General features: G+C 28.6%; 4 protein-coding genes and 1 pseudogene across 5 annotated transcripts; 4 read left to right on the top strand and 1 right to left on the bottom strand.

Moving 5' to 3' along the window:
* The first annotated feature begins 15,847 nt into the window (after positions 1–15,847).
* Positions 15,848–18,072, top strand: LOC109811588 (high-affinity nitrate transporter 2.1-like; annotated as a pseudogene). Its single transcript, XR_014430367.1, has 3 exons — positions 15,848–16,618; positions 16,722–16,837; positions 16,967–18,072. The product of XR_014430367.1 is annotated as a high-affinity nitrate transporter 2.1-like (transcript).
* Positions 18,073–30,231: 12,159 nt separating this feature from the next.
* Positions 30,232–35,104, bottom strand: LOC109811596 (cell division cycle protein 48 homolog). The gene is made up of 9 exons (XM_020375380.3): positions 34,963–35,104; positions 34,648–34,813; positions 33,753–33,981; positions 32,422–33,188; positions 31,938–32,159; positions 31,767–31,838; positions 31,397–31,678; positions 30,808–31,167; positions 30,232–30,694 (listed from the first exon to the last, which is right to left on the bottom strand). The coding sequence occupies exons 1-9, from the start codon at positions 34,989–34,991 to the stop codon at positions 30,401–30,403; spliced, it is 2,421 nt and encodes an 806-aa protein (XP_020230969.2). The 5' UTR covers positions 34,992–35,104; the 3' UTR covers positions 30,232–30,400.
* A 10,263-nt stretch (positions 35,105–45,367) lies between these two features.
* Positions 45,368–51,567, top strand: ABCG3 (ABC-2 type transporter family protein). Its single transcript, XM_020375413.3, has 12 exons — positions 45,368–45,627; positions 46,346–46,960; positions 47,063–47,142; positions 47,514–47,800; positions 47,909–48,080; positions 48,346–48,459; positions 48,565–48,693; positions 49,249–49,440; positions 49,579–49,665; positions 50,423–50,695; positions 50,847–50,954; positions 51,153–51,567. Exons 2-12 carry the CDS (start codon positions 46,489–46,491, stop codon positions 51,408–51,410), a joined length of 2,172 nt encoding a protein of 723 aa, XP_020231002.1. The 5' UTR covers positions 45,368–45,627; positions 46,346–46,488; the 3' UTR covers positions 51,411–51,567.
* Positions 51,568–53,022: 1,455 nt separating this feature from the next.
* Positions 53,023–61,318, top strand: LOC109811593 (phosphatidate cytidylyltransferase family protein). Its single transcript, XM_020375377.3, has 14 exons — positions 53,023–53,441; positions 53,511–53,623; positions 53,752–53,940; positions 54,197–54,301; positions 54,750–54,820; positions 54,914–54,994; positions 55,070–55,284; positions 55,809–55,998; positions 56,872–56,937; positions 58,431–58,519; positions 58,619–58,733; positions 59,714–59,765; positions 59,845–59,945; positions 60,737–61,318. Exons 1-14 carry the CDS (start codon positions 53,170–53,172, stop codon positions 60,848–60,850), a joined length of 1,773 nt encoding a protein of 590 aa, XP_020230966.1. The 5' UTR covers positions 53,023–53,169; the 3' UTR covers positions 60,851–61,318.
* Positions 61,319–68,456: 7,138 nt separating this feature from the next.
* Positions 68,457–70,004, top strand: LOC109811586 (SAUR-like auxin-responsive protein family). The gene has a single exon (XM_020375368.3). The coding sequence runs from the start codon at positions 69,379–69,381 to the stop codon at positions 69,763–69,765; it is 387 nt and encodes a 128-aa protein (XP_020230957.1). The 5' UTR covers positions 68,457–69,378; the 3' UTR covers positions 69,766–70,004.
* The last annotated feature ends 2,085 nt before the right edge of the window (positions 70,005–72,089 follow it).

Raw genomic sequence — 72,089 nt, 5'->3', positions numbered from 1 at the left:
TGGATTCAACATAATTTTCTCTTTTTAGAAAGCGGACATAATTAAATTAAACGATCACTTTTAAATATGTATTGAATGTGTATATGAATACAGTCTTAAAAAGTTTCTAAAAGCTTTTTTACTAAAAATTTTGAATATTTTTCGGTAAATAAAAACTCTTAAAAATCCTTATAAACCTGTATACATAAACAAATATTATTTGATTTCACATTATTCAATGCTATCATTTTCATTTGATTGAAGTTTTATTTATAATTTTTTTTTCTTACATCAAATTTCAACTGATATCATTTTCATTTGATTGAGGTTTTATTTATAATTATTTTTATTTGATGTATTTTCCTTCACCTTGTTTTTTTTAAGTTTACTTAATATTTCAATTATCTAAAATTTATGATATGCGTTCATGGTTATTTATATAATATGTCACGTGATTTAATAATTTAATTAAAATGCACTGTAAGAAATTATTGAATAATGTTTTCTGTACACCAATTATTGAATGATGTTAGGTCATTTGTCTTAAAAAATATAATGGGACCTATAAGTTGATTCGTTTGACTTGTGGCCCAAGAGGAGTACTATAAGACAAGGCTATTTTTTTGGCCACACAATTAAGTTGGTTTAACTTGGCTTGAATTAAAAATCTTTTGACATGATGTAATTAGAATTTAGAACAATTGGACCCGTTCTGTTCTGGCACTATTGCCTCTACTTGGGAGTGAAAAAAAACGATAAATTTATCGCAAAAGTAATTACTATGATCCAAACACCAAATTTTTTGTTGATGAGTTTAACTCACTATGATCCAAATTACACACTCTAAACTATTTCAAGGAACCATAGTTTGAACTTTAACTTAGGTTGCTCAATACTTATTATGACTAAAGTTCCATATTTCGTACAAAATGTTGTGAACGAGATTCTTGTACTGCGATGTGAGTCATTATCATTAGAGGTACAGATTGATCTTCGTGCATGAACTTTGAAAGTAGAGAAGACGGTCTCATGCTTCTTTTACTATTTTCTGCAATAAACATGAAGTTCTAGCTACCCTTATAAAGATTCTGATACTGATGTTTGATAAGAAAATGAAGAAAAATGTTTTTAAACACATTATGTTTGCATTGCTCCTTCTGACGTTAGCATTGCGTAGTTATCATTGAAATTCTGCGTCACCATTGGTGCGTCACATTTTTTTTTTTGGAAAACAGGAGGGATTAGAAAGTCACATGCATATGATGATCGAAATACAAACAAATTTCGTAACAGCTTTTTCAACAGATGTAAACGTCTATTTTTATTTTATTTTTTATTTATAGATTGAGGTGGAAGAAATAAAAAAGATAGCAAAAAATCAAAAGAAAACAGGGACAGATATAATAAATAATATGATAAAATAAATAAAGATATAAAAAAGAGTAAAAATAAAATAAAATAAAAATTATATATATAATTGTTTCTTTTAACATGAGATCTTGATATTGTGCGCTTAATCTCCTAAATGCTTGCTTTAATTTATAATAAACTTCGATATGTTTTAGTTTATATAAAAATCTTTAAAAATTAAATAAATTAATATAAAATTATATTTTTAAGTCCTCAAAATATTAGATTCTTATAAAATTAAATATATTTTATTCTTTTATTCACATTTTTTTACTTAAAATGTGTTCTTAATTTTTATATTTATTCGTCCATGATCTTTCTTCTTCTTCTTTTTTTTTTTCCTTTCTTTTTATGCTAGCAAAGATACAAGTATAATTAAGGGCATAAGTAAGTAAAGATAATGTACAAATTCAAATCAATCTAAATCATCCAATGAATTTAGTTTAATTTTTTTTTCAAGGTTTGAATTAATAACTGATTTAATTAAAACTCGATATGAGTTGAATAACAAGTTGTGTGTTCTAGATTTTTGACCTTTTCCGAATCAATAAAAAATAATAATAATAATAATAATAATAATTTACAAGTTAGTGTTACTGTGTTAGTAATGCTGAATATTCACTTTTTCCTTCTCATGACTCGGTGCAACAAAACAATATATTTGTTATAAATTTTATTTTATATTAATATTGATTATTTGTGTTAATTACAGTGTAATAAATTCATCGATTTATTTTAAAATTTAATTTGTATTATTATTTATTTCATGAATTGATAACATTGTATTTACATAAAATATTTAAAGAATTCAAATCTATTATGAAATATTTAAATTTATATATAAAAATAATAATGCTACTAAACTAATTGACTCGATCTAATCTAATTCATTCATGATTGGATTGAGTTGAAATAGATTTTACAATAAAAATGAATAAATTTAATCCATCTTGACTTGTTCTAATAGACCAGATTATATCACTCATACGTGTACTTAATATGATAAACATTTAATATAAATTTTTCAATAATTATTTTCTATTTTTATGTGTCGAGTTTTTGTTATTGTAAAACTTTTTTACTATAAATGACCAATTGTGTTTTTTTTAATGCATTGCAAAAGAAGTATTTACATATTATAGTTTGTGTTCTATAATATCTAAATTTTCTTATTATGATAGTTGTCAGACATTTATATTTTATATGTTTATAAAATTATGGTTAAAATAATATTATAATTTCTTTACCTTAAAAATAATATTATAAAGTTAAACATTTCGGTTTAAAACTTTAATATTTTGTTAATAACTAATTTCATTGATAATTATTAAAAAAGAACATTTGATAAATCAAATATTCATATTCATATAAGTATATTTTTAATAAATAAAACATTTGAATTTTTAATTTAATAATTCATACTCTTCTAGCAACATAACTAAAATCATAATGAAATTAAAACAAAAAAGTACATAAACATTAAAAAATAAATAGAAAAAAATGAAAAAGGAAAACAACCAAATAGAACCTCGAGATGGATGTTGCCAACAAGATTTTAGTGATGGTTGATGTGCATTGTTATTTATGTTTTTATTGTAATCAATTCGAAAGAATATTAAGATGTGAAATTACCAAAATATGAAGAATATTTAGGCCGATTATAATTTTAACATAATTTTATATTCTTCTAGAGGTAGATAGAACTGTGACAATCGATTTATAAAAAATAAAAAAATAATAAAAAAAAAACTCTGTAAAAAAAGCTATTTAAATTATTTCAAACATAGCTTACTTTAAATTCAAAGCTTTCAACCTTTTTCAATGAATGTTTACTTGCTAAAGAAGAAAGTTATGAATCTCTTGTCTATAAATTGGATTTTGTAGCATGAAAACTCATATTAAAAAAAATCCATAAAATTAATATCATATATTCATAAAACATGAAAAAAAAATTGTGGATAAAAATGAAAAAAAAAATATTGACATGTGCCCTCACGGCCTCACCCATCTTCCAAGTAAGTCAAAGAAAATAAAAATAAAAATGACCACAGAAAATTCAATCCATTTTTCTTTTAAATAGGAAATTGTTTGGGGATTATTAACACAACCATACCAAGTCATACTCCATTAATTGTCTATTCATCTTACTACAATGTTTAGAACTACAATAAAATATTAATGTACAACACTTACAACTACAATAAAATATTAATGTATGAAAAATGAAACGACCAGCGTAATGAGCAATAAAATCTCATTAAACCTCTCCACATTTTATGTTTTAACACAATAAAAACTTCATTTATGGGAGATAAAAAGAGTAATACGAAAAAAAAATTAAATCTTATTAAAACATGTATTAGGTGCACATTTTTTAATATTACAACAATATTTATATTCAAAATTATTATTATTATTTTTATTTTTATTTTTATTTTTATTAATAATTTTAATACATTATATAAATATTTATTTATTAATTATTAATATTATGTTATGAATTTTTATGGATATTTTTTCATCAGTATTTTTACGTATTCAATTTTTTAATATTTCTAACATTTAATATAAATATTTGTTAATATTATATAAGAAAGCTTTATGAAAAATATATATATTCATTTTTTATGTGAATTTTGTGGAAAATAATATTCACACTGATATTTATATTTTTTATTTGAAATATTAATATTAATTATATTTTATATGAAATATTAAGAGTTATTATAAATACGGTGTCAAAAAAGAATTGATATAAATATTTTATTTGAATACATAAGTGATTTTGAACATAATAATTAATAGTTTATACGCATTTTATGTAAAATGTTAAGAATTAATATAAATACTATACATGGATTTTTAATATATTAACGTTAAATTTAATATAATAATTAATATTTTATGTAATAATAAATATACTTTTATGTGAATTTCTTTCACATTTAATTTAAAACCGTCACAATTAACAGTTTCATGATGTGGTTACAGTTTCTATTTTAAGGTTTTATATAAATATTTATCAATATTTCGTTATAAAATTTTATGGAAAAAAAAATATGTATATTATCTAAATATTAATTTTATATAAATATTTATATATATATATATATATATATGTATAAATAAAACGTAATAATTAATATATTTTTATGTAAATTTTCTATCAATCTTTGGTTATGGACCATTTCATGGGAAAAAATAGTACTAATAGTTAGTAATTAGTAATGAAACGTTAATGTAACATTAATTAATATTTATTTACATTAAAATTATCAAATACATATTTTTAATCCAATTCTTTAGTTATTTGCTTTTTAGCATAAAATATTTATTTTTATATATTTTAGCGGGAAGGTTTGAAGACAAAGAAATGTGACAAAAGTTATATTGAATTTAGTAAATATATTAATTTGTTATACATTTACAATAATTTACATGTTGAAAAATAGTACATATAATATTTAGTAATATAAATCTATAATAATTTGTATATAAAAATTGTTATTTATATTTTCTAAATCATGTATATTTTTAAAATATATTAAAAAAATATTGTTACATGTTAATAAATAAAACTGCAGAAAGTCAACTTATATATAATAGCGAGAAGTTTTAAAGAGAAAGAAATTTGATTAAAGTCTCATAAAAGAGTAATTTTTGAAAAATCATGTATCTTTTACCTGTATTCCTATGCTGTAGATGGATCGTACAAATTAACACCATATTATGTGTTTGCAATTTTATTATACTTATTTAAACCGTTAGGAATTGAGGATAAAAGTGTTAGAATATGGATGGAGTGAAGTTTGGTATGACCAGCAATTTATTTCCTATTTATAATCTTTCTGAAATATAAATAGATAATAATAACTAACTGTATCTTTTGATATGGAGCTGTACTTTGTATATGATTTTTGTAACCTTGTACGGATTTAATATATTTATTTTCTTGGTTGTAAAAAAATAATTTGAAAGAAATATGCAACAATCTTGTCTAAAAGAGAGCTAAGAACATGTTGAAAATCAAAATTAATATGCATGAAAGGCGAAATGAAATTGAGTAGAGTTGTTGGTTGGATAATTAATAATTAGTAAGTGGGGGTTAATGGTCCCCATGTATGGTACGTTATGGTCCATGTGTATGTCATAGTCATAATAGTTACTATGGGGGCAGACATGCAACTCAAAGGACGCTCTTGGGTCCCCCGCGCTGCGTCCACAAGATCTCCACTTCATAGACACCTAATTTCATCCACTTATAATATACCTTTTGGTTTATAAAAAACTATTTAATTTTTTCTTCTTATTTTATTCTCTTATAAATAATTATAAATAAAATATTATTCAAATGATTATGTTTTACCTTATTTACTGGTCTTCATTTAATAATTTAGTTTTACCCATCATAAAATAATTGTTTCATACACATATTCTCAATCTCAATGGGTATCCTCTCTTTTATAATAATATAAAACAAGAAGATTTTGGTGTACTTTTTTCCTCTCAAACTAAGGACATTTTAAAAAATTTATTTTTAATTGTTTTATTTTTATTTATTTAATAAATTATATTAATTGGTGAGATCATTAATAAAAAGTCAAATTTAAACATACATTTATTATTAAGTATTTAAAAAAAATAATGAGATTTAATAGTGTCATTAAAAATATACTTGAATGTTTAATATTAATATATGATTTTGAGTTCGAGTTCTATATATACATATGTATTAATAAATGCTTGAAAGAGTAGTTTTGTCACCCATATATAATACTCAAATTAGGTATTAGAGGAATAATGATGAATTTTAATAGTGTCGTTAATGAGTATTTGAATTCATATAAATTTATTTATCGGTTATTTTGCATTCATTAATTTTTTTTTCAAAATTACCATATTTAAAATTAAAACAAATTAATTTTTTATCAACCAACAAACACGTGATCAATTGGTATGAAGTTAGTTCAAATTAATTAGTAATATCCGGTCCAAGTTTTGAATATGAAACTATATTAAATACTAAAAATGAACGTTTTGTCATTTACAATAATCATACCTAATTCAAAGAAGATTGTTGAGATATCCTGTAATCTATACTAATAAATATATTTTTTTATAAATAAGAAATATTACCATTGATCACATGATAACGAGGATGAAACTTAAATTTTTTATATTTTATTGTTTTACTTATCATTGTAGAAGATGATAACATCACTAAAAAAAAGTTGAAAATTTTTGCATGCATCTCAAATAAAAATCTCATGTCACATGTACATATTCTCAAGGTATTTATTATTATTCTTTCAATAATTTTCCTTATTATGCTTAACAATTAATTATTGTTTGAATCATGTCTAATTTTCCTTCAGATAATTAAATTACTTTTATCGATATAAATAAGTTCGTATTTCTTTTATACAATCCATTTAAGAGGTAGCATTTTTGTCTGTCGAATGATATTTTAAAACTTTATGTTAGACAACATTGTTTTATTGACTATTTATATGTCACGATAGTGAATTCAGAAAATAAATTTATTATACTTAATTAACAAAGGAAGAAAGCACATTGTGTTTCCGTAAAAGAAAAGATAAAAATGATAGTTAATTTTGATAGAATAAAGAGTTATTTGAAAAATGTGACGGTGGTTAAAAAATAATATATAAAAAAATCTTATATATATATTCTTTATATATTGTTATAAATTTTAAAAAATAAATGTATCACATAATTTCACTAAATTACTTGACTTGTATAAAAAAAAATCATACGATTTTTGAACCATAAACCTTAACTTTTAATTTTATGTGATGTCACGTAATAACATTAATATCTTCTTTTTCTGCATAAGCGACCATATTTTTAATTGTGAATTTAACAAAGTTCATTCGTTATATGTCAGCAAATGCTTATAATGAATGATGTGGGCAAGTCGAGTCATCTCATGGCACAAGCAGCATATGGAATTGGGCTAAAAAAAAGCCCAGATTTAACACAGGCTTTTCATTTGGAGCTCATTAGGGAATTTTATTTATATCTCTCTCTTTTCTCTTCAAATTCTTATTTTTTTTAAAATATTTTTTTAAAATATTTGTATTTCTTCAGCTTCATTCATTCATACTCTTGTTCACCAAAAAAGTCATTAGTCAAGTAAACTATCAAGGTTTGTTTGACAAAGCTTCTCTAGAAGCACTTATAAAGATAGAACAATTACGAGACAAAACAAGTTTTTTCATAAGTTAAAATTAGCTTAAATATAAATTAATTTTTAGAAAATCTCTCCTATTATCTAAAAAATCTTATTTTTAAGTCATATATAAATTAGTTTTATTTCTTAAAAATGTTTCTTGAGAAGTTTGCCTAAACAAACCTTAAATGTGTAAATTATGATATAGTTTAGATGACTAGTTGATTCTTAATGTTGGATTTTGAGCTCCATTCATTTGTAGAGAAGGAATCTATATGTAAGTTCAGTTAGTCTTAATTATTCAAGTAGAGAAGGGTCAAATTATGATAGGAGAGATTCATTATTTTGAGTGAGAACAATAATTAAATAGATAATATAAGAAATAAAATTGGAGATTCTAACCCACATTCAAAACCCATTTTCAGAAAAGGAGAATAAAATAATAAACGATAACAAGAAATATACTTTTCAGATACGTTTGAATTTGAATTTAAAATTAATTTCTGGAAGTAATTATATATGCAAAATATAAATTAAAAAATACAATAGGCCCATTAGATTACACAATAAGGGCAAATTGCAGGGCTTGCACTACACTAAGCCCACTTGGCCCGATCTCATGCATACGAGTTCATCATACCTCTACCAACTTGTTCAAAATTTCGAAAAAAGAAAAAATAATTAGGAAAAACTTGAAAGCATGAAAACCAAACAATATGAAACTTTAACGTTGAAATATGTTGGATCATCTTAAAATCATATCGAAATACTAGTTGACGTGATTTTAAGTAAATATTCATATATTTAGTTTTATATTAAAAAAGTATTTATGGGTTTAAAATTAATTTTAAAATAGAATGACTTTAAGTAATTTTTGTATTGAATCAAAACTTTTTTTCCTCCAATATATTCGAATATAAATTGCTTTTAGTTCAACATTAATATTAACTAACTTAATTTAATTTAATTTGAAATCAATTTAACCGAACCTTGCAAAATAATTTAAAGCGAACATGTTAAAAAGTTGGTTGTGCTTATTCAGCAATTAGGACTTTTTATTTGACTTTCTTTGTTTTATTTATTTGACTTTCTTCGTTATTAATATATAGTTACGGAACTAGAATAAGAGTACGGAATACAAAGGAAGCAAAAATGCTTATATATCCATTGATCAATAATAGTATGCATAACTTGTATCTAACAACAAAAGAAAATGTATATAACTTGCCACGAGACACGTACTTTGGAGTTTGGATGTTTTCAGTAAGTTTTAAACTTTGGAAAACTTGTTGGTCAATGACTTAATAAAAGCATGCTCATTTAAATATACACAGGTTAGTTATATCATTGGAGCCTATTTATATAAATACATATTTTCAACTAATATGATGGTTGCTCTCTGTAATTTACTAACTACAACTGAACATGCTTATGCAATTATCGATGATTTCTAAGTTATTATTTTCATCATTACTTTTATTAAAATATAATAACAATATAAAAAAATTCCATACTATTGTCTAATTATAAATTATCATAAAATAATTAAATTTTATAATTTTTACTTTAAAAGTTATATATAAAATAATTAGAATTAATTATCAATATATTTTTTAAAAAAATGTATATATAAATTAAACTCTATTATTAATATTGTTATTAGGGTTAATATTTTATGCAAGTTTCGTCATATTTTTCTATATATAACAACCAAATGTTTCAAAGGTTCGTCGGCTTTTGTGCATGTTTTTCGTAGAATGATGCAAGTTTTTCATCATATTTATGCAAGATCTATATATAATGTCTGAAAAAAAATATACATATATAACATATACTATCATTCTCACATAAAGATTAATTTATCTTTAATTCTTTATACGATTCTCAGATAAGCAAAGTAATATAAGATATATAAAATATAAGAGTTATACTTACATGAGGGTATTCTGATAATTTTGTTACTCCTGGTTTTTGTCTTCCGTTATGTACTTTAGAGAGAGGGTGAATATCTTCAAAAGACACTTCAATACTTAAATCAGTTCTCGATGTCAAAGATCTCAATACTAACTCAAAATGAGTTATTATAAAACGTACCTTTCTTTATTATTAATTACCTTTATTTATACTAATCTTAATGGACTCAAGTCCATATACAGGCCCATGAGATGATTCATTAGTGTTTGCCTGTAACAACAAGTTAGATACATTATCATATAGGGTCGAAGATTCTTAGTTGCAATTGTATCGAGGAGTCTTCCGTCCTTCTTCTTGGACTGACCTAACATTCATGCCCATATCCGATATAAGGGTAAAATTGAAATCAGACAAATAAAAATAAGATAAATTTTATCTTATTTAATGTTTGATAAACATTAGAGTAACAAATCACATAATATTTTTATATGATATATTTTGTATTTGATATATACCAAATATAAACTAATAAAATTATTGTTTCATTGAAATTATATATAATTCTTTTGAAAAACTAAATTTTAATTTAACTGTTTAAATTCTACAAAATTTAAAAGTATAATTTTAATTATAATATGCAAAATCAATATTTATTTATGCAATTACTCTTATTAAATTATTAAAAAATTATAATTATTATTCAAATGTTTTTATTTAAAAGTCATTTGTATAATAATTATTTAACTTAATATTTTAATTGATAATATACTTTAAAAAAATAATACATACTCATCAGAAATATAGAAAAACTAATATATACTCATCAGAAATGTATATAAACTAATATATGTATATATAGATGTTATTATATATATATATATAATACTATATAAATTAATACTATATAATATATATTTATATATATTATATAAAAATATTATTTAAAATTTTAAAAAATTTATTATAAAAAATAAATTATATATATAATGAACGTAATTTTACATTATTATTTAATTACAAACTATTATTTATTTATATTTAGTTTTTTTACAATAATGACTCTAAGTCATGCAAACAATGATATTTTATTGATTGATAATTTAATTTTTTTTACATCAATAATATATGACTATTAAATAATCTATACCGATAGTGGATGCTTATTACTAGGGATGACAAATATACTCCTACCCGTCCCGACTTTGACGGGAATACCCAGTTTGACCGGGTACGGGTACGGATACGGATAAAACCTGATATATTAAATCGGGTACGGGTACAGGTATGTACTTACCCGCCCCGTACCCGTACCCGTTCCCGTTCTCATTTTTAATTTAATATTCACTTTCAATTTAATTATATTAAAAAAATTTAATATTTTTTTATGTGTAATTATTTATTATAATATGAGATAAAGAAATAACCTAATTATAATTATAATATAATAAAAAAATAATTTAAAAATATTATTTTTTTTTACAAAAAATAAAAAATAAAAAAATTGACAGGTATATGGATACGGGTACGGATATACCCGATATTCGACGGGTATGGAAATGGGGATGGGGATGAGTTTAACTTGCGGGGACGGGGACGAGTATCATGAAACCCGAACCGCCCCGCCCCATTGCCATCCTTACTTATTAGACTCTTTGATTCACACTATATTTTAAATATTCATATATTTATAATAATCAAAATTATTAATTTTTAATAAATAATTATTATATATTTATCTTTTAAAGTATATTCTGCGTCTGGAAAAAGTCAAATTCATATAATTAATTCGAAACTTTAAAAAAGAGAAAGAAACTCATTGTACCTCATAGCATCTTTCTTACATTAACGTGATAAATACAAGTTCTTATATATAAAATGGAAAAGCTCTTGTACATGGAAACAAACAAGTGATTATTATTGTGATACCAAACAGAGCTTTAAGATGTAGCACAAAAAAAGGTCTACGCTTCCTCTTCACCCAATAAGGAACAATATCTTTATCCAGCAGAACAACTCTAAGAGCTCGTGAAAGGTTAGGCTCGATTTATAAGATACAGTTTCTGTTGCCATCCATGCTGCAATTTTCAACTGCAGACCTAAGAGAGAGACAGTGTACACGACTTGTTTAATCTATTAAGACAAACACAAGTCTATATAGTTGATTATCAATTTGTTTATCGATTTGCAATGCTTATGACTTTTTCATTTTCATCATTTATCAATTGGAGTCATTCGGACACATCGTGGAAAACTAATTCATATTTCCAAACTTATTATATAATTTTAAGATATTAATTATTTAGAATTGAAATATATTGTATTTATTTTAGAAATTTATTTTTTTAAAAAAAATTAAGATATTAGATCAATAAATAAAAACTTTTAAGACAAAAAGAATATTCCAACTTATAGAGGAGATCATTATTTTAAATGTGAGAGAGTCATATGAAGAAAAGTTTGAATTTCATCAAAATACTTGTGAGAGATGAGTTTCCAAATTTCACCTATAAAATTTGTGAAGAGTTTTCTAGTTTCATTTATAAATTTTGTAAAAGAGATATTTTCAAGTTTAAGCTATCAAATTCGTAAAAAAGGATTTCTAAACTTTATCCACAAAATTTGAAGAGAAAATTTTTAAGAATATACATATAATATATTTTGAGATAATAAAAAATTGAATCACATTAAATAAATCCTGTATAATTTTATAATTATTTATGATATTATTTTTAATGTTCTTCTTACTCTTAAAAAAAAAGGAAAGATACTTTTTTTTCCACCACGCATGATGACAACAACAAAATGGATTGAGATGACAAGTAATCCTGATGAGAAGGTGAATGTATATATATGCATTATGATGATATAATATCATATATGATAAGATGAGATGATAACTTGTTTTGAGATGATATGATAACTTGTTTTGAGATGATATATGATTTATGTGAAAGACACTATGCAAGTTGTTTAGGTTTGGCAATGTCGAATTATAATCAACTTGGCCGCGGAGTGGCGTTTAACAACTTGCCATGCATACATCTTAATATTGCAGAAGAACCACTTTTAAAATCAAATTAATCATTTTGACATATATAATGCCGACACAGAGAACAAGTACGACTTTACAAACTATATCTGATCTCAAGTTGTATAATACATTTGAAATTAAAATTATTTTATTTAAATAATTATAACGTATAATTTTCTCCCACTATATTACCCTATTTAAAGATAAAGAAGTCAGTTATGATTTCATTAATTATACCATCAATTTATATATTTGACTAACAATTTATAGTTAACATTTATTTATATTTTAAAATAAAATTAATAATTGAGGTCTAAACAATTACATGAAATTGTATACTTTATTTATTATATAAACATTATATCAATAGTTAGATCGATAAATTTAATTTATTAAAAAATTAAAATATTATTTTAATTTTTATAATTTCTCTTATTTTATCATTTAACTTATATTTAATTTAAAATAAATATTTTTATTCATTACATATTTTTTTTTAATTATTTTTAGTCTTTAAAGTTTAAGATTAATTTTTTGATTCTTGTATTTGTAGTTTATTTTATTGTCCATTTTTCTTATAATGTCATATGTTTTGTGTTGACATAATAAATATTTTTAATTTTATAAAAGTAAAAAAATATGTCTTAACAATGATGTTGTGAGGATATAAAAAGAGACATGAAATGTAAAGAGACCTAATTTAAAATAATTTTAACAAAATAATTCAACATAAAACACATAAAATTAAATTTATACTTTTGACACATCAATACAAAAGAGACAATTTTACAAAAAAAAATTAATGCTTATTAAAAGATTTATCATAAACTATAAAAACTAAAAATGATTGAAAAAGATAAGTATAACGACTTAAAAAATATATTTTTTAAACTATAAAAAATAAAAGGTAAAGTAAATGAAATTACATAAACAAATATTTTTATTTATAAAAATTTATTAAAACACTTATTCTAATAGTAATAAACTAATACATAGATCTCCAACCATTTTAGTACTTTAAACCAAATTTTATCTTTAAAATATTTTAAATTTTCTTAAAGATAAATAAATTAATTCAAAATCCACTAAATATTTGTTGTATTAAATAGAAAATTACATTGTAAATTCTCTGAATAACTAGTTAAAGATTAAGGAAAAAAGTATTATCCTTTTGTTATTTATTAAATTGCAATATTTGACACATTTCAAAATGCGTTAACATATATAGTTTCTTTAACATAAGTCTTAAATAATAATATAATAATAAATCATCAAAGAAAAATAATAAATTACTAATAATAAAAACACACGTATTAATTATCTATAATAATATATATAAAAAATAAACTTTTGATTTTTACTTTTTAGAAAGTTGATACAAGAAAGTAAGTGATAAAATTTGTGCGAACTTTATTTTTCTTATTTCGTATATGCTTTCAACTAAATAATATATTTCATGATATTATACTAAGTGTCATATTAAAAAAAAGTTTTAAATAAGTATTATATTTAATATAATATATTAATTATCTTTTTTATTTATTTTTTTAGCTAATAATATTATGTATAAAATAAATTTTGTATTGCATCGTTTTCATTATAGAAGATTAATCATAATATTATTTTTGTAAAATTATTTTTTTTATCTGTTTATTAATTGTTTATTCTATGTAAAATAACTTAAGATGGAATTTATTAAGAGAAATATAGAATAATATTTTATTCAAAGGCAGGAAAAAAAAAGGAATAGGGCTATTAAAATCATAAGGGTGTTGTTGGTTTGTATTTGAGTGAAAATTTAATCCGAATCAATTAAATTTAATTGGTTTAAATTTCATAAATTTTTTTTGCTTAATCCAAACTGAACTAGTTCAATGTTGATTTGGTTGATCCGGTCATCATATATTCAATAATTTAAAAAAATTATTTTTTCAAAAGTAAATAAATTTTTTAACATTAATTAAATTGATATATTATAAAAAATTAACTGAATTGATATATTTGTAATATAGTTTCTCTTGGTTTCTTTTCTTAATCTCCTTAAAAATTTCAAATGCAATATAATGTGTAAAATGACACTTAATATTTTGCAATATAGTTTTTCTTAGTTTCTTTAAGTTCTTGAAAAAAAGAATGAAAAAATTTACATATTATAACACAAAAATATGTTAAAAATAATCAAATTAAATGGTACATATACTATTAACCAAAAAAAATAATATATAAATTAATTGACTTAGTTTAAGTTGGTTCAAATTTAAATATGTAAATCAATATCAAATTTAATTGGTTTGGTTTGGATTGGATCCAAATGAAAAAAAAAAATTAAACCAATTTAATTGATTTAATGTGAATTTATATGCCTTTTTTTTGTTTGTTTAAATAACCAATACACACTTTATAATAAAATCATTAATTATATTAATTCTCATAATAATAAAATAATTTTATATGATTAAAAAAGTCACATTTTATAAATGATATATAACTATATTGGGTAGTTTTATTTATATATTTATTCTAATATTAATAAAAATATTTTTTTTAATAATCATGATATTAATAGTACAAGATATTTATTAAATTTATTGATTATTAGTCTTTGTTGAAAAATCTAAATGATCATCTCTAATTGAATCTTCTCTTTTAATTATATTTTTTTGTCACAAACTTTGAATATGAGATCTTTATTAAGAGAATCTAAGTACAAACTCCTCCTAGACCTTAATGTTATTAAAACATTTTAAAAAATTTAGATAAAAATTGAAATTTCTAAGATATTACTATATTAAATTTTCTTTTATGTTGTTTACAGATGAAAATATCATATTTATTTTAGGGTCTTATTTTCTCCTATAAGGGTCACTCTTAATGAGAAAAAAGATGATATGAGATTGAGATATTGAGAAAGTACAAATGATAAATATATATACATTGAGATGTTATTATGAATATAACATAAGCATGAGTGTCGAAACCTGCCAAACAAATTCGAGGATGCACATGCTGTTTTTCAAGTGTTTAACGATAGCTGTTGCAATGAAAACATGCACACGCGTACGTGTAGCACCATGATGAAGTACATATATTATACTATTTCATAAGGTAAGTGGTAGTAATTAAATTCAGTATGAATACAATATTATACATGATTGTTTGCCTTTGGGATATACCACAAGCCTTTTACCCGTTCCATGGAGTATATGCGGCGAAATGAATCATTGAATAATATACTTTGTTTAAACTTGCGCAACCCACTTGGCTTAATTCTAGCTTATAGCATAGTCAACGGCTTCCCTACTATAAAAGCAAATGACACTGAGTACTTGGTAGCAACACTTCAAATCTTGAATCCTCTTTCTAATTAAGTTCCTTGTTAATAAGATTGATCAAATGGGTGAGATGGAAGGCTCTCCCGGAAGCTCCATGCACGGAGTAACAGGGAGAGAACAAACCTTCGCAGCCTCAGTGGCTTCCCCCATTGTCCCCACAGACACCACCGCAAACTTCTCTCTTCCGGTGGATTCGGAGCACAAGGCCAAGGTATTCAAACTCTTCTCCATGGCCAAACCCCACATGAGAACCTTCCACCTCTCCTGGATCTCCTTCTTCACCTGCTTCGTCTCCACCTTCGCCGCAGCCCCTCTTGTCCCCATCATCCGCGACAACCTTAACCTCACCTCATCATGCTGTCTGCCCCCACCGTGTTCTGCATGTCGTTCGTGAAGGACGCTGCGGGGTACATAGTGGTTCGCTTCTTGATAGGCTTCTCCTTGGCCACGTTTGTGTCGTGCCAGTACTGGATGAGCACCATGTTTAATAGCAAGATTATTGGCCTTGCGAATGGGACTGCGGCCGGGTGGGGGAACATGGGTGGTGGTGCCACTCAGCTCATAATGCCTTTGGTCTATGAGTTGATTAAACGAGCTGGGGCTACTCCCTTCACTGCTTGGAGAATTGCGTTCTTCGTTCCTGGCTCCATGCATGTCATCATGGGGATCTTGGTGTTGACACTAGGCCAGGACTTGCCTGATGGAAACCTTGGGGCCTTGCAGAAGAAGGGTGATGTTGCTAAAGACAAGTTTTCCAAGGTTAGTATTTCCTCTTATTTATAAGTCTTACTTTTCCATGAAGGGAGTTTTGGGGGAGAAAAGAATCTATAACTATATAACGAGTTTCAAATTTTTTGTTCAGGTGCTATGGTACGCCATAACAAATTACAGGACATGGATTTTTGCCCTCCTCTATGGGTACTCAATGGGAGTTGAATTGACAACCGATAATGTCATTGCTGAGTATTTCTATGACAGGTTAGTTCACTTCAGCTCAAAGGCCTTATATATTTATATGCATATACATCCCGCTTGCATTAATTAATTAATTACTCTTCTACAACAAATTGGCATTTTCGACCTTACATAAGGAAATGATACCAACAGGTTTAATCTCAAGCTTCACACTGCTGGAATCATTGCTGCTTCATTTGGAATGGCAAACTTGGTTGCTCGACCCTTTGGTGGATATGCTTCTGATGTTGCAGCACGGTTATTTGGCATGAGAGGCAGACTTTGGACCCTATGGATCCTCCAAACCTTAGGAGGGGTTTTCTGCATGTGGCTTGGTCGTGCCAATTCTCTTCCTATTGCAATATTGGCTATGATTTTGTTTTCTATAGGAGCTCAAGCTGCATGTGGTGCAACTTTCGGCATCATTCCTTTCATCTCAAGGAGGTCTTTGGGGATCATATCAGGTCTTACTGGTGCAGGTGGCAACTTTGGCTCTGGACTAACACAATTGGTCTTCTTTTCAAGCTCCAAATTCTCCACTGCCTCAGGTCTCTCATGGATGGGTGTGATGATAGTGGCTTGCACTCTTCCTGTGAGTATTGTTCACTTCCCTCAGTGGGGTGGCATGTTCCTACCACCCTCAAAAGACGTCAACAAATCCACTGAAGAATTCTATTACACCTCTGAATGGGATGAGGAGGAGAGAAAGAAGGGCTTGCATCAGCAAAGTCTCAAGTTTGCTGAGAATAGCCGATCCGAGAGAGGGAAGCGTGTGGCATCAGCCGCAACACCACCAAATACAACTCCCTCTCATGTCTAGTACAACTTATTCGAAAGCACATTAAACCTCTCCAGCAATACTCCTTGGGGAAATAAGTAAGAAAAATGGAAATACATTTTTTTTTATAAGCCGAAACTAGTTTCAGAGAAGTTAATAGGAGGAATTTCTACAAATTAGTTCATGCAAGTTAATTAATTTAGTTTATAGAGAAAATTATTTAGTTTTCCATCTTATTTTTCTTAAAAGCTCTTCTAGAGCCTGTATGTAAGATTATCTAGCTCAAGAGTGCATGAAAGAAAAATGCAGAAGGAAAGAACCATAAGTAAAGCTTTCTATAATACAAAATCTTGCAACATGTAGACATAGAATGTTGTGGTTTGCGAGGTGTGAACTTTAATTGGGAAATGGGAACCATGTTAATTACTTGTAGAGTTGTTTAATTTGCTTGTGGGAAGTGTATAATCAATATGTCAATGCAGATCTTGATGGCGAGTATTAATATAGTATCAGTTGTATATTCTATAACTGAAATGGAATCAGAAATAAAATTGTTATTGTACTTTTTGCAACTCAATTATTGTGGAGTATTTTAAGAGAAATTGACCTGTCTCATTTCGAGAAGCATAGAATATACCAAGAAATATATAATAATCCGATAAACGACGAAGCAGATACTAACACGAGGTAATGCCAAAAAAATTATACTACGTATTAGTTTACTTGGTTTGGGTTTCGTGTGACTTGCGAAAGTGGTAAGCTTGAATCCACTAATTATAGATATTAAACAGAGAAGACAAGTGCAGTCGATCGAAATGAAATGAGACCTACAAATAATGTAGATCAATAATATTAATATACAAGTTTCAATTTATCAAATGTCTACTACATATAGAACCTAATTGCCTTTAAATGAAAATTTAAGCCAGCAAAAAAAGAATTTGGATCCTCTCCACCCTTTCTCTAACAACACTCATAATCTTTAGATATATTTAATGACTCAAATTTAATATTATAAAAATTATTTAAGAAATTACATTAATTATAAAATTAAATTTGAGCCATTAGATTTATCTAATGATTATTAATGTTGCTAGAGAGAGGTTGGAAAGAGAATACTGCAAGAGAGGATCCAAATTCGCAAAAGAATGATTTATTAAGAAAGTAAATAGAAAAAATGATAATAAAGATAAAAGGATTGAATATAAATTCCATTTCTAAAAATAATTAAAATACTGTATTTTATTTTAGTTCTTATTTAATTTCTTTGTTTTTTTTTCATATTTAACACAGATAACATGTTTTTAATTTCTCATCATTCCCTTATCAGAGATTGAAAATATATAAATTTTTATAATTTTAAAATATAAAATAAAAGATTAAAAGGCTTTATATGTGTGTCTTATGGTGTGTGAGAGAGAGATATAGAGATCCACATGGCCACGTAATGCATTGTGTTTGTTTGGGTTCTGGTAGCGTCTCATCAACCCAAAATTTGAACTAACAATTTTGTTTTTCTACAGTCCATCATAGTTGGGGGCCCAAAAAAAGAAAACGGACTTACACTTCTGCAGTCAATCAGGGGAGAACCCGTTTCCCCCATTCAAAACAATAAAAGGAAACCAAATTAAGAAAGAGGCTTCATTCAAGATATAATTTTTAGGTAATAAGAACTTATTTAATTTAAAACAACTTCTATATATTAAACGTAAACGACTGTTAAAAGAAATTTTATAATTTATTCATCGACGGAAATGTTTCAAGAGATTTTTTTTTTAATTATTCATTACAAAGGAGTATTTCCTGTCAAATATGAGAACAAACTTTTTTGGAAGTTTGAAAGGATATTAAATAAGTGAATATTCTCTCTTTTAACTTTCTATCTAATTTAATATTTTACTTGTCATATTTATTTATAAATTAAACTTTAATATCTTAAAATAAATTATCAATAATTAATAATATATTTATTTATCTTAAATTTAAAATATAATTTATATATTTATTTATATTCATTTTAAATATGATTTATATATGTAAATAAAATATTTATTTATATAAAACTTATTATAAATTTTAGTTATATCTAATAAATATTTAGTTTGTGAAATGTATGGGTTAAAATATTAGTACATAAATAAATTATTATATGATTTAATCAATTCAATTTAATAAAACATTATTTAAATCAAATTAATAATTTATTTTTTGATTTTTTATTTAGTTAATGTTATCTTTGTGTCTATATATCATATGCATTTCACATTGGAGGTAAGATAGATAAGACTACTATAAATGTTAAAACTTTTTTTTTTTTTTGTATTTAATAGATATGCATACAAATATATTTAAACGCAAAATTATTGGTTAAATTGAAATAATGACGCGTCAGTTGATTTGTACTCTCATTATTAATGTTATTTTAGTACATAAATAATATTCACAAATAAAGTAATATACTTTTTTTTTATTTATGAACATGACATGTAATATTGTAAAATTGATAGTTAAAAATTAATTACGATGCTTAATATAATATTCTAACATAATTACGAAACACAATGGAACATAAAAATATGTTAGTCTAGTGATTGGGTAGGGAGAGGTTGGGGTAGTTAGAAGCATGATGACCTAGGTTCAATCCTCACTGCGACCATTATAATCTTTCTTATCTTTAAAAAAAAAATATTTTATATTTTTTTAATATAAAACACAAACGTTATTAGATAAGAATAGCTTTAAATTAATTTAAAACTAATAAATTAATGATTAAATTATATTTTTAATTTCTTTATTTTTATTAATTTATGATTTTGGTCATTTTATTTTAAAATAAAATATTTAGTTCTCTAATCTTAAAATTTGACATTTTAGTTCTCCAATTAAATTAACATCTATTAATCATTAAATTTTAATGTTTAATCATACTTAAAAATATTTTTTTTAAATATACAAATAAAATTTTTATTTATAAAATAAATATCAATCACTTTTAAAAATAGATACAAACCAACATTTTTTGTATATTATTTTTAATTTTTATTCTTATATTTCATGTCACTAAATATCATGTCACTTAAATGATGATAAATCATCAAAATTTAACAATCAATGAACATTAAATTAATGATAAACCAACATTTCATATTTTTAAAAATACAAAAATTAAATATCTCTCTTTTAAAATAAAGGAACTGAAATTGCAAATGAATAAAAATAGAGATTAAAATAGAATTTATAGAGAGCATAAAATAAGGACTTATAAATAAGACAAAATATATTACTAGTTTCATATACATATATATATATATATATATATATATATATATATATACGCCTATGATTGTAGATTATTTATTTATTGTTCATTAGGTTTTCCAATTTATGAGAACTGCTCGAAGTAACCAGTTTCTGAAATAACGTGAGGAAGTAAACAATGGATTTTAATTGCATGGAACTTTAACTTTAATAAGAGGTGTCTCCATTGCTGGGTTTTCCCCAGCACAACCTATGTCTAATTAGTTGGAAGCAATTAAAGAGCTAGCAATGGTCCAATATCCCAGCATTAATTCGGGTAACTTATTTCAGATTTCATTTTGTTACGGCCTATCCTAACCATCTGAAAGTGGAGAAATTGAACTATTACGCCATAAAGATTGCAATGAATTAGCATGGTGGTTCCACCCAACACAACCATCAAAACCCGCAATAGCTCCATAAAAAACTACACCCATTTATCCCAATTTGGATTACTATGTTTAATTGCTAGTTTTATGAAGTTTGGGTTGGCATACCTATCACCAGGTACCAACAAGAGTAATTGGTGAGTAACAAATGTCGAATTCACATCACACTACCCGTTTCGTTGATGTGGTTTTTAATTAGCTTAATTTTTTGAGGAGCATAATGGCTAAAGTCTCAGAAAACTGAGGGACAAAAAAATGCATGATAAAATTTTGATTCATTGATGGGTATAAAGTTACTAACACAATTCAATTCAATTGAAAAGCAATTAATGCCTCTAGGGAGTTGTAGGCTTTGTTTGATTATGAATAAGAAAGAGTAAAGAAAGAAATTGTGAAAGAGAAAGTATAGATAATAATACATTTCTATTTTATTTGATTGAAGAAAAATAAGAAAGAAAAGGGAAAAGAAATTTTAAATATCACTTTCAAGTTTCAGCTTCTTTTACTTTCATGCCTCAGATTAATTTCCCTGTATTATTAACTGGTTCTTGCTTTTGGTAGTCACTTTAATTTTATAATCCATTTGCTAAATGAAACAACTACTGGTACTGGCCCATTCACATGAGAGACTGGGATCTTCAAACATTGGCAAAAAAAGAAAAGGAACAAAAGAGATAGGGATCTTTAGGTTTTGTCTTATCCTACTGTTTATCTCGATCTAGTAAAGATCAATTTTGAAGAGATTTTAGAAATTAAAATTAATGTATTTTTCTAGATAAGTTTGGGTTACACTTTGCAATTTTACATTGCCATAATGTACCCTAATCCATTATTTATACAGGTTAAAAAATTGGCACTTTAATTTGCGGCTTCTGTATGCAATTTTTTTTAATTGAATATTGGGTTGGAGTTATACATTGAAAATCATGAGAGAGTGCACTGATATATTTTTCAATAAAACAATTACTTTAAATTCCTTAAGGCCAGTCAACATATTTTTTTATTAATTCAATGTTGAATATTTTGACATTTAGTCAACCATTACATAGACCAATTGATTTTAGATAAATTGAGCAATGATAATATAATCATATAAAAAAACATTTGTTAGTTTTTTTAAAAAATATATATATATATTATATATTAAATTAGTTTTATTTGATGAAATATTATTTTTCTTGGATAAAGCCATTTTTAATGAAGTATTTAATAGTTTTAATTTTTTAATAATATCAAATTAATAATAAATTTTAATTTAATGATTACATTAATAAATTTAAAACATAATTTATATATATAATAAAAAACATATTGAATGGGACATTCAAATCTAATCAAATAACTCTATTAAAGAGTAAACTTATATATCTTATATATATATATATATATATAGATAGAGAGAGATTTGTTTATTTCAGGAGTAAGTTTAACTAAATTTATTCTATTCAATAACTTGTTTTTTATATCAAATTTCAACGATCTAATCAATAAATTTAAAGTTCTTAATACTTAGACCAAGTCTACAAATTTTTTAAAAATTTTAAAAATTATTTGATACTTCATTAATTCAAATTAATGAACTTTTTTTAAAATTACTTTGAAAAATTGCCCACCTAAAATTTATTAAAAATTATTATAGGTTGATAGATGTTTACACTTAGGAAAAGAAAAAAAAAAGAAAAAAATATGTAGGATTGATATATGATGTGATAAAAAGGGATGAAAAAAATATAAAATGATAATAAACTATTTATGATATTTAAATATATTTATACATTAGTGTTAAAAAAAGAAAATCTTAACCCCTTAAGATAAATTTCTAGCTCCGCCCCTATTACCATATATATAATAATTTGTTGTTAAATGACAAAGTAAAAAGAATTTATACCATTAATCCATTCTAAATGGTTTGAGCTTAAATGAATATATTTAATGTGATGTGAAAAGTTTATTTACATGTTATCGTATCAATTTTAAAATTGGTTGCCTAATGACCAATTTTAAAAGTGGGAAGTCATATCTAATTTTTGCACTAGTATCTTATATAATGATCTTGTTAGATTTAATTAGTACTAAAATGATAATAACTTATAAATAAAATAAAAAGATGAGAAAAGAAGAACAAAAATGATAATCAACAAAAAGATGATAAGTGAGAAAAAATTATATAGCAAAACTCTAAACATTAAAAGAGAACATTAACATTGTAAAAAAAAATAAAAAAAAAGATAGAAAGAATATAACTACTAAGAGAATTATTATTCTACTAATTAAGATAACTTAAAAGGAATTTTTTTCTCTAAGAAGAGAAAGAAGACAGAATATGAATTATTATTCCACTAAGATAACTTTAATGGAGAAATTATTTTTTCTCAAGTAGACAAAGAAGACATAAAATAAGAAGATAAAACTTTACAAGATAGCGATGAGATTGACCTGCAATACTTCCTTATATAGGAAAAGTTTGAAAGCCTAGAGTGAATTCTCGACTGCTCAAGGCTTCTACTCTTAATAATGTATTAATGTTGCTCTTTTGTCCTCTATAGGGGAAACCTACTATTATTTTAAGTATATGAATGAGCTGAGAAATAATAAATTGGAGAATTATATTCATACCTAACAAACTTGCTGTGTATCTTCCTTTTATACAGTTCTTTTGTGAGTAGTGTCATCCTTGTGCATCACTCGTTGATACACTTATTTAGTCTCCTACAATCTGAGGAGATTTATTATTTAATGTTTTTCCATCAATTGGTTTTCAATGTTTTAAGAATTGTTGATTTAGGGTGTTTGGTTGATTGTAGTTATTTTGAATAAATACATTGGGAGTCACTTCTTCGTGACTCATTTGTGAGAATTGACTGTCGAATAATATGGTAAAGCTAGTCTCCTTATAATGTACTTATAATGACCATTAAAATTACTGTTAAACTTAGTCTTTTTTCTCAATAATAAAATAAGTTTTTACCAACAATAATTAAAGGTCGGTGAATAATGAAATAAAAGTTAAAAAATTACTTTTAATAACCATTTAAATGGCTACAAATATTACCTCTAAACATATATTTGATTTTTACCAATCATAAAATAGAATTTTACTATCATTTATTATAATTATCGATAATATTTTTACCAATTTTTGATATGTTAGTCATAACTTAATTGCTGGTAAGTGTTTTGGTAGCTATTTATATTGCCATTAAAAATATAATAATCGCAGTTTAAAGTGGTTTTTTTTAGAGTACACATGTAAAAAATGAATGTAAAAAAATAATGGTGAAGAATCGGCATTCAATAAACATGGCTAGAAAATTCCTAATCTATAAATATATTGATTAAATATGTCATGTGTCTGATTTGTTGTGGAAATAATCCCCACAATATCCCACCAGACTATTTAATGACTATGAATATATTTCAACCGGAGCATGTTTTTGAGCTTTTCGTGCAAAGCAAGTGCTCTATTCCTGTAAGAAGAATAAAGCTTTTCCCCTAAAAATATACAAGATATTTTCACTAAAATAAAATAAAATTGTAAATAAAAATTAGTGACAAAGATTTGTTGAGGCTATTAGATTCGGAGGCAAAGAACAACTCTAACCAGTGACGTGTTTCGCGTGAGGAGAGTAAATTTTGGCCCTGCTTCTGTCTGAGCCTTTTTGTCGCATTACTCTAGCACCCCATTTCATAATAAATAACTAACCTAGATACATTTCAAATTTCGTACCACATTTTTTCTTTTCAAATTACATGCATAAAAAATTTATCTACACACTCTATAGATAAAATTTAATGTGACTAAAGCGTGCTGGCGTGGAAGGTGAATCTCTTTTGTCCGTTGAAACGGTTGTATAAATTTATTGAGTTGGCAATGGAGTCATAAATAGTAGAGTTTGCACATTTTATGAGGTTCTGTAAATGCTTCTGGTAGAATCTTAATTCCATTCCTTTTTAGTTTTCTATAATTATTCCTGTCAGTGTAGTTAAATTGCACAACGCAACCACACGCCCATTATATATCAGACCAAATTTTCCCACGGACTCAATGTATAGAAATAAATCAAGTTGGATATATATTTCACGGGTTTTACCGTGGGAGAATAAACTTGAATTATCAATAGAATTTGTGTCGGTAATTTTGGTATTATTAAGATGAACTTTTTCATAATGGGGGGGCAAGCTAGGTGCCAGCCAAAAAGAAGATTGATGTGGCTTTCTTATAGGCTTACCAACCAATTTAATGGGAGCTAAAGACTATGGCGAAGAAACTTGCTAATTGTCATGAATTCTTACAATGACTTATCAACTGTCATGAAGAAAATTGCAAGAACTTTAAACAACATTATTGTGTAACCTTTAATGAGTTCCCCATTTGCTTGACAAAACCTATATTATTTTCCACAAAAGAGTGGCTGTTAGTTTCTCCTTTTTTTCTTCTTATAAATTAGGAGATTTCGTGTCATGTGATGCTTGCATGTATAAAGAAAATTAAGGATACGGCTCCTTGCTTCACTTCAGATGAAAAAATATATTAATTATTGAAAAAAAAAAAAACTAAGTTCCATGTAAATTTATGATATGAGGTGATATGTCAATTATTATATATCTATTAAAAGGGAAGATTACAAAACAATAAATAGCACATAAGATATAATAAAAAATGAAGAAATAAATAGAGTATAATTGTAAGGTGGGTATATAAATTAGGATGTGAAAAAATTGGCTAGGTGCAATAACAGTTATAATTTATAACATGAACGTACTCACGAGTTTCCTCACTTGGTGCAGAGATACCAAACGTGCACCCACCCTGCCAACTCACCACGTACAACCCCAAAGTAATAGCGTACCAATCACCTATTCACGACCCTATTTAAGGCACTTAGATTGCAACCCTTTTGCAACAACTCAATCACAAAGCAACTTCTCTTTTCTTCACAGGCTCAAATCAGATATTGAGAGAGCACAACTTCAAAAAGAAAAAACACTTAAACATGTCTACTACACATTTTTCCCTTGTTACCATTTTCCTCCTCCTTTCACTAAATTGTCTTGGCACAAGCATGGGTGGAAGGGTCATTCCCCTAAGTGCTCCAAGCACAGTGATAGGGCCACTAGTTTCATCAGAAGTTGAAAACTACGTGAAGCCACAGATTGATCAAAAGCAGAAAGCGTTCCAAGGAAGAGAAGTGAAGGGTTGCTTGCCAAAAGGTTCTAGGCATAACTCCGCTCCAAGCAGATTTGTCAACTACAAGACACAAGGTTCTGGTGGCTGTTCTAGAATGTATCCAGGGAAACCTTGATGAAGCCCTTTAATTTGTTCAACATGGAACCATATTAAGCCTTGAGTTCCATTTTTGTATATGACTTTTCACTTTTCAAGGTCAAGAGTGGTTGAAAGATGAGAAAAAGAAAACCACTTACTTTGCTTATTATGATGGATATATTTGCTGCTTGCAATTTTGAACCATGTGCATGGGAATTAAGGTGAAGATGTACGTTTTAGTGACCTTTTTATCATGCTATGAATTATATATGTATGTATGTATAGCTAATGCGTGTAAGACATTAGCCAAACGTTTGGAGAAGGAAATTATTAATTAATTATTTATTTATTTCAAAATGCAAGGATGTAATACTGAGTATGTAATCTGCTAGAAATCGAAACCTTCTAATATATGAAACTCAATATCCGAAGGAGTATTCACTGGAAAATTGAAACCTGGTAGCCTCCAACAAAGGTGCTCATTGTTCAACTATAGCATGGTTTATGGATAGTTTTGTGATACATCTTTTATTTAAAGTTTTTTCCAAGATGCTACTATTTCCAGCTCACAGAAAATAATAAAACAATTTCTTTATGATTTTTGAATACCTTTTAGAAAACATAAATAAATATTATCGACTCTTAAATATATATTTATGATATTTTGATTTAGAAAGTACGGAAAAAGGGGGGCCTACATCCTGTACTCTCAATCAGTGTTTTAAAACCCGAAAGGACCCGGCCGGTCGGACCGGTTGGACCGGTTCACCGGTGGTCCAGCCGGTTCGAATCTTAAGTTGGATCGGTTATGCAGTTGACCCGTTTCAAACCGGATTGAACCGGACAATTTTCCGGTTCAACCGGTGAACCGGTGGGTCAAACCGGTTCAACCACTTTTTTTTTTTAATAAAATTTTTTAAGGGACCATAAATCACAAAAATAATAATAATAATTGAATCTCTTAATAAAAAAGTAAGGAGTCTTATTAAATATAACAATAACTACTTGTTCTAATATATTTGTTTGTAATATATACAACTTAAATAACTTTTATAGTATATTATTAATTTTAAATTATATATTTAATAATATAATATTTATGTAAATATTACATATATTATTTTGTGATATTAATTACAAGCATATTATATATGTAAATATTATTTATATTTTTAATTTGTATTAATATACCGTTCAACATATAATTTTTTATGTATTTTTTTATAAAATAAAAATAAAAATAATTTTAAATAAGATAGAAAAATTAAAATTTAAAATAAGATATGAATTTATTAAAATTTATAAGTATAAAATATATTTAATATGAATTTTTTTAATATAAATAAATAAAAATCGAGTCATGCGGTTCAACTAGTGACCCACCAGTTCAACCTTTGACCCACTGACCCAGTACCTTAACCGGTTCGATGACCGGTTCGGTTTTTAAAACTATGCTCTCAATTATTTACCAAATGGGTAGTGATCCTCGTAAACCGCTGTTCACGATTTTAGGGTATAAACAATAAATATACTGGTGTTCCCCTTTATCTTTCATTTTATTTTTCACGTCATTAATTGTGAATATGAAGTAACACATCACATAAGATAAAAATGGATAAGATGAGCAACATATAAACTAAAAAATAGTAAGCCTAATTCTATAACGTTTTGAGTTAAATGTAGTGTTAAGTTGGCTTATAGTTCGTTTCCTTTTGATTGAGATTTTCGGGTTTTACTCTCCTCATAATCTTTATTTTCTGTCCTTTTTTGTCCACCTACTCACATCTGTCACTACGCTCACTACTCCGGTATAAGAGTGGAAGAAAGGTGAATCAAGTAAAGTGATAATGTAAAAGAGAAAGATAAAAAATAAAAAAATAAAAAAAAAAGAATATGAATAGTGTTAAATGTGTGAATTTAATATTGTTTGCCAAATTGTGTAGGCTGCTGCGAAATTTCCCCTATGGCTGGAGATGCAACAATTGGGCGTGCCCAAAACGTTGCGAAACCTGTGTCCCAGGCCCATCAAACTGCCTGCTGGCTTAGTTGTTTGTTGTGTCTGAGTCTGGTAAAATAGTGAATAAGATTTTTTTTCTATTCATAAGAATTATAATTATGACAATAAAATTAGAAATTAGAATTCTATGAATCTTTTTGTCCCTTCAAAAAGGCTAAAAAAAAGCTACAAAGTGAGTGACGTATGTATAATATTTAAATGAAAAAATATTTTTAGACACTCTTTAATGATTTAACTTTGGAGATAAAAATCAAGTAATTAATATATTAAATTCAAAATCAAATCATTTAGATAATATCCTGAATTTAATTCTGGACAAAAATAACCTTTGAACATGTAATTGGGAGGGGGGAGGGAGGGGGAAGGGGACGAGAGATATTAATGAGACATTTATAACTTGTGAATTGAGTGACCGGAGTACTTGAATTTCATGTGCTTTTTTAAGTCTGAATTTAACCTGTACATCCATTTTCATTGGGTTGAACTTTGTGTAATATTATGAAGAAAAAAAAAAAGAACCTACTTTCTTAAAAGTAAAAACAATTGACTGAGAAAAGCAACTCCAATATTGTACAAATTATGAAATTAATGTCAATTATTGAGAGATATCAATGGCTTCTTAACTCGTTCTCTGCATAGAAGAAACCTAGCAACTGCAAGCAACATCGAGATCGAACTTTATGCCGTCAATAACCCCCAAACCCTGTTGACCATTTGAGTGCAAACTGTACTTTATTTTTAACTACAAAAAATATCACTTTGTTTTCTTTTTCTGTTTTAAAACATTTGTGAATTTTTTGTCCATTTTGCATGATTTTTTTAAATTAATAAAGAAAATAAGATGATACTTGTCAATATATATATATATATATATATATATATATATATATATGCAATATTTTCCAAAACCAAAGCAGCTTAAAGTTTTCAACCCAAACCTGTGTTAAGTTTTGGGCAATTCTATCTTTTTTTCTCTTTCCACTCCATTTGGTCTGAGTCATTATATACTGTTTTTAAATTATTTGTTTTTGGAGATTAATTTCAAAATAGATATTTAGAAGATATGTAAACAACCTAGAAATTAGTTTTATAATAGTTCGGAACATAAATTCCAAAATTTTATAAAATTAAAAACATTTCAAGACCTAACTGGTAAAGATGGTAAAATGGATGCATTGCTACCAGCAAAGAAGAGGGAATGTGTTGAAGCCAGTGCAAAGCGAAGACATGGAGTTATGCAAGGGGTGAGAAGGAGAGCCAAAGAGTGCGCTTGAAGGAAGGGGAAGGATTTATGTTTCAAAATAAAATGATGATATTTTGAATATATAAAAATAAAATAAAATAAGAAAAGTATATTAAGAAATTAAAAAAAAAACACACACACACACACAATGAGTCGTTAAACTAAACAGTACCAAACTCGGTCACTTCAAATAAAACCCTAAATTTGAATCTTGTAAATTAAAATGACGTAATTAAGAAGAAAAAATCACTAAAGATAATCCGACCAACTAGTTCCCTGATGAAAATCATCCACAAAACTAAGAATGCAAATAGAATTTTGCTCAAGTTTTAGAATGATACATAAACCTAAAAGAAGTATCATTGCACTATGAGAACTTCCAAGAATGCACTTGTTCAACTACTTTCTACGATATAATAACGAGAATATCATCCATAAAATGAACATACCATATTTTATGTTAACCCAGTAACAATTCAGGGTAATTTGAATACATGAAAAGCAAAATATACGACAGGCTTAAAAGTTACCCCTTTTGAGGGAAAATCTAGGGACACATCCTTGGAAGTAGACATGTGACTTAATACATGATTAGTACTAACTATACAGATCATCTTCTTCAGCCCCAGCAGCAGTAGGAGCAAAGGGGTCAGATCCAGTAGTCCTATTTTCAGTCTCTGAAAACCTAAATTCACTTCCAAACCCCCTGGATTGCTGCAAGGTCTGAGCAAATGCCTGATATTTGCGTATATCAGCATCACTAACACTCCTGCGTGCATACTTCATTGACTCCTCAAAATGAGCAGCCTTGATCTCCGCAACTTCCTCCTCAACAGTGTCTTCATCCATGGCCTCAGGGTTTTCCCTCCTCTTCCTCTCTTGCTCTATGTCCTGAAATAAACCGTGAAAATGCATCAGGTCAAATCATGTCAGAAGAAAAGACCTATATATATATATATATATATATATATATATATACACACACACACTACCCAAACGCATACCTTTTCTATGTTTTCTCTTATGGCGTATTTGCATGCTCGCTGACATATTTCTGTAATATCAGCACCACTGAACCCTTGAGTATACCTAGCCAAAGCTCTCAGATCAACATCTTTAGAGACAGGTGACTTCCTCAAGCAGGCCTTGAAGATTTGATGACGGGAATCCTCATCAGGAAGAGGAATATAGATCAACTGATCCAGACGGCCAGGCCGAAGAAGTGCTGGGTCAATGATGTCAGGTCTGTTAGTTGCCCCAATTATGAACACAGTCTTTTTGGCAGACATGCCATCCATTTCAGTCAAAAGTTGGTTTAGAACTCTATCCGCAGCACCACCAGCATCCCCAACACTGCTTCCTCTCTGCAAGAATTACAAAGTAATGTGCATAAGAATACACTGAAAATAACAAATTACATACACGTAAACTTTTGTGACAATATTGAAAGAAAAAATACAGGTGGCTTGAGATCCTCATAACTATTACCAAACAAGTACAAGCAACAAGACAAGATTCAAATATAATTCAGTTTAATATCGCTCATGGCCTAAGCATGGTAACATGGCAGACTTTGAGTGTAAAGTGAATAACCTGAGTGGCAATGGAGTCAAGCTCATCAAAGAAGAGGACACATGGAGCCGATTGTCTAGCCTTGTCAAAAATTTCTCTAACATTAGCTTCACTCTCACCAAACCACATTGTAAGCAATTCTGGACCTTTCACACTAATGAAGTTAGCTTGACATTCATTAGCAATTGCTTTGGCTAACAAAGTTTTCCCACATCCCGGAGGACCATAGAAGAGGACTCCTTTTGATGGTGACATACCAAACTTTTCAAACTTTTCTGGGTGCTCAACTGGATATTGAACAGTCTGGGTTCACATAAACAAAAATCAGCAACAGATCAAATTAATATAAAAATAAACAGGGTGTAATTGAATATAAGGAAAGATTTATGACCTCTTGCAGTTCACGCTTGACATTCTCAAGGCCTCCAATGTCTTCCCAGCTGACATTAGGCACTTCAACAACCTGTCAACAGAGACATTTGATAAGAAAAAGAAAATAGACCACACAGAAGGAAAGCCTGACTAACTAATGATTTCTGAATATAGCAACAAAATAACTAACAGTTTCACGTAAAGCTGACGGATTGCTTGTTCCGAGGGCAGTCTGGAAATGCTCATTAGTAACTGCCATGGAATTCAGTACTTCAGCATCAATAGTCTCATCCTCCAAATCTATTACATCCATCTTCTCCCTAATGCATTGCAAAGCAGCTTCAGTGCAAAGGGCAGCAAGGTCAGCACCAACATAACCATGAGTATCTTTTGCAATTCTCTCTAAATCAACCTACAGAGGAAAACCACAACAATTGAGCAACAAAGTATTAAAGGTCAAAATTAAAAAGATAGATTATGAAATTGATTGAGTGTACAAACATTACAATAGACCACATACTGGAATTATCATAGTTAAATAGTACAGTACTGATGATTTTAATCCATGAATGGAACCATAAGCACAATATGTTAACCATGCAAAAAAACAAAAGATAGAGAAAAAAAATAACCACCAACAAATATGAATGTTACATAATGCTATGCTAACTTACATCATCAGATAGCTTCATGTTTTTAGTATGTATGCGTAGGACTTCAAGTCGCCCAACTTCATCAGGAACACCAATATCAATTTCCCTATCAAATCTACCAAACCTCCTCAATGCTGGGTCAATGCTATTTGGACGATTAGTAGCTCCAATAACAATCACATGAGCACGAGATTTTAACCCATCCATAAGAGTCAAAAGTTGTGAAACAATCCTCCTTTCAACTTCACCATGTGTCTTCTCCCTCTTGGGTGCAATGGAATCAATTTCATCGATAAAGATAATAGATGGTGCATTCTTTTCAGCTTCTTCAAATGCTTTCCTGAGATTGCTTTCACTCTCTCCAGCAAGTTTGGACATAATCTCTGGTCCATTAATACAAAAGAAGAAAGCTCCAGTTTCATTAGCTACAGCTCTTGCTATTAATGTCTTCCCAGAACCTGGGGGTCCATAAAGTAAAATTCCTTTGGGAGGTTTCACACCAATTGATTTGAAAAGCTGTGGATGCCTTAATGGAAGCTCAACCAACTCACGAATCTGAGCCATTTGTTTCCTAACACCACCCACATCATCATACCCAACTTCATCCAGCCTTTCTTCATCCTCTCTTTTCAAAGGCTCCCCCTCACAGAAAATTTCAGTGTCTGGAGCAACAACACAATACTCCCCAGGATCAGTTTCAATGACCTTGAACTCTACACTTCTCATCCCTCCTCGGACAAGAAATAGATCCCCTTTTCTGACAGGACGATAAGCCTCCAAAAAATAAGCTGCAAAATATTAAACATACAAAAAAAGTAAGTTAGAACGGTATGCAAACACATGAATGTTTATATACTCTATCATGTGAAATATAAAGACTTTAGGAAACTAATGATTAAAGATTCTACAGATAGGTAAAGCCACGAAGGGTCAGTAGGACATAATTGAATCAACTATAAAAGTGATAGAATCAAATCCCGGAAATTTAAGAATTTGTTGGTCTGAGATATTTAAATTTAAGTTACTGACTATAATTGTTGAAAAGGAAAAATCCCAGTCAACACTGTGTATATCTAGCCTTAATCCATGTAGCAAGGCCAAATCTTCACATCATCAGATATTTAAAGTTTTGCTAATCAAGAAATTTAACATAAAATATGGGGAGAGGCAACACAGTCTCAGATGTTAAACATGTCGAAATTATTAATAAAGTATTAATAACAAATAAAAATGAGCTAAAAACATTATTAAAAAAAAAAAAGAGTTAAAATTCAGTAATGAAGCATCATAATAAATAACTGAAGCTGTACTAAGAGCTATTTAGCTTAGACAAATGCAAGGCAGAAACTCACGTTTCAAGAAAGCATCAAACAGATTGCCAGTGACACCTTCAATGGTATCATCAATGGGAAGAATGTGCACACGTTTCCCATACTTGACATCTGGGCACTGGTGCACAGACACAACATCTCCGAGCCGAACCCTCAAATTTGACCTCACAACTTTGTTCATCCTGATCTTGGCCTCCTCACAGTTATCATCAGCAAGAGCTATACAAATTGTATCCCTCCGTTTCTTTCCCTGCAACACAAACCAAACCACACATGACTTAGAAGTGGCCACAGCCACACACAGCTCATAACGGGCATAACACATCACACACCACCATGCAAACAAACAAACTCAACACCAAACAATCCAAATTCAGTAATCAAAAGTTTTTCATTCTTAATTACCCAAAAAAAAAAAAAATACACGTGTAAGTCAAACACCGTTTATGTATGTACTTATTCATAGAGAAAGAGAATGTCTACTTATTCATAGAGAATGTCATGGAGTGCCCTAAAGGTTTGTGCTAGATAGGAATCCAAATTAATTTTTTTAACAATAAAAAAACATAAAAATTAGGGTTACTAAATGTAGCTTAATATAATTTCCAATAAAAATCTTCAGTTTATTCATTCCTTACCCAGCACCTTAAACACTCCTAAGCAAACCAACAATTTATTGAGTAAAACACGGGAACAAATTACTAGAACACTTTCTATAATTCATTTTTCTTTTGTCAATATCTCTTCATCTCATCACTCATCACGCAGTTCTCCCTCTCTTATGTTCCTGTACCTCTCTTGTTATTAAAAAATTTATGTAGGAGCAGACTTATCCTTATTTATTTAATTGAAAATTGAGTGAAAACCCAGGAAGATAAAAGTAACGGGGGAAAGAGAAAAGGGTTAAAAATGTAACCTTGATGAGGATAGTGTCCCCTCGGAAAAGCTGGAGCTTTTCCATGGTTTGGGGGTGCATGGTGACGACGGAGTTGTCATCGTTGACGGCCTCGTCAACGACAAGCCTGTTCGGTGACTTTTTCCGTTCCAGAATCGCGGTCGAAAAGTCCTTCTTCCCCGATTTCCTGCGCTTCCAAACAAAAACTCCAATATCAAATATCAAATATCAAACAAACTTCACAGTACAATAAGTTCTTACTATACTGAGCAGAGGGGAAAAAGGGAATTGCGATTCCTGAAACGAAATCAACAAAGGTGTAGAGAGTTGACTCACGGGTCCGATGATTCGCCTTGGTGGGACATCCGTGCTGGAATTGAAGACGATCAAAGTGCAGAATTCAGAATGAAGTTCAGAACCTAACAATGTTTGGTATTTTAATTTTTATGAGGTTTTTCTCTATTTAAGTTAAAACTAGAAAGTCTTGTTTGACAAGAAAGGTATTGTGGCTTTGTGGGCCTTTAATTTTAAAAGCCCAACTTATTAGGCAGGGTTCGGCATGGCCCAATTGGTTATGTCTTTTTTGTTTCTAAAACAGAAACATGAAACTGGACCAAAAACTCCAAAAAAAAAAAACTAACAACAGAAACATGATATGGCGGAATTTCTTTTTAGAAAAGAGAAAATGATTTTGTTAAGAAAAATTATGTGGAAAATAGAATGAAGTTTTGTCATAAGCTGCTTTGACAAAAAAATTCATGGAAAAAAAATTTATGATTCTCATGAGAATAGTTATATTAAATAAAGGTGTTTTTAAGAATTATTATTTAAGAGAGTATCTTTTTTAAATATAACCTGTTATTTCTTTGAAAAAAAGTAATATATATATATATACACATATATTTAATATTTATTTTTAAATTAAACTAGTATTTTTACATGTGCAATACACATAATAAATATTTATTTTTCATAATTATAATTTCTAATCAATATTTTACATAATAAATATACGTACTTATGTTAAATATGTATTTAAATATAGTTGTAAAATATTTATTAAAAAAATAACTCATATAAATATACGTATTTAACACAATTACGTATACATTTTTCTAATAGTTACATATGGTTGAGTTTATTATATTATAATAAAACATATTTTAAGAGAAGTCAACTCTTATTTTAAAAAAAAAAAAATCAATTCCTTAAAAGATTTGGATATATTCGTGAATTAGCCTTTAATTTCCAAGTACATATACTTGTATTCACAAATCTGGATACCCTGTTTTAGATTTTAAAAAATAAAAAATAAAAAAAGTGAAACTTGAACTGGCGGTCTTAATTATTTAAAATATTAGATGCATTTATGATATATGTTCACTATCATGTACTGCAATGATTGCTATGTTGTCATAATTTTCCCTTAAAATACAAGTTTGGTCTGATAAAAGCTTTGTGAGTAAGTCTCATAATGCCTCACGAAACAAAAAATCATGTTGCACCTTATAATATAACTCATAAAAGAAAATTGGATTATCACATAAAATAAAATAATACTTTTAGCTATAACTGATAGGAAAGATTAAAAAATGATTGAATGAAGATTAAATTTAAGTCTTCATATTTTTAACTATTTTAATTTCTCTTCACTCAACCATTGAACTAATTTTAATAATTATATAAACTTTTATATGATATCATATTTGTCATTTTTATTTTCTTATTTATATCAATAAAAATTACATCGAATATAATTGATTTGAACTTAGGATTGTGTATATTATCACAACTCTACCGTAAATCAATAATGTGAATCTGAATGATTTAAGATTCACTATTCAATTTATTTTTAAGTTTGGCCCGTTACAAATATCAAGGGATAGTGTGAACAAAACCAGTTATACTGTTACGAAATTTATTGTTTTTTCCTCAAGGTTTGGCTTATTATATATGTCAACATAAATGTATGTATTGTTATATATCAAGCCATTATCAATTAATTATTTAAACATAAGAAAAGGCTGAGTTTCAGTTTAATAAAAAAATATATATCATTAAATAAATGAGCATAAGAGGGTGTGATACATATTAGATAATATATTTGTGTATGTGTGTTTATATATATTATTAAAGATAGCCTTCTAACAAATATTTTCGCTCAAAAATTAAAACTACATAACTTGGATCTAATTTTTTCTAAAATATTTAAGCCTATTAAAATTCAAACATTTTTATTATAAAAAAATTTATTAGTATTTAAAAAATTAAATTATGCTAATTAAATTTTTTCATAAAAATTTATAATATCATAAGAAAATATCTATCTATATATTATTAAAGATAAAATAATTTTCTATAAATAAAAAAAAAAACTTTGCTCAAAACTATAACTCGGATTCTTTTTTTCCTAAAATTTTTTAACCTTTTAAAATTTAAACATTTTTTTTATTAATTATGAAATAAATTTATTGATATTTAATAAATAGAATTATGTCAATTAAATACAACTATTTTTTGATAGAAAATTTAAAAAATGATGTTTTTTAAAAATATTTTAATATAATTGTACATGTAAAATCAAATTTAGAATCGATTTATTTATTTACTTATATATATATATATATATGGTAAAATAGTTTGCTAATTTGGATTGACATGAGTGATGATTAACGAGGAATTCACGTCACTTAATTAAATGGTCAAAGTTTGAATTCTTATTCTTACAAATGCAGAAAACTTACATTAAAAGAGGATATTTACCTATTTAGTATCTATCAAACCCTCAATAAAGATTATCTTAAGAAAACTTAAATTAAAAGAGGATATTTACCTATTTAGTATCTATCAAACCCTCAATAAAGATTGTCCTAATATTCAATAGGAAATATTCCTTATTAATAGACCAATAAAAATGTAGAATAGTCTTTTAAAAAAAATTTCACTCAAAACTACATAGTTCAAATTGTTTTTTTTTCTAAATTTTATTAGCCATTTAAAGTTCAAACATTTTTTTACAAATGTTTGAATTTGTTAAATGTTGATAAAATTATTTTACAATGAATATAACACGTTTTAATTTTAAAAGGCTAAAAAAAGTTAGAAAAAAATGACTTGAGCTATGTAATTTTGAGCGATAATTTTTTTAAAAAAACTATTCTATCTTTAATAATATATAGAATAGAATATAGATATAAATAATTCATTTTTAATAAATACAATATTATATGATAAATTAGTCAATAAATACTTCAAACATTATATAAATTAATTATAATAAATTCAATAAATATATAAACTCATTATTATATGCATTAATTTATAAACCCTATAATATTTTTTTTTCTATTATAAATTCAAAAGAACAAAATTTTAAAACTATATAAAATACACTTAAACACATTAAACTAATAAATACATAATTATTTTTTAATTATATTTATCAATTATTATATATAAATTAATTTTTAAACTAAATATCTCGTATATCATACGGATAACCATTTTAGTTTTTTATTGTAAAGTAAATATTTAGATCATTGATTTAATAAATAAAATAAGATAATAAAATAGTCTTTAAAGCTAAAGGATACCTTATTTAAAAGAAGAAGAAAAAACACTATAAAGCTGAAAAATATTAACAAAAAATTGTGAAAAATGTTAAGCAAAAATTGGTCCAATTAGTAAGAAACAAGTTCATATATTAAAAAAGATGTGAGTTCAATTCTGTTGATTAAAGGCTTTATTGGTGAACATGTAAGTACCTCTCTAAATTTTCAAAGAACTTTGAAACATAGTCTCAAAAGCAAACTCACCAAAACTTAAAAAACTGAAAAGTACATAACACAAGGTTGAACTTTGTAACCGGGCAGGGCAATATAAAGAAAAATAGAAGGCTAGTTGGTATCTGCTTCAACATTCTATGCAATGTGATTTGAATTGGAAGCTAGAGAGTATATATATTATGAATCCGACAAATCATGTCATTTATGACTCACTAACTACCTCGCATTTTTATTTTAATTATTCCTTTGCCTTTATCAATATATCAACTGGTGTACCCATTTTGTGCTTTGATTAGTAGCCCAAAAGTGAGTGTCAATAAAACTCGCAAGACAGTGATTCGTATAAAGTATTTTTTTAAAACAAAAGGTAGGACTTAGGAGGGGTTTTATTTTTTATTTTTAATAATATTGGCTTTGGATGGAGGCAAATGGCCCACAGTCATACTTTCGTTCATAAAATATATGGGAAATGAAAATTATCACATGTACAAAAGAAGGATTTATTAACACCTTTATTTTAATATTGATTATAATTAGTTTTAAATTATTAAACATAATAAGAATGTATATTGATATCTCTAATCTAATACAAATGGCAATCCATTCATGTAGTATGAAAAGGTTAAAGGAGTAAATTTATTATATAAAGATTTAAGTGATAACTTAGCCAGTTTCATGATCATCATTTTGTCATGTTTATTTAAGAAAATAATTACATATCTATGTCATATATCTCTCATATAAATTAAGGGATATTCATTTTCCAACAAGTAATTGATCTAAACTTTCTTACGAAACAAATTGTTAAATGTTAAGTTGCTTAAGAGTCACGCGGTGGGTAACTTTCAAGACAAGATACCAAATAAAAGAACCATTATTGTTGATATTAAGGATGAAAGTTGTTGGAGTAAATGAGAAAATGATGAATTTAGCATTGTTGTTAGCACCAAAATTATTTTCACCTTGTTGATTTGAATTATAATTGTTTCCAAATTGTTGGAAGTAGTTAGGTGCGTAGCCCGAATTGTATCATTGGCTATAACTATTGTTGTAGAGAGCATGGTTAGGGTTGAAGTGGTAATAACATATGGAAGTAGTATGGTCGAACTTGTTACAAACTTGACACTAAACAAAATCTCGACCACCACGATCACGTCCACGACCACGATTATCTCCTCTTCCATAACATCCTTGATGATAGTTAGGATTTATTTAATACATTTGCGAGTTGATTGCAACATTAACATAAGGTTGTTTCAAATCATATTCAAATTCATTCTTTGATATAGATTGAGAAAGATGAACAACAACTGTAATAGTCGTGTTCTTGTGATACCTTTCCAATTACACTTATTGACTAAGCAAAAGTACTTCATGTTCATCAAAAGTATAAGATTCAAATTTGATAGTCACAAGATTGATTATCGAATCATACTCCTTCGATAGACTCTCAACAGTGACATCCAATTGTTCTTGATCTACAACAAGATCTCTTAACGAACAAAGCACACTAACAATGGCTTTAATGCATGGTGTACTCCAAAATTGGTCGACCATCCTTCTTCAAATTTTGTAACTTAGTGCGAATCATTTGTGATCACACATGTGAGTGTTTATTAAAGTGATTGTGTAACTTGTCTCAAAGCTGTCATGAATGCATGCATTCAATGATGTGCGAGATATTGATGCAATGATCGACAACTAAAGTTAAGAAAATAAATAGTGGATCTTGTTGTTCCCAATGACAATACAACGAAATAATGTTTCCAACACCATGATTGTCTACCATTAGGAATCACAACTAAATTTGTGGATTCACCAAGAATCAATGTAATTGATGACCTTTGATACCTAGTTCAATTTATTGCTTCCATAGAAGAAAATTGTTCTCTATCAAATTCTCAAAGATTCCAAGAGAGGGAGGGTGAAAACAAATTGGTTCGATGCAGAAGCCATGGGTCTAGATCAGTTAGCTTTTGATATCATATTAGAATTACTGAGTGAGAGAAAAAGGTAGAGAATTTTGATATAAACAATAAATTTTGTATGTGAATAAATTACATTAAGCCTAATATACACAGACAACAAGAATCAATTCAGATATAAAGTGAATCCTATCATAAACCTAATAGAATTAAAAAAACAAAGAAAGAAAGATACACTACAATAATAGGTCATTGAATGAACCTAGGCCTACATGTCTTCATTTGTCCAAAAATAAATTCAATTATTCTACTATAATAGGCATTAACATGTTTGGATATATTTACTAAATATTTTTTAAAGATTTTTGCTTGAATATAATAAAAAAAATAAGTTTTAAATACAGAAAGAAGGTACTTACGATTTACGAAAGTGAAAAAGAAAAAAATGTTATAAATTTTGAGAGTTATTTGAGAATAATGTTATTTAGGAAAAATGTAAAAAAATATATATATATAATTCAAATTTTTCAAATGCGCGAAACCAAATAAAATTTAAGTGTTTTCTTTTTAACAAATTTTAATTATTATTTTAACCATTCAACTTCTTTTACAAACTTTTTCCCCCTTAAAATCTAGCTGAAATTTCCAAATTAATCTAACCAAACGCTATAGAATATCAACCTATTTCAATAAAAGTTTTTAAAATAATAATTTGCCCTTTTTTTTTTCTTCTTCAAATTACTATTGCAACATGATTTAAATTTATGATTATGTGTGCATATTATTATAACCTCCATCATTCGACTAATACTAGAGGTTTTAGTTTGCCATTAAATTTGTTAATACATGTACATATCATAACATTTAAGGAAATATTGGGATTAATATACATTTTATAGTATATTATTTGAAAAAATAGGTAATACACTGATAATTTAAAATAATTTTACACTCAATATGATATTATTGTTGATAAAACTTTGTACTTATTTATTAAAAAGTTAATAACTTATTATAAATGATAGTTTGTAATTAATTAACAATGTAAAACTGTTTCATATTTTCAATTCATCACCATTAAACTCATTATCTAAAGTAAATTTAATTAATTTAATAGTAACAATGGAATGTTCAAGTAAATGAATCTTATAATTGAAGAAAAAAAAATAAAGTATCATTCTTTAGTTATATGTTAGTTATAATTTATGAATCTTATTATTTATAATTAAGTGTCTGTTATTATTTAAATTAATTAATATTTTTGAAGTCAATAACAAATAATTAAATTTAATAGTCAACGAAATAACATTGTCAAAAAAATTATTTTTCGGGAATAGTTTTCACAAATTCCTCACGAATTTTTTATTTTTATGAAAAGGTGAAAAATCAACTTTTGAATATAAAATAAAATTTTAACATGATAAAAATATTATGTTGCCTTTGTTTAATTATTTTATGCAATAAAAATTCTTACTTCTAAACTAACATTTAAAAATATCTTCAAAAAAATTTATGATTAGTTAAATAAATTTTCATGATTTTTAGGATCATGATTTCAAGGATTATCAAATAATATTTATGATATTAGATTTAAAAATTTTAAAAAATTCCGTGTACAAAGACCTTCTGGCTTCTGAGACTAAAAAGTCATGGACATTTTTTTATCTTAAAACTTAATTATTTTATTTTGCTTATCTTTTGATAAAAAAAAACACAATAATACAATATAAAAGTGTATTAAATTTGATAATATTATAGATTATAAATTATTATTTAAATCATATAATAAATATTATTTATTAATACAATTGTTTTATTAATATAAATAATGTACTTTTGCCCCTAAGCTTGAAGTGACCAAATACTTAAGCGAAAAATGAACCAAATTTAGTAATAGCGTATACGTAAGATATTTATTTATAAAGTTTTGTTTATGAAAGAAAATGATGTTATTGATTGGACCGAAAAAGATGATGAGTAGCCCTAACTTAAAGATCTTAGAAGTGCATCTGTCATGCACAAATAAATATAAATCTGTCAAGATTTAAGTTTTGGACTTTTATACCACACGGACAATTTGGGAGATAAAGTTGTTCATACCATTATAATACGAGGAGGAGTCTGTCTAGCACGAGTAAATATACTTAAATTTATTTTATTTAATAATTCATATTTTATATTAAATTTTAATAATTTAATAATTTAATTTAGAATTTTTAATATATAAATTAAATTTATAAATTTTTAAAAAATTTAAAAATTATTTAATATTTTGTTTCATTAATACGAATCAATGTATAAAATAATTTTATGATAATCTGTCAATTTGAATTAATGAAATGAAATATTAAATAATTTTTAAATTTTTTAAAATTTTACAGATTTAATATATGTATTAAAAACTTTAAATTAAATGATTGGATCATTGAAATTTGATGTAAAACATGAATTATTGAACAGACTCTTAGAGTAAATAGATCCCTCCTCATAATATTACAATAACATATATATATTATCATTAAAAATAAAATCTATTTATTTACTCAAAACAGGATTTATTTATAGAGTTATACTATGTTATAATTATAACATAAATATAAATATATATAATTTTGTTGTTAGTATAAATACTACTATGTATTCATAAATTAATTATTTGTATAATACTTATTTTTAAAACTGATATTAGTTATATATTTTTTTTTGTGTTTCAAGTGTTACATTAATGATATGTTTAGTTGCAAAAAAATAATAGAAAATTGTTAGTCCCACATTTTTTTTTATTTACAAATCTGAGTGAAAATGAACTGTATCTCCAGGGATTGTGTGAAAGTAAATAATTATTACATTTTTTTTATAATCGATTATATTAAATAAAAGAAAATACGAAAGAAATAACGTCAACACATATAACTGCTTATGAAAATTTCATAAATAATTATAGTTTTTTTTTATGAATTTACAATTCATTGTATAAAAAAATAATAAAAAAAACACACACGAAAGAAATAACGTCAACACTTATAGACGTATTATGTAAAGTTCATAACCTATTATAGTTTGTTTGTTTTATTTATTTATTATTATTATTATTTTTTATATTCGATTATAAACTTCTAAAAATTGATATTTAATTAAATTATTTTATTATCTTCTCATTTCACTTTTTTTTTTCTTAAACTAAATATCTCAAATTTCACTTTATTTTTTTTACTTATTCTTGTTTATTTATTTCTCTTTTATTTTAAATTTTTCTTCAATTTTCATACATATTAATCTTCTATATTTTTTAACTACTAAAATTAGTCTAGTGATTGAATGATAGTGATTGAATGATGAGAGATTGAGATAATTAAAAATATAAACACTTATAGTGTGTTTGGATGAGGAATTTTACAAATTCAAGGAATTTTAAATTTTTGTTATTTGAATTACTTTGATTTCAATTTCTATCATTCTTAAAATATTTTGTTTGGATGAGTCAATTCAAATTTCTTAAATTTTAAATTGTTAGGTTGAATATGATAATTTGATTCCATCATAATAAAATTGATTTTAAAAATATATTTATATGTTGAGATTTTTAAATTAAATTTTATAAAAATAAATATTAATTCATTTTTAAATATTTAATAATTTAAAAAAATAATATTAGATAATATTTAATAATTTTAAAAATTAATATAAGATAATATTTAATAATTTTAAAAATATTTTTGAATATCCAATAATTAAAAGAATAAAGAGATAAGATAAAATATATAAGTGAAATAAGAAAAACAAATATGAGAAATTTCAAATTCTCCCATTTTTGGCAGAATTTGAAATTTTACTATTTTAAGGAATTTCACTAATGCTTGGATTTCAAATTCTTTGGTAAATTCCCCATCCAAACAAAGCATTTCACCTCAAGGAATTTGAAATTCTTCAAATAAATGAATTATCCTATATAAATTCCTCATCCAAACACACCATTAAGTTAAATCTTCATTACAGTCATGTTTATAATCTTTCATTTATATATATATATATATATATATATATAGGGAGCATATCAAGTGAGAGGAATTTATTATGAGAGGGTGAGAGGGTTAAAATATAACCCTTAGATTAATTTTCTCTCACTTGATTAAATCCCAAATTTTCTCTCACTTGATTAATCTAAAGATTATATTTTAACCCTCTCATAATAAATTCCTCTCACTTGATATGCTCCCTATATATATATATATAAATTTATATATCTTTTTATCCCCTCATGAAAGACCGTTACCAAAAAATCTGACATTTATCTTAGTCTAAAATACTAGATAGTATATCTTGCATTTACACGAAGAAGTCTATATATAATGGGTCAACTTTCTGATAAGAATTCTTTAATTTTTGTCTCGATTTCTGAAGTGATGTCATTGCAAAAATCTTGGAGGTTTATCTGAACTTGATGTATATTAGTTTTTGTCTGAGATCATTTTATGGAGATAAATAACTTGACTATAATTCGAGAAGACGGTGGAATACTATACATACATGAGTTATTTATGTTAATGAGGTGCAAAAGATGAATATTGTCCTTATAGAAATTCATTTGAAAATTGATATCTTAAGTATCATTTTCTATAACCTTAGTAAAATCATCCAACCTTCTGGGTAAAATACCGAATAGAGGAAGCAGTTCTTAATTGGCAAGTGTGTCCGGAAGCATACAATCGAAAATATAGCGAGATAGTGCACTTTCCTCTGAAAGAACAAAAAATATTAAGTATTAAAAAAAGAATAAATTTAGATACATAACTCCCAATAAATAAACGAGAACTGTCTTGATGGTGAGGCAAAGTGGTGGGTTCATAGTAATCGTGTTATTATTACGGAATCAATGGCGATGGGATCACTTGACAAGGGTCTGAGTAAAGACGTGGCAAGCACCTATTGGCTGTGTCAACTAGAACCGTCGCGGTGGCACTCGGAACCCAGCATCATTGCACACAACACTTGTCTTAACAAAAAGGAAAAAAAAAGAAACACTCGCCATAAAAGAAAAGACAAGAAGGGGAGAAAAATAGTAAAAAGAAAAAGAAAACAAATAAAAAGAAGAAGCCAGAGTGCGAGACACTTAGATGCGAAATGCCAAGGAAAGAAAGAAGCAAAGCATTACAAAAAAACCCGGGTTCTGCGGGTCAAATCACTCTCACTCGTTTCCTATAAGCTAGTGTCATTCAGCTTCTTCACTCTCTTTCTCTCTCTCCACTCTTTCTCTCTTTCACTCTCTCAACACATGTTTTCCTTAGATCCAGGTATGTACCCTGTTGTGTTGTTTCCTCTCTATCTCTATTTTTTGTTTTCTTTTAACCAAGTTTCGTCTTTTTGCCCTCCATTCAGGTTTAAGTATTTCTGGGATTTTGTTGGTTGCTCGGTTTAGCTTAGCATTAACTGCGGGGGGGGGGGGGGGGGGGTTCTTCATTTTTTTTTCTTCTTGCCCTCCTTGTTTATTTGGCTGTTATGTTGAGTGTGTTGTATAAAGTTTTGTTTTTGGTTGTGCTAAATGTTAAATGAATAATGTGAAAGAGGGTGGTGTCTAAGGCGTAGTTGAGGAAATGGGGCTGTCTTAATGGGAAATCACGGGTACAAGGTTTGATTTTGAGGTTAGGGAAACAAATATTGCTCTTGTGTCAATGGAGCTTAGAAATAGGGTATGGAGGAATAGGGCATGTTTTCATTCTCTGCATCCCTGAATCCCCTGTTACTTTTTAAGGTTCTACCATTTTTTTTTGGATTATTAGCTCATTTTGTTTTGACTTCCCTATTCCCTATTATTAATCATTAACAGTAGGTTTCTGTTCCTTGAAAAGCTAGCTAGATACTTTAGTTCATTGTATTGTCCAGGTTGTCATTATGGTGTGTTGTCTGCCTTTTGTTTCATAGAATGGGACTAAATGAAAATTGTGTTCTGGCCTTAAATTTGGTCCATTTTTTTTCTTGCCTTTTAATTTTGATTTGTGACTTACATGACAGGTTGTTGGTAAACAGTGTTCCCTGTGTACAGTAAATGTGTGTTGCTAACAGTTTGAATGCACACTTGAATTAGTACGCTGCTAAGGGAATTCTGTTGCTTGTTAAATGATGTTTAGAAGTTGATATATAAAAGTTTGAAAATTATGGAAGAAATACAGTCACAATCAGATAATTATAGATCTTCATCATCCTCGGCGAGCAGCCCAGCAAGTAGGGTGCCATCAAGTAACTTTTTCTACCTGCGGAAACCCGGTTCACTCAGGCAGCCCATCTCTTTCGAGGATTCACCTGAGTGGGATGATACTGACATTGATGTTAGAGTTGAGGAAGGAGGTGACTCTATTAATGTCGCTACAACGCCAGCTTCCCCCTCTCTTTCAAAGCTCAACAGTGGGTCCCTGCCGTCTCCACGCCTACCAGAGGGTGCAGTTATTCCACGGAAAATCGCTGGGGCTTCTGTTGCCTGGAAAGATTTAACCGTTACTATAAAGGGAAAAAGGAAGTACTCTGATAAGGTTATTAAGAGTTCAACTGGTTACGCGTTACCTGGGACCATGACCGTAATTATGGGGCCTGCTAAATCAGGGAAATCTACCTTATTACGAGCCATTGCAGGTCTCAAAGCATGATTCCTTTGTCCTTTCTTACTAAGCATTTAATGATATTCCAATTTATATGAATAGTCAAAGCTAAAGTGGAATTTTCTCTTTACCTCAGGAAGATTGCATCCTTCTGCCAGGATGTATGGTGAAGTGTTTATGAATGGAGCAAAATCACAAATGCCCTATGGGTCATATGTGAGTCCAGTATCTCATTGACCGTTTAATATTGAATCTTGATTGTTTTTATAGCAGTCTATCTGAATGATCTTATCTGCTTATCCATCATAACCATGCTTTCATATATTGGATTTGAGGTTAAAATCCTTTTTGAAAAATAGATGCATAAGTTTAAAGGTACCTTTGCAATAGTTGTCTTTCAGAGATTAGCATTTTCTACTATAGAAGTTCATTTGCATCAAAGTTACTAGATTTTGGTTTTTGAAGTTGGTATGGCTATTTAATTACTATATGACTTTGGCTTGTTCTTTACCTGGTTTATAATTGTTTTCAATTTTTGGGTTACACCACTTATATATGTATATTGAAATTTGTTTCTTACTTTTCAGGGTTATGTGGAGAGAGAAACCACTCTGATTGGATCTCTCACTGTGCGGGAGTTTCTGTATTATTCAGCCCTTCTTCAGCTTCCTGGTTTCTTTTGTCAGAAAAAGAGTGTGGTAGAGGATGCTATACATGCAATGTCTTTAGGTGATCATGCAAATAAACTTATAGGTGGACATTGTTATATGAAAGGACTTCCTAGTGGGGAGAGAAGGCTTGTTAGCATTGCGAGGGAGCTTGTAATGAGACCTCGTATCTTATTTATTGATGAACCTCTTTATCATTTGGACAGGTGTTTATTTTAATTCCATTTATTGAAATTTCTCAATCAGTTGCTTGATTGTGTTCAGTATTTTAGAGCCATTTTTGTTAACAATTATTTTCTATTTATCCTCTTAAGTGTTTCGGCACTTTTAATGATGGTTACATTGAAGAGACTTGCAAGCACTGGTTACACTCTCATTGTTACCATCTACCAGAGCAGCACAGAAGTCTTTGGCCTTTTTGACCGTATATGTCTACTTTCAAATGGAAATACCCTTTTCTTTGGAGAAACGTTAGCTTGTTTGCAGGTAACATCTATACGTTCACAAATCTTGCATGTGAAATATGACTAAGGACGAGTCAGTAACCTTTTGTGTTTACAAATTAAAAAAAAATCAAATCATTGGTTTTTAATTTTTTATGCTTTGTAGGGATACTATTTAATATTTATTAATGAAAATCAATTGAAGATGAGTTTTGCAAGATCGTCAAGAACTTCCTTTTTTCGCTAACCTTCGTTAGTACATGAAATACATATCTTATTGCTGACTTCTATAATTTATGTTGATGAAGCACTTCTCAAATGCTGGATTTCCTTGCCCAATCATGCAAAGTCCTTCTGATCACTTTCTCCGTGCAATTAATACAGATTTTGACAGGATAATTGCAATGTGTAAAAATTGGCAGGTAAATATTTCTAGTGAGTTGACGATTGATGTGCTCAATGCATTTTGGATGTCTCATATTAGACCTTTTATGATACTTTACTAACATTATCCCATCTAATAATAGGATGACAATGGAGATTTTTCTTCTGTAAACATGGACACTGCTGTTGCTATACGCACACTTGAAGCAACTTATAAATCATCAGCGGATGCAGCTGCTGTTGAAACTATGATTCTGAAACTCACTGAGAAGGTATATTATAACTGCTGGAATAGAAACATTGTACATGTTTAATCTTCTGTTAATGTGGACTGGGAGTTTCACCATAGGTCCTTTCCTTCCCAAATGTCATGTTAAATTGCTAATTTATATATTTTTATGGACTGTTTATACTTATCATTAATTGAGTTTAGTGGTAGATTGAAAGTTTTGGTTGCAATTAGTCATAGTAAGCCTAATAGAGTAAAAGATTTATAATTTAGCTGATCATTAAGGTTAGGCAAATATCATGGGTTTGGAACTACTGGGTAAGAAAACTGAGCTTCAATTGAGGGACATTGTAAACTTTAAGTTTTTGGAAGCCTGTAATCTGGGACATTCTGCATATGCTACTGGGTAATTGGAGGTAGTAGATGGTGTTTCATTGAAGACCATTTAGAAGGATTTGTACTGACAGATGATTTTGTTGAAGTAGATTTGCACTTATCATGATTTATTTGGGATTTATTTTGCTTTACTGCATTTAAAGGGCAGTTTGTGTTGGATTTTGAGTTTTGGAGTCTTTTTAAAGCATGCTTGATTTTTCAGGAAGGTCCAGCTCTCAAAAGCAAAGGTAAAGCTAGCAATGCTACTCGGATAGCAGTTTTGACATGGAGATCTTTATTAGTTGTGTCAAGGGAATGGAAATATTACTGGCTGCATCTTATTCTTTACATGCTTCTCACACTGTGTATTGGAACTGTATTTTCTGGTCTGGGGCATTCTCTGTCTTCTGTTGTGGTGAGTCTTGTCATGACAATTGGCTTTTATCTTTCATTGTGTATCTCTTAGGGTTTATATCTGCATTTACAAATGCCAGCAGTTCTAGATACGGCTGTGATACATAGGAACTAAATTTTAACATATCTCAAATTGCAGACAAGAGTTGCAGCAATTTTTGTATTTGTATCATTCTGTTCCCTTCTAAGCATTGCTAGGGTGCCTGCTCTTATGAAAGAAATCAAGGTAATTTTGTGCTTATTTCACTTCACCAGAATTTATTAGTTTGCCTTTATTTGCTTAATATGGATATAATAATAAATGTAATATATCCATTTGGCAAGTTTTTTTTTATTAAATTGTCTGCATTGTCGATTCTTTTGTTTTATGTGTTCGTCTAAACAGACCTCAACTACACAACATAATGTCTTAATTTATTTGATGATTCTTGCTAACTCGTGAGAATTTTATGCATAAACTTACAAGCTTTGAAATATGGGTCACACTTATTTTTAATAACAATGCACTAGCACTTGGAAAAGTTTTATAATTTCATGGTAGAAACTAGAAACAAATTATATTGTTTGCATTGTAGATCTACTAGATCGTAAACCATGTGGTAACTGTATTACTATGGAAATGTTGTACTGCCGGATTTTATCGTAGCAATTTAGTTGCATATTTTTTTCTTAGTACAGTTAATTGCTAATATTTGTTGTATATCTTTTGTGTTTAGTAAGTCTAGCACTTGGTACAATACAACTCAATCGAACCAAGTGAAATCAAGAAACATGTAGTAAGCAGCATGATGCTGGAGATTCTGTGTGTTGTCTCTTCATCATGTTTGGCAAAACTAGCACTTCATAGTTGATTCGAAGAGCAAAAATGAAAAACAAGATACAATTTACATGCTCAAGTATTGTGTTGGTAGACTTGACATATCTATAGTTTCACTCTGTATTCTTTGAAAGGTTGATGAAGTTAAATGATTTGCTCATTGCAGATATATGCTTGTGAAGAATCAAACCAGCACTCCAGTACATTAGTCTTCTTGCTTGCGCAGCTCTTGTCCAGCATCCCATTTCTTTTTCTCATCTCCATTTCATCAAGTCTAGTCTTCTACTTCCTCGTTGGGCTGGAAGATCAATTCAGCTTGTTAATGTACTTTGTGCTGAATTTTTTCATGACTTTGTTAGTGAATGAAGGACTTATGCTAGTTGTGGCTACTTTGTGGCAAGATGTATTTTGGAGTGTCTTGACACTGTTGTGCATACATGTGAGTTCCATTGTCCTTTTATTAGAGTTTAAACAAAAATTACATGCTGTTCAACTACTATTCTGCCGGTCTATATTTTCACTCAAAGCCATGATTACATAAGAGCGTAGCTGTTTCCTGAACTAGCATGTGAATATGTATTCCATTTCAGGTGGTCATGATGCTTTCGGCAGGCTATTTTAGAATTCGAAATGCTTTGCCTGGACCCGTGTGGATGTATCCAATGTCGTATATAGCCTTTCATACATACTCTATTCAGGTAAATTGATGTGTTAGTAACTTCTGTTCTCAGCTATTTAAGAGAAAGTAATACTTGACAGACTAGTCTTTTATGCTCGTTTGTGATTTTTTTTGGGATTCAACTTCCAAAGCTAGGAGAATCTAATGATCCAAACTTTTTTCCTAGAAGGGTATTTGTTGAAGCATTTGCTTGCTTGTTATTATTTTTTTTTGGTAGGGGCTTCTGGAGAATGAGTACCTAGGCACCTCCTTTGCAGTGGGGCAGGTAAGGACCATATCTGGGATTCAAGCTCTCCAAAGTGTGTACAATATCTCCCCCGACAGTAATTCGAAGTGGAAAAATTTGTTGGTTTTGTTTCTTATGGCAATTGGTTACCGTATTTTTGTGTTCATTTTATTATGTTTCTTCATGGGGAGAAAAATATCCCTGCGCAAATGTTTCAAGTGTAATAGGGATACAACAGATTCAAGTTGACGGGAACGTTGTTCAGCCATTTACATTGTATAATTCCTTTTGATCGAGTTTTGCTTTCAACTTTTGTTATGTGAATTTATCTTTGACTAATGAAAGAGCAAATGTGATACATATATATATATATATATATATCAGGTTTAAGAGTTATATTATTCAATATTTTACAATTTTCTTTTTCTCTTCCATGTGTTGGTACCAAGTACTTGCTGTAGAATGTACCAACCATGAGAGCTCATGATGTTGGGGATATTATTGATTTCAGTCATGCTGACAGATGAGGCCACTAGTTCTAAAAGCTACTTGTGATAAATAATTGATTTTTGACGTAGCCAATTCCTCATGCATTGAAGTTTGGGTTGCTGGTGGATGTGGCACGCTCCTATCTAATTTGTCCACGTGTTTCGTTGACGTGGCTGTTTCTTTCATCCATGTTTGGTAATGTTTGCATAACGCGTTACATAAGCGTGGTTTTGTTTCTTTGGTGTTGTGGTTCGTTGGTCACGTGAAAATTTGAAGGGTGGAAGGTGAGCGGTGAGGGAGGAAAAAAAATATTGTTCTTGACTTCTTAATTATTCAGGAAGATTAATTTCCCACTTCCACACCAAAGATAAATCTGAGTTAATCTCGTGCGCCCAAGAGCAATCATTTGGGTTTGGGTCACAATTTGTAACTAATAAGGAGAAGATAAATATTTTGTTTTTGTTTTGATAAGTGGGATTGTCATCAGAGAATTCTCAGAGAGATGGTTATTAAGAAAATCTAGTTACTATTTTAGTTTAAAATATTTTGAGTGTAATTTGTCTTCTTGAAACCTTTTGAGTTTATATAAATTAGTTTCATCTAGATAAAGATCTCTTACTTGTCTCAATTTCATAAATCGTGTCATATCTTTAATCGTATTAATAATCTATGAATCTTAGTTATTGTGAACGTTATCGTAATCATTATGTAAATCATGAAGTCCAGTTAGATCTCAGCTATCATCTGAGGTCTCGTGATCAAGACAAATAACTCAAAAATAATTTGAGTTTGGTGTAATATATAGGAGATGAGGACTACACGAGTTAGGTCCAAGAGGTCGTCTTTATTCTAAAACATCATAGATATTGAGTCCCTAACTTGAGCATAAAGGTGCAAAAATTTTAAGTGTTGTACTGGTGTGAATAGTCTGTCAAAAGGAAACTAGTACAGTACATAACCCCAAGCTTGAGTATGATGGTGTGAAAAGTGTAGGTGATGGTGGATTTTCTATTGGTGTGGATAACTGGTCAAAGGGAGACTAGTAGGATGCAGTTCCAAACATGTATTTTCCATTAAAATTGTGACAATGTTTTTTTTTTTCTTTTCATTTTTTGTTTTTAAGAAAAAATGAAGTACTTTCAGGTATGCTTCACATTTACGAAGAAAAAATGGTTTCAGAACTTCATGATAGCGGACTAGGCTATTTAAGGCCTCGAAAAGCCCACGGAGCCCACTACGACTCATCAGCCCAATCCCAAAGCAGAATAGTCACGATTCGCAGCATATCCTTGGTTGAATGGAGAGGATATTTTCCCTAAATTGTAATCTATTGGATTGCAACCGAACCCAACATTTGAAACTTGGTTTGATCTTAAGTCTTAACTCTTCTTAACTGACGATTAAGGAATTATTAATAAATATTTTGATAAATGTTTGAAAGACGCGTAAAATGACCGTGAAGAATGTACCAAAAAAAAAAAAAAAACTGATACGTAGCAAACAGAATTGACCGGGACGAATGCGTTTGGAGAGAAGAGGAAGGAATAGGAATGTTTGTGTGTTGTGGTGTATGCGTGATCTCGTCCTCTCCCTCTTCCCGCGTAAAAGCATGACGACGTCGTTGTTGAACGGCGAGAGAGCGGTGGTGGTGTTCTTCATCTGTAGAATCCTCTACTCCCTCCCTCTCTCTCTCCTCCTCCATGGCGTTGCTCTCTCTCTCCTCGCCCTCGCCTCCTTCTTCCTTGAGATCTCCTTCGACTCTTCCAATTCCCCTCCTCTTTTCCGCACCAGGTACCTCTCTCTCTCTCTCGCTCGCTCGCTCCATTAATTAATTAATTAATTAATTAATTCTCCTTTCAGGCCGGGTGCTTCTTCGGGGATTCTTCTCGGCGCCGTCACTCTCCCTTCCCTTCTTCTCTCCAAATTGGTGCAATTGTCGCGGGGATTCTCACTCGCTCAGCTTCAGCTTCAAGGTTTTCATTCCAATTCATTTATCGTTTCTCGCTATGTCACGATCGATTTTGTTTTCCCTGTGTTCTTTATTTTTATTATTAGGAGTTGCAATTTGCAATTTCCTGATGTGTAAAATTTGAATTTATAGAGATTCAATATCTGACATTGCAATACTGGGCCACATCTGCCAGCGCCTGCAGCGTCATTTTGTTCCTCGCCTTGGCTCGACGCCGTGCTCCTTCATCCCCTTCTCATTGGGGTGTAGTGTTTAGCTTATGCTCCGTTTTCTTTCAAGCTCTCGTTTGTGTTGCTGCCCTTGCTACCACTTCTCAAATTGGTATGTGCTTGTTGGGAGCTTTCGTTGACTGTGAAATCAGATATTCCTGTTGTATTGTGTAGGTTGGAATTGGATTGTACTCCTCCAAAGTGAGCAACTCACTTTAGAGAGTAAATTAATCTTAGTTGTTTATGGGAAAATAAGCAATTAACCGATAATTTTCTAATTTCTATTAACATGCATATGGATAACAATTTATGAATGTGTTATGCATATGTACCTTCTGCTTAAACTTTCATTGCCTATGTTTTTTCAGGGCTGCACCCAGCACTGAAGCTGACTTGGGTCTTTTGTCATGGATTGGTGTCTGTGATGCTAATTCAGCATTTTCTCAGAACTTTTCCCTCTTGTGCTTCTATAGGTATTTCTATTTTACACTGGTTATTATTCTTCTGTGTTTGGGATTTTACTTTTGTCAAAATTGATGGGGTTAAAAGTTCCATAAAAAGGGAAAAAATGCTTGCAATTGATCTCCTTTTATAGTTCATGGATTCTTTCACTTAACTATGGAAGATGAGTTCACATTATATTTTGCCAAATCTGATTTGAGTAGACCTGTCATATCAACTGAAATTGGCAAATCGTCATTACACATAAACATGGTTCTTGCAAATTTAGTTTTATCTTTGTTTTGTTTGTCCTTTGTTTAATAGCTGGGTTCATTTTTCACCCTTATCAGAGATATGTATAAAGCCTGCCACTAAGTGATCATATCTCAACAAACTTGCATGATTTATTTGAGAACAGGGTGGGGGGATGGGGTAATTTGTCTGCTCTTATAATAATCGTATTTTCCCCTCTGATACCAGGGGAAGCATTTTTGGTGACTTCCGGCATTGTTCTCTATTTTGGCGACATGTTGTTGCTTACTATTAAAAAGGTTGGTGCTTCTTAACATGATACTGTTCCTAGCTGACCTACAAACACACATATGTCTGTATGTACATAATCGGTGATTACATTGTTTGAACAGCTACATGGACTATTGGTCTCATCAGATTTAGTTACTGCAGAACATGAAATAAGTAGAAGTGAGATAAGCATCATAATTCAGGTATTAATCCGTAACTTATGAATTTGTTATTAATGGTATAGCTAGACCAGTTAAAGTTGTCTACTTTTCTTGTAGGGGCTTGTGCTTGGTCTTCTGCTATATCCAATAGCTTTGAAATACATTCTCCAAATATGGGAGTGGTCTATAAATACAGCTTCCACTGAAGCAAGAAGATACTGTGAGATTGGGAGAACTCTAATGTTTATTGCTTCCCTTGGATTTGTCCTGATTGTGATTGTACCATCTTGGATGCAGTTCGTGCAGGAGTTTCACATGCATCCTTTTCTCTGGTATCACATCAATATCTGATATAGGTGGACTATTTTGTTAGCTTCTTGTTACTGAGGTTTTTGGATCTCATCTGGTATAATATAGAAGTAATAATAATAGGACACTTGGAAAGTAGCTTTATTATTGCTATAAATTGACCAGGATATAGTATATGTCATGCTGGCAGCTCTCATTCATGCATACATGTTAGCTGATAAGGCAATGCAAGCTGATAATTCTATCAGAAAATGTGAATCAAAGAGTTAAGCACATACATTTCCACTTTATATTGACTGGTTTTTATATGAATGTGGTTATCTTAAAAAATATGAACCCAATTTTCCAAAAAAACGTGGTTTGCTATAAGAGCCAGCTAAATTTTATGCCTTCCTATGTCATGAATCTACATCAGATTGTAAGGAGAAAATTAGTGATAGCAGAAACTGAATCTAATTCAACTGTTCTTGAAGTTGTTCACTTTATTATGATACCAGCTATTTTGTTAGATTAATATATTTTTTACTTTTGAAACATTTCATTGCAGGGTGCTCTCTTTTGTTTTCTCAGAGCCATCCAAAAGGCTGACTTTATGTATCTACTGGGTGTCTATAATTTGTGTTTCGGTTTTTCGATTCTATAACATCTCCAAGAACAGTAAGATGGAGAGAATTCTTTTGCGGAAGTACTACCATCTGATGGCTGTCTCGATGTTTTTGCCTGCCCTTATCTTCCAGGTGATTTGGGACTAAATGGCTGTATGCTATGTATTCTACTATAGCAAAGGGATTTTGCCACTTGGTATCATTTTCTTTCCACTACACTTGAAACTGCAGGGAAGATGTACAAACACTTCCAAGACTTTTACCTCATTTAGAAATAGCCACCCTTAAGCTTCAAATCTGGATGAAAGGCCTTTAAAAGATTGTAATAGAACCTTCCATAGCTGTTCATTATACGACTTCTACTATATTGATTAATACATATTATGTTTTCCCATGTTTTTTGAAGAAAAAAAAATCCTCATTTTAATTTAAAGAATCATTCAATAGTTTCTATTTTTTGCAATTAAAAAATAAATAAAAAAGGAGTCAATTTTCTACCATTTTCATTAAATAACATTGAGGAATTAGAGATTAGTCAATACATGCAAGTCATGTGATAACTGATTTTAGCTTATTTAGTAGACAAAAGGATCTATTAGAAAGCTTGAGAGGCCTCTCACCTGGATCCAAAGTTTAAGGTGACTCCTTCAAAATGAGGTAAAGTTCAGGCAGTGTCTATGTATTTTCCCCATTGAAATTATACCCACAAAAATATATATTATTATCATATCATATAGGTCTCCTCTTAAAGTTTCTTCTTCCAAGGGCTTTGTTTTTTTTTTTAAATAATTCTTTTATATATAATATTTTAGTGCTAGTTACCATTTTAAGGTTAAGAATATGAAAGGAAAAAGAATGATCATTCCATAATGTAGTTAAAAACATTTATACTTTTTTCTTTACACCTGCATTGTTGTGGCAACCACTAGTGTGTATATAAATTTTATGTTGGTCATAGATACTACTTTCTGTCTGCTATAATACTGACTGTCTTATTTCTTTCAGCCAAAATTTCTTGATCTAGCTTTTGGTGCGGCTATGGCAATTTTCCTGACATTAGAAATTATTCGAGTAAGTATCTTTAATCTTTATATGCATTCAACTTGGCACTAGGAGTGATGTCATTTTGAAAAGGATGCTGTGTGTTTAATGTTATTGTTGATTAAGTAAATAGTACAGAAGGAATCAAAATTTAAATTCAGATACTTAAAATTTGAACTGTTATGAAATAACATTCCACCGTTTAAGGAGTATCTTTATGTGGCAAGAAGGTTTTATTTGGGTGGGTCCTGTGAGATGTATGTGCACAGTCCTTGTTTAGATAACAGAAAAGGAGTAATGAATAAGAATATGTAATTAGGAGACATTCTGCTAGAACAATTTTCCTAAAAATGTCATGGACATCAGAGTTTTGGATTTCATGAAAATTTGCTGCATCATATATAAATTATGACTTTATTAATGAGATTATTTAAACTAAAGAATAAGATTGTGTCATGTTGCCAAAAGAATCGGAAATTTCAGTTATTGTGGTCTTTACATGCCTACATGTGCTGTTTGTCTGTCATACTATTTGTTAATGTTCATGCTTCTGTTTCCAGCCCTTTAGCCACTGGGGTTAAGCCCATCATCCTAGCCTCTTTTGGTTGTTTTATCTTGCCCTAGTTTTTCTGTGCTTGTGCCTCCCTATTGAGATTTACCCTCTCCAGTTTGAATTGTGCACTGTGATATTAGAGACATCTGCCTAGCACCATGACTTTCCCAGAGATTTACAAAGAAATCATCCGAGCCTTGCAACTTTACCAGAAGCATCAAATGTTCTATGGCTTTCCCTACAAGAACTTGGCCTCATGGCTTTCCTAGTGATATTAGCCTGGCCTTGCGACTTTCCTGTAGATATCAACCTGGCCCCAAAACTTTCTCAGAATTCAGCCTAGTCTTGCAGCTTTACCATAAATATCAGTTGGCCCAGTGTCAGTCCTAGAGAATCATCCTAGTCCCTCCATTCCTAAGTCTCAAATTATAATGTTTAATTTCTTTATTATAAAGGGCTTATCTGTAATATTCTTTAGTAAGCTTTATCTCAAGGGAGTGTTAGAATATAGAAAATGTCTTATCGTATCTTAGATTATCCTCTAAGGTCAGTTTTCATATTTCCTCATTATCTTTTAAGAATAATTACTTATTTCCTTATCTTAACATGATTCGTTTTCCTAATTAGTGAAGATTATGATTAGTATGAACAAAAGTTAGGGCTCTAGGTTTTATGAATATATCAATGAATTGTAATACATCACAGCTAATATCAATTTAGTATTGCATATACCTAAAACCCCATAATTTCAACAATGGTGGATTGATAATTTGAAATGTCTGCACTTTGAAAGCTGTTCCCTTTTCTTCTTTGCATTATTCTAATGCTAAATTCTGATAGTATTATTGCCCATAAATTGTGTCTTGGTTTTCTGAAGTGTTTCAAAGCAGGCTGATTGGTATACAAGTTTTATTTATATAGATAGATAGAAATTTCTTGGTCGCTTTTATATTAACATTGATTGACCTAGATATGGAGAATCTGGCCTTTGGGGCAACCAGTAAATCAATTTATGAATGCATTCACTGATCACCGTGATTCCGATCTTCTAATTGTCAGGTATTATTCCCTTTTCCGTTATAGCTCAAATTGTAGTTCTGTTTATGATGCATAAGAGCTCATTTAGTCCCCTTTCATGATTATTTCTTCTTTATGCAGCCATTTCTCACTCTTACTGGGATGTGCACTTCCTATTTGGATGTCTACTGGGTACAATGATCGACCTCTTGCTCCTTTTGCGGGAATATTGAGTCTAGGAATTGGTGATACAATGGTAAGTTTGTTTTTTAAATTTTTGGTGTGCGTGCACACCCCCTTGCCATTGCAAGTAACCAGCACGAACTTCTAAGTTAAAACATTACCAAAAGGTGAATTGTATCTTCTATTAAAAATGAAAAAAAAAAAAATGAATGTGTCACGGTGCTTAAGGTCGAATGTGACTGTTTTGGGCCAGTCAACGATGTTTGAAGTAACCATAAGTGCAAAAACTTTTATAATAAATAAGTAAAAATTCATATCAGTAATAGTATCTGATTGCTTGATAGTATAAAATTATTTTACACTATCTGTATATGACCATTAAACTCTTCAATGGGAAATTTGAATACTTGAGATAATTCTATAAACAGTTTTTCATGTATATGTTGACTGATTTATTTCTAGCAGGGCTGTCTGAAGGATGATGATTGTGTTGATACCATTTTATGTGGTGAACAAGTCAGACTGAAGAAAAGCATTAAAAAATTTGTTTTTCTTTCTATACATTTAGTTTTACAGAAATACAAAAGGGAGTTGTTCTGTTAATGGTTGATTTTCACCGTCGTTAGCAGCTTTTTTTAATCTATTTCTATTTATTAAATTTCAATTTTCATTATTGAGTCTCACAGTTAAATTATATATTCTTTCTGACAATGCCAAATGTCTTTCTTATATCATGACACATTTTCTTAGCTTTCATATATCAAAATCAAATCAACATTAATTACCAGTTATAATAATTATTCAATAAAATAATATTATTTTCTTTCATCAATACTTAAATTTCTTCAATCAATCAATAATTAAATAAAATGGAATATTTGTAATCATGATTAAATTATTTTTCTACCAATTAGTTCAATTTTTGAAAATTTTCAAAATTAAAAAGCTTCAAATGGTTTTTGGATTTTAATATATATATATATTTGACAAAGGTACCCATGGAATGCACGGAATACTTACTAATTTATAGTAATGTTTTTCTTGTTTGTTTAGGCATCAATGGTTGGGCACAAGTATGGCGTTTTGAGGTGGAGTAAAACTGGCAGTAAGTATTTTCATTGTTGATGATTTTTATCGGAGTCTTCTATTGCGGGATGTGAATGTGTGGTTTTCTTACTTGCCAGAGAAAACGGTTGAAGGTACTGCAGCTGGTATAACTTCTGTACTAGCTGCTTGCTCTTTACTCCTTCCACTCTTAGCATCGACCGGATACATTCTCACTCAGGTGATTATCTCTATCTCTCTCTTTCTGTGACATTAAGGGGGCAGGGTGGGTTTGTTTTAGTGTGGATGCAATTAAACTCGTTAGTAATAAAGTTGATGACCTTTAAACGCTGGTTTGGACTTTGGAACCCGTTAAAAAGTTGGAAATCACATCAATAGCGCTGCATTGACATGATCTCTCTCTAGAATGCTTCTTCCTCACGTGTGGTTTTTCCTTGATAACATATACGGTATCTCATTTTGGTGCTTCCGGTCTTGTCATTCTTTGCATAGACGAGGTGTCCCGCGTCATTCTTGTTTCATATGACCGTGGTTCGTATAAACACCAAAGCTTTACGTAAGCACGTTTTGTTACCGCTGGCCTCTGACAATTTCTTGCATCAATGAGTTAGGAACGTTTTATCATGCATATAATCCAACTTGTGCATGTGGAGTTAGGTCAGAATTCAGATACCACGTTTAGTATGCCTTAAGGGAGTACTTGCTCTCCTTTTCCCCAACTCTTCTTTTCTCACCCACGCGCAAACCCAGCCCCACTTAAACGACGGCTATCCTTTTCATTCTAATTTCTCCTACATCCCCCCTCAAAAGGGAGGAAAAGGAAAGCTACGCCTATGCTAGTAGGTGGTAGTTTCATCTTTCAACAGGAAAAAGTAGCCGAAATAGTCGTTTATCGTTCAGACAATGAAATGAATAAAGCTAAGTGAGGGAAGCCCGCAATTCTAGAATATTAGTTCTTTTGAATTATTGAGTTTTTCATTGATGTATTTATTTGTTACCAACTTTTTGCAGCATTGGTTCTCTCTTCTTCTAGCTGTGACTGTAAGTGGTTTGTTGGAGGCCTACACAGCACAACTCGACAATGCATTTATACCACTTTTTTTCTATAGTCTTCTCTGTTTGTAGGCACAGCTTAGTTACCTTGGATGAGTAACGACGGGGTTCTGCAAATATATGTCGTGTCTGAGCACATTGCTTTTTCAGAGGTCGGATAACTATTAACCAATGCAATTGTACTTGACAGTTTAGGGTTGTGGACTTGTGGTATACATAGTTAGGATTGTATCTCTCTACAGATATGATAGGTATACGAATGTTCATATTAAAGGGGGTTGTACCCAACACACAACATAATGTATGCAGTAGTGACAGTTTCCCATTTTTGATGAAAGCCATTTGTGAGGCCATGACGAGAGGAGAGTTATTGGAGATCTAGTGGAAAATGGTCAGAAAAATTGTTAATATCTCTGATTTTCATACGTATATACTGTTTTGTTTGTTTCTCATAAAGAGTCGATTCCTTGTATAACAGAACACCTGTTCTAGTTTAAAATTTAATTGAGATTAATCTAGACATATATGAATTATATTTAACGCTTCAAAATTATTATTTTTTACTTATTTTAAAAACACGGTCCTTACTTTTTACTGTCATGTACTCGTTTGGGTGGAGCCATAATTTAGTTCAATTCATATTCAAGGACTCTCAATTTAGTGCGATTTGTTATTCAGTTAGCAAGCATATTTCTATGAAGGTTAAAGCTGATCTATTTACCTAATTTCATACTGTCATTGCCTGGGAACGTTAAAACCTAGTCTTAATCTTTATATGTAAAAACTTCTTAAATCAGTTTTAATGTGCGAATATTACTAGTTTAGATCATGTCACCATGACGTAACAATTTACATTCATTGTTGGCCCCTTATGTATAATGACGTTTTCTTTTAATTTGGTTTCTCTGTACGTAGTATATTCTTAATTTAGTTTCTATACATTCTTAATTTCATAATTTGGTTCTCGTACTTAAAAACATTTTTAAGAATAATATTAAGAATATCATATATTATAACGATTAAACTGAGAAAACTGTACAAGTCAAGAACTAAATAAGAATGTGGTAGAGGGTTATCTATTTATAATTCTGGTGTACGGATTATTTTGTCAATTTTAAATTTCTAGAGATTTCTGTTATCTGAAAATCTTCCAAATATGTCAAAGAAATATTAAATTTAAATTACTGTAAATATAATTTTCAATATAGCTCGAATAGTCGATTACATAGGTATGTCATGTCGTCATCGTTACCTGTTCCCTTGCCTTCTTGTCTGCTGTCGAATACGAATGAAACGTAACTGCCCAAAGGACTGCTTTTCTTCTGTTCAAATACGCACCGAGAGTTTATGTCCCTTGTTTTTTATATTCCAAATTAATTCTTCGTAGTTCATATCTGCTACGTGTTGAAATATAATTTGGTTAATTTAAATACACATTCACTACGTATAACAGTCTAAAATTATTTTTATCTGAATTTATTTTGTTTAACTTTCAATAAAACAGGCGCTGTGTTATTGAAGTTAAAAAATAACCCATGTTAAAAGAATTTATTCTCACTAGTTTCTTCATGCTAACCTTCCTGAATATGCTGTTTTTTTTCCTTTTGATTAATAATATTCAATTATGATCAACATTACACATAAATGTTCTAATACAAACATTTGCAAGTGTAGCAATGATTCATTTGGTCTAGGTGACGATGGTGTGAAATTCATATGTAACTGCTGCAAAATTATAAAATTCAAATATTGCAATTAATATAAGTTTTCTATGACATTGTTGTCTTGTAGTTCGTGGTTTAGGTGCTTTTCATCAGGGGCTTCGTGCGTGTCATGCTTTCCATGGCTTATTTTCCGCGTTGCTGCAGATCATTGTTTTTTGTACTTTTCTGCTTTTGGCTTTTTCTTTCTTGTTTTCTAACCCCCACTGCTCCCACTTGTTTCTGTTCATTAACCTTTTTTTTTTTTTTTTAATTTTACTTCACTGGTGATTTCTAGTTCAAACCCAACCAATAAAAAAGTAAAACACTCTTGAAGAAGAACTGATTATTGAATAGAAAGTAACAATCATTAAAATTATTTTTATAATATCCAAACATATTTGACAAAAATTCCTAGCAACCCCTATTCTTAGGTACAAAGCTTTTTAATACTAAACAACATCTTAGTTTACTTTTTAATAATATTATTTTTAATTAATATATATATATATATATATTTTTTTTTTCTTTCTTTCCATTACTAAATATTTCAAATGATATGACAAGTCATTGACATGGCATTTTAAACGTTTTCAAATTTAATTTTGGGTAATAGTGAAGTCGCTTTCTCCTAATAAATAAATAAAAATTATTTTATTTTTTTTGAAAAATATAAGATGAATTTGAAAGTGATATGACTTCTTCCAAATAAACTACTGTTGAAATGGTTATATAATATAATTTTTGCGAAAAATATATTGTTCATAGAAAGAAATAAATTGATAAAATTAATGGAGTTGTACATAATTTCTTAAGTATTATTTAGAATTATTTCTTGTACATACATAATAACATAGTAGATCATGTGATTAATACACTTCAAAGTAAATTTTAAAAATTTAAAAATGTGTGTGGATATTTCTATTTTTTTTAAACAAAATTATTTCAACCTTTAAAATTCTTTATAACATAATAACTGCTTAGACATTGATAAATCATATTTATCTTTAAAACTCAAAGCTTTGGAATAAATTAAATAAATAAAAAATATTTAACATACTCATTTATATAAGAAGATTTGATTATTTCTAAATACATATATTATTCATAAAATAATATCAACAGTTGCATAATGATTATCAATTTAATTAAAATAATCAACACCTATATATTAAATAGGAACTTCTATTATCCATTAATAAAAATATTATCCTTTTCAAAATGTTTAAAAACAGGATAGTTTTATTAAGAATTAATCATCTATATATTGTTAGTGTAAAGTTTTTTACACTAACGACCAATCAAATTTTTTAAATTATTTTATTTTATTTTTATTTTATTAAATAAGTAACTGACATAACACTATTAAAAGATATAATTGGTTATCAATATAAAATTTTTTTATATTGGTAATGTATAATAATTAACTCTTTTATTAAAGCTTAATGTTTATGTATTAATAATATAAAACATTTAATACCGTCAAGTAGCAAGAGATCAAAATAATTACTGTAAAAATCAATAAATATAACTATTTATAATTAAATAACAATAGAGAACTCCTTTCCACTGTCCTTTTGGATAGACGAATGACTCATTTTTTTAGAAATGATAAACGTTACCGAAGAAATGATAGTGATGTAGTTATTTTCATGGAGCAGTTAAGAAGGTGAATAAAAGCAAGCCAGCTAGATTGAGTGTATAATTATTGACAGGTGTAGCAAAGCAAAATATCTGTCAGACAGCTTAATTAGCATCATTCACTTGAAAAAACAAAAACTTATTTCTTCACATTCAGTGAGTGACTGTGACTAATTAGGTCTCAATTGCCCAACCTGGGGTACATGTACGCCACTCTGCCCATCAAACGTCTTAAAGATACCAAAAATATATAACTTTCTGGGGCCATGCATTACAATATACCATCAATTCCCTAACTCTAATCAGGGATGGCATAATGCCAACTATTTCATGATATTCCTCTTCGTTTTCTTATTTATGAAAATAAACATTACATCTTTTGCGAAACATGTCAACTCAATTAACATTATTAATACATAAACATTACATAAATTACCCGTGTATAGCCAATATTGATCGAACATTGGTACGTAATGGATAGAGTAAATGAGATAGTAATACAGTATTATTTTCTGGGTCCAAATCTTGTACAGTTTTGATGAGAATCTATAAACGGTCCTAGCCTTATTTTTCTTTTCTTTTCACTTTCTAGTTCTAGCCATAACATTCAAAATTGTACCTTCAGCCATGACATTCAAAATTGTACCGCGTCAACTTCTTTATTATTGGTCCGCGTATAATCGGTACCAAAATTTTGCCCTTTGCTATATTTTCATGTACCACCAATATTAAGACCAAAAACTCATATATATATATATGATTTCATTTTTAATGTAAATGAGCTTTTTAGAGATTTTTCTCTCAAATTAGTGGTTAGTTTTCAATATTTACTACCAATTTCATAAACTAATTAAGAATATAAAGATTTAGATGAATTTTTAAAAATAATATTGGAGATATTTTAAAAAAAACATTTTACCTTATAGAATAATAAAATCAATATGATATATAAAATTGGTTTTGCATATGTAGTTAAAAAAAATTGTAGCCATAGGATTGAAAAGTGTACCTTGTAGCCATTCAAAACGGTAGCGCGTGCAGTTCTTTTCGGTCCGCATACAATCGCCGTACGAAAATTTGGCATCTCTACTGTATCTTACTGTACGACCAATAAGACAAAAGTTGAACAACTTATTAAGGTCATTCTATAGCAGTTAAAATTTTGAAGTAAAATTTTATGATTATAATACACTAATTAAGAACACAAATAAGTCATATGAATATTCCTCACTTGATACAAGTTAAAGCTATGATATAGTAAAGAAGTGGAACTTACTAAAAAATAATCGATTAGGTTTCTCAATCAAGATTAAAAGTATGGTTAAAAGAAACAGTTCTAGGAACAAAATAAATAAGAATTTTTTTTTCATAAGTTAAAACTAACTTATGTATAATAATTTATTTAAATATAAGTTAGACATATTTTTTAAAAATTTCTCTATTGAAAATAAAGAACTTTTTTAAATAGAAAAAAAATAAAAAAAAATACTTATAAACTTATATTCAAATAAACTTAAGATTAAAAATAATATTTTAGAGAAAATAAAGAGAGAATTTTAACAAATTAACTTATGCATAAATTAATTTTAATTAGCTAGGGAAACATATTTTATTGCTTTTCTTCCTATTTTCTTAAAAGTGTTTTTTTAATTTAGAGGATTTTGTCCAAATATATCCTAATTATCAACAAAATTAATTGGTACTCTGCAACACTTACTGGAAAAAAAAAGTAAAAAAAAAAAGTGTTTAATTTGTACTTATAAATAAAGAAGATACTAAATCCTGCCATTTTATCTTTTTTTATGATTATTTTATCCTCAAATATATATAAATATTTATTTTAATTTCTCCACTACTGATTTTTTACACTTTTCTCTCTCACTTGTACCACTTTCGCAATTATATCTTCTTTCACTAACTATTTATACATCACCCACTTTATTATTATTTTTTAAAAATTGAAGAAAATTAGATAAACATGGGTGAATGAAGAGCGTGGATTCTGAGAAACAAGGTTGGTGTTGGATGATGACTCACGTATCACAGCTGTAAGCAATTCCTGTGATTTGGCGAAACACTTATAATTAGAATCAATGATTTCTGCCATTTCTCTGGAAACTTCCCATATATTGCCTCAGCATGCTATGCATATATATATGCCCTAAAGAATTATATATCCATGAAACCCACAGTACAAAACTACAGATAACACTAGCACATGGATTTCGTACGTCCAAATATGAACATAACCATCTTAGGAACAAGCTGAGTCAAAATTGGCTAGATGAAGAGAATCAACCTACTAAGCACAATGATACACGTGCCAACATTAACAGATACATATATAACAGCCTTATTAAAAGACAAATATTATAGCAACTGTCCTTTCCACAATTGCCAAGGTAATGGAGATAAAAAGAAAATAGCAGTAGTAAACGATAAAAATTTATTATGTTATAAAAAATTCTTTGTAATATTTATTTTTTTGTAATTAAATAAGGAAAATAATTACTATTGTTCTAGGTTTTTGCATGAAAATTAAGAGAAGATAAAGTGATATTGTTTAAAAAGTATAGTTCCATTTTTTCAGTTTTATCACATGATAAATAATTTGAAATAAAAAAATTAAGCAACAATAGTTTTGAAAGGAGAGAATACTAAAGAAAAAGAAGTGACTTTCCAAATTTCAAATTTTATAAAATGTTTACATTTTTTCATTTATAAAATGACAGTAAAAGAGATTAAAATGAGTAATATTTTATAAAATCAGTAATTCATATAAATAATTTAATAGAATTTAAAAGACTAATTTAAGAATTTATTCTGAGAAATGATTTCATGAGTAAAGGATATTAGTCAGTGATAGCGTATAAAAAAAGTCTCACAACTAGTCACAATTCACCTACACGTAAAGGAGGTTGCTCATTACTCATGAGTTAAGATAACAAATTAACAGTTAAGAAATTTTGACTATTTTTTAAAGGAACACTACTAGAAAAGTGTCATTTTCTTGCGAATTTTCGTGCAAAAAAATATTCGCAGAAATTTTTTTACGAATTTTCCTGCAAAAAGATATTTGCAGAATTTTTTTACGAATTTATTTGCAAAAAATAGTTTAAAGATATTTCTTACAAATTTTGCTACAATTTTAATAATCATAGAAATTTTTTTCCATTGTAAAAATTTGCAGAAAATATTGTAAAAATTTTATTTTGTTTCTTGCAGATTTTCTTTGCAAAAATAAATTCTCAAGTAATGTTTACTAAATTGGTAGAAAAATTTTGCAGGTAACTTTTCTTGCAGATTTTCCTACAAATTTTAATCCGTAAGAAAAATAAAAAAAATATTTAAATTTATAAGTTTAATATTTTTAAAAAACTTCAAGTCCCATATCGATTGAAAATAAAGCAATTAAAGAGTATATAAGTTAGGGCAACACTTACCTTACAAGTTGATTTGTATAGTTGAGTATTAAGCTTATAATCTACAATCTTAAAATTTAAAGGATTATGTATCACATGTTGGAGTAATTTCTTTAATTTTTTTTTCGTAAAAATATTCCTGCAAAATTTCTTATGAAAAAGTTTGCAGGAAACTTTCCTGCAAATTTTTTTTGGTAGGAAACTTTCCTGAAATTTTTCCTGCGAAATTTTTTTTTGCAGGAAACTTTCTTGCAAATTTTTTTCGCAAGAAATTCTGCAAGAAAATTTCCTGCGAATTTTAAAATTCGCAAAAATATATTATTCACGAAGGTATTACCTGCAGATAAAATTTCATATAAAAATTTGCAGGAACAACGTTCCCTGCAAATTTTTCATGAAAATTCGCAAGAAAAGTCGCATATAATAAAAAAAATTCTAGTAGTGGAAGCAAATTATAAAACACTCGTATATATGTTCGGAAAAGTTAGGACCATTATATTTGTCTTGTGTGTTTATTTAAAAATAATAATTAAAAATTATGATAAATATGTAAGACTTTTTAAAGTAAAATTACAACAACGAAAAATCACTTTGTTGCTATCATAAGTTAAAAAATAGTATATAAGTTCTAAAAACAAACTTTTATATAATTTCCGATCGAGTATATAAAAATTAAACTCTTTTAACTAAATAAACTTAAAAGAAAAAAAAAATTAAACTTGATGACTCAAATTTACCAAATTAGTTTGAGCTGAGCTGAACTTAATATACTATTGATCCCAAGTGCATCCGTGTAGTGTATTTTCTTATCTAATTTTATTGGAAGGTTTTGCTTTTTAATGATGATGATAAAGTTGTCATCAAAATTAAATGCCCTAGTGAATGTCGTCATTGCCAAAAGAAGACATAAACAACGAAGCAGCATTTTGCCACTTTCCTATTTTGTTTCGTCTCCATTTTTTAATTTCTTTTATTGATTTAAATTTTTATAATTAAATTTAATTTAAAAATATAAACATACGTCAACTTAAGCAACCATCCAAAGTAATAAATTCTTTTATCCTAAAATCCATATCCGAATTCAACTTTTGAATTTAATCGGCTAAATGTTATAATGATTTGATTTTTCTCCTAAATTTGACCCAATTGTACCATTTATTTTGATTATTTTTATAAATCACATATATCTTTCATAATTTTATTATGTGGAATTAGGTTTATAATTCACTTTTTAAAGATAATTTCAGAACAATTAATGAGATGATCATGCATATTAATATACATAAATGTAGAACAAAATTAATTCATAATTCACTTTCTTAAAACAATAATTTCATGTGTATTCATAAATCTTTTCATTCTCTTGTCTAATAATAAGAGACTTTGTTTATTCTAACATTTACTTTTTTCTTAAATTTAGAAATTGTGCCAATGAAATGAAATTATCTTCAGAATTTGTCACATACAAATGTTTAAAGAAAAAGTGAAAATTTTATAAGTGTTAAGAAAAAAAGAATAGATATGGAGTATGGAAATGGAAAGAGTTAGCAAAGAGAGTAATGGAATCCGACACGAGCAGCGAAAAGGGACGTTGCATGGGGTGAATTGAAAAGTCGTATAACAGTGCAGCCACATGCGCTGTCTCCCCTTCACCAATTCAACATCTCTTTCTATTCATCTTCACTCTTCAGCTGCCGTCCAAATAATCTTATCTGAACACACCCTTTGACTACACCTATATATATAACTATCATAACCATAACTATTCATATTCATATTCATATTATTAAACAACAAACACTACTTGTTTCTCTTCACTCATCACTCATCACTCATCATGCCCATGCTCAGTGTGATCAGCAGCAAAAAGAAAAGCGTAGGAGGCATTGTGAAGTTCAAATTGGTGATTGAAAAGCTCCAGAAGAGACTCCTACTGGGGAGAAACAAAGAAGGGTGTGATTCAAATTCAACGTACGTGCCAAAGGATGTGAAGGAAGGACACTTCGCTGTGATTGCCGAGTGTGGAGAGGAACAAAAGAGGTTCGTGCTTCCACTAAGTTGCTTAACCAACCCTACGTTTTTGAAGCTATTGGAGCAAGCAGAAGAAGAGTACGGCTTTGATCATGAAGGTGCAGTCACCATTCCTTGCAGGCCTAGTGAACTTGAGAGGATACTGTCAAACCAATGCATGCCATCAAACTACTGGACTAAGCTCGACTTGTAGAAAATCCATAATTAATCTACTGGAATTCTTACTTCACTTTCTTTCATGCATCTTCGTCAAATTTATTTGACGTCTAATTCATTGATTCTTCCACCAAGAGATAATAAAAAAGTTCCAGCTTCCAGATTACTCACATAATGCATGTTCTTTTTGGGATTAGCTTCTGTTAATTTTAAGGAGTAGTTAACCTATTCTGTTGCTGGTTTATTTCATTCATATATAAATGTGGATTTAATTTATTAGACCTTGTTACTGAGACTTAAGCTTCACTATAACAATATTCCCTCATGCTAATAATTAGATTTGTCTTCATTGATATTATCTTTATCTAATTATGAGAATAAAACTGTTAACATAATCATGGTAGGTACGTATATGTATAAAGTATACTAATTAATATGATGCACGGGCATTATATGTGAAATTTCTATTTTTACAATAGATTATTGTATATTATTAGTATAATTCATCCTATTATATATTAATATAGGACTTGTAATATTTATTTTAACAAATTTATTTTTGTTGAACAAAAATTGTATCGACAATAGGACAAGTCTAATGAATAAGTGTCTGTTTGAAAAACGTACAACCCTATCTAACGTACTAATTGTTTCATTAGTTTCATATTTCAATCATGCGTAAATAATAATACGATATTAGTAAAACAATAATTAATTTTTTAAACAAGATTTTATATCTCAAATTTGTAAGCATAATTATAAACAAAACATGTTATGACAATTTCAAACTGCCCCGTTTTTTGATGAAAAATCCTGAACTTGTCTCTGTGCCACCAGCTAAGATGCACCTTTTGGCCCATCCATATCCCACCAGTTAAAAGGTGTTACGATAATTAGAGACATCTTTACTTTATAATGAAATTATGGTTGCGACCAACGATTCTGCGACATGTCCACGAACTTTAATGCTATGGAACTTCTTTAGCATTTATATTCATGTATAAAGTTCAGATTTGGGAAGACCCATTTGACACCAGCTGTCAATGTACAATGAATAATTCAAAATACACACTCACACACTATACTCAAGCTTGTGCATAACATGCACACTCACACACTAGTATTAAGTTCGGATTGATCAATTTGGGGGTATTTTTTAAAATTATTTATGTAAATGAAGTTGTTTTAAAACTATTTATATTTTTAGGACATTTTACAACGGTGTCGCTAACAACACTAGTGTCACGTGTAAATTTTTTTTTTGATAATTATGAACGACTAAAATTTAGACAGTAAAAATCGCTATACAGGTTGTAGCGAATTTTGTAAAGTTTCTATGGGTTTTATCTCCATTTTAAAAATATAATTAATATATATATTTTATTATAAAAAAATATATTATGTAAAGGCGCTATGAGTCATAGCGACACAATGTCGCTATGAGCCACAGCGACACAATGTCGCTATGAGCCATAACGCCTTTACATAATATATTTTTCTAATAATAAATTAAATTTAAAATATTTATTTGTGTAATTGTTGTTTATTTTAATTAAGTGAAAGAAAAAAATATAAACAAAACTTAATAAAAAAAGTATAAAATAAAATAATTATAAAAAAATAAATATGGAAAATTAAATATAAAATTTGTTATTTGTGTATTTTTAATTAAAATATTTTTTAAATTTATTCAGATTTTATTTATATGCTAATTTAAAAAAAACTGACAAAAAAAGAAGTATTTAAAATAAAATGAAAATACGAAAAAAAAAGAGGAAAAAAAGATGTCGTTATGGGCCATAGCGACTTTGTGTCGCTACGGGCCCTAGTGACATGTATTTTAATTTAATTTAATATATTTTGCATAATTATTTTATAATTTATTTTTAATATTTAATTTTATAGTTTTATTTTTTTGCGTTTGATATTTAATACATTTTTATATTTTTCATATTTATTTTAATTAATTGAAAAAAACACACACACAGAAATAAGTATAAATTTTTATTTTTTTTAAAATGATGTCGCTATGGGCCATAGCGACACAGCGGGTCTATGACCCATAATGACTATTGCAGTATATATACATCTCCTTCCAGTTACGTTTTGTTCACATTTGAAATCACACCGATAAGTATAATAGGTGGAACTCTGATTTAAATTTGTGAGTGAAATTTTGTTGTAGTTGAAATATAAATTATAGCTATTTGTACTAATTATTAGTTTTTTTTGCAGATATTATGGATCAAATTATAGCTTATATTTACACTGGAAGGATGTATGAAAGTTCTCAAGGTGTAACATTTGATGGACTAAGAAAAGGAATATATATTAAACGAGGTATAACTTTGAATATATTAA

Source organism: Cajanus cajan, chromosome 10, assembly GCF_000230855.2.
Source record: "Cajanus cajan strain Asha chromosome 10, NIPB_CcT2T_4, whole genome shotgun sequence".
NCBI classification, from domain to species: Eukaryota; Viridiplantae; Streptophyta; class Magnoliopsida; order Fabales; family Fabaceae; genus Cajanus; species Cajanus cajan.
This window is presented reverse-complemented; position numbering and strand designations above follow the sequence as displayed.

Excerpts from the sequence above, each read along its gene's own strand:
- LOC109811593 (XM_020375377.3), top strand. The coding sequence starts at position 53,170 with ATGCGTTTGGAGAGAAGAGGAAGGAATAGGAATGTTTGTGTGTTGTGG. Across the intron at positions 54,302-54,749 it reads TCCCTCTTGTGCTTCTATAG|GGGAAGCATTTTTGGTGACT; the intron begins GTATTTCTATTT and ends CTCTGATACCAG. Across the intron at positions 58,734-59,713 it reads TAGGAATTGGTGATACAATG|GCATCAATGGTTGGGCACAA; the intron begins GTAAGTTTGTTT and ends TTGTTTGTTTAG.
- ABCG3 (XM_020375413.3), top strand. The coding sequence starts at position 46,489 with ATGGAAGAAATACAGTCACAATCAGATAATTATAGATCTTCATCATCC. Across the intron at positions 48,460-48,564 it reads CAATGTGTAAAAATTGGCAG|GATGACAATGGAGATTTTTC; the intron begins GTAAATATTTCT and ends ATCTAATAATAG. Across the intron at positions 49,666-50,422 it reads CTCTTATGAAAGAAATCAAG|ATATATGCTTGTGAAGAATC; the intron begins GTAATTTTGTGC and ends TGCTCATTGCAG.
- LOC109811596 (XM_020375380.3), bottom strand. The coding sequence starts at position 34,991 with ATGTCCCACCAAGGCGAATCATCGGACCC. Across the intron at positions 32,160-32,421 it reads ACATGAAGCTATCTGATGAT|GTTGATTTAGAGAGAATTGC; the intron begins GTAAGTTAGCAT and ends TTTCCTCTGTAG. Across the intron at positions 30,695-30,807 it reads TAAGAGAAAACATAGAAAAG|GACATAGAGCAAGAGAGGAA; the intron begins GTATGCGTTTGG and ends GGTTTATTTCAG.
- LOC109811586 (XM_020375368.3), top strand. The coding sequence starts at position 69,379 with ATGCCCATGCTCAGTGTGATCAGCAGCAAAAAGAAAAGCGTAGGAGGC.